The sequence below is a fragment of the Petromyzon marinus genome, unplaced genomic scaffold (genome assembly GCF_048934315.1).
Source record: "Petromyzon marinus isolate PM22_M1 ecotype Great Lakes invasive population unplaced genomic scaffold, UKy_Petmar_22M1.pri1.0 PM_G_Scaffold_35, whole genome shotgun sequence".
In the NCBI taxonomy this organism is placed as follows: Eukaryota; Metazoa; Chordata; class Hyperoartia; order Petromyzontiformes; family Petromyzontidae; genus Petromyzon; species Petromyzon marinus.
Window position 1 is genome coordinate 358,255 of NW_027422928.1, and position 70,862 is coordinate 429,116.

At 48.7% G+C, this 70,862-nt stretch overlaps 2 protein-coding genes and 1 long non-coding RNA gene across 7 annotated transcripts in view; all 3 read right to left on the reverse strand.

Moving 5' to 3' along the window:
• Positions 1-14,727: 14,727 nt before the first annotated feature.
• On the reverse strand, positions 14,728-36,693 carry LOC142915788 (uncharacterized). Its single transcript, XM_076061464.1, has 11 exons — positions 36,387-36,693; positions 35,311-35,509; positions 34,224-34,402; positions 26,153-27,006; positions 25,782-25,947; positions 24,578-24,937; positions 22,139-22,387; positions 17,510-17,666; positions 17,317-17,377; positions 15,888-15,989; positions 14,728-15,705 (listed from the first exon to the last, which is right to left on the reverse strand). Exons 1-11 carry the CDS (start codon positions 36,478-36,480, stop codon positions 15,658-15,660), a joined length of 2,469 nt encoding a protein of 822 aa, XP_075917579.1. The 5' UTR covers positions 36,481-36,693; the 3' UTR covers positions 14,728-15,657.
• A 6,472-nt stretch (positions 36,694-43,165) lies between these two features.
• Positions 43,166-54,775, reverse strand: LOC142915767 (uncharacterized). The gene is made up of 3 exons (XR_012936092.1): positions 54,695-54,775; positions 48,130-48,316; positions 43,166-43,910 (listed from the first exon to the last, which is right to left on the reverse strand). It is a non-coding gene; the product is annotated as an uncharacterized LOC142915767 (long non-coding RNA).
• A 10,361-nt stretch (positions 54,776-65,136) lies between these two features.
• LOC142915789 (uncharacterized) overlaps positions 65,137-70,862 on the reverse strand; it is a 19,446-nt gene continuing 13,720 nt past the window's right edge. For 2 of the 5 annotated variants that reach the window (XR_012936097.1, XR_012936098.1), the window contains 3 exons: positions 67,465-67,536; positions 65,791-65,855; positions 65,137-65,461 (listed from right to left, as the gene is read on the reverse strand). Coding sequence is in view for 2 of the 5 variants with exons in the window: in XM_076061465.1 (XP_075917580.1) it covers positions 67,489-67,536 (48 nt within the window). In the remaining 3 variants the exon portion in view is untranslated. Of the gene's footprint in view, positions 65,462-65,790; positions 65,856-67,460; positions 67,537-70,862 lie in introns of all 5 variants that reach the window. The other 3 variants (XR_012936099.1, XM_076061465.1, XM_076061466.1) reach the window with 3 other exon arrangements.

Below are 70,862 nucleotides of genomic sequence, written 5' to 3' on the forward strand. Positions count from 1 at the left end.
ACACCAATGGAGACTAGGCTCTAAGAAAAGCCGTCTCGGGTGTGGACCAATCAAATTCAAGGACAGTGCATATTATTATCAGAGTTGTCTTTTTTGTTTGCATTTTTACTGCTTGTGTTGTGGTTATTGCAAACATGATGCCTTGAATAAAGGTGTCAGTTTTTGTGCCAGTTAAAAGGGTAAAATCTATTCCTATATCTTGTTACTGGCAAAGGAGGTCTCATAATGTAAATGCTCACCCCGAGCCCTCAATACTCTAATAGTACACTGTTTTTGAGTTGTACGCCTTTTTGCGTCTTCTGGTCCAACACCAATGGAGACTAGGCTCTAAGAAAAGCTGTCTCGGGTGTGGCCCAATCAAATTCAAGGACAGTGCATATTATTAATCAGATTTGTCTTTTTTGTTTGCATTTTGACTGCTTGTGTTGTAGTTATTGCAAACATGATGCCTTGAATAAAGGTGTCAGTTTTTGTGCCAGTTAAAAGGGTAAAACCTATTCCCATATCTTGTTACTGGCAAAGGAGGTCTCATAATGTAAATGCTCACCCCGAGCCCTCAATACTCTAATAGTGCACTGTTTTTGAGTTGTACGCCTTTTTGTGTCTTCTGGTCCAACACCAATGGAGACTAGGCTCTAAGAAAAGCCGTCTCGGGTGTGGACCAATCAAATTCAAGGACAGTGCATATTATTATCAGAGTTGTCTTTTTTGTTTGCATTTTTACTGCTTGTGTTGTGGTTATTGCAAACATCATGCCTTGAATAAAGGTGTCAGTTTTTGTGCCAGTTAAAATGATAAAACCTATTCCTATATATTTTTACTGGCAAAGGAGGTCTCATAATGTGAATGCTCACCCTGAGCCCTCAATACTCTGATAGTGCACTGTTTTTGAGTTGTACGCCTTTTTGCGTCTTCTGGTCCAACACCAATGGAGACTAGGCTCTAAGAAAAGCCGTCTCGGGTGTGGACCAATCAAATTCAAGGACAGTGCATATTATTATCAGAGTTGTCTTTTTTGTTTGCATTTTTACTGCTTGTGTTGTGGTTATTGCAAACATGATGCCTTGAATAAAGGTGTCAGTTTTTGTGCCAGTTAAAAGGGTAAAATCTATTCCTATATCTTGTTACTGGCAAAGGAGGTCTCATAATGTAAATGCTCACCCCGAGCCCTCAATACTCTAATAGTACACTGTTTTTGAGTTGTACGCCTTTTTGCGTCTTCTGGTCCAACACCAATGGAGACTAGGCTCTAAGAAAAGCTGTCTCGGGTGTGGCCCAATCAAATTCAAGGACAGTGCATATTATTAATCAGATTTGTCTTTTTTGTTTGCATTTTGACTGCTTGTGTTGTAGTTATTGCAAACATGATGCCTTGAATAAAGGTGTCAGTTTTTGTGCCAGTTAAAAGGGTAAAACCTATTCCCATATCTTGTTACTGGCAAAGGAGGTCTCATAATGTAAATGCTCACCCCGAGCCCTCAATACTCTAATAGTACACTGTTTTTGAGTTGTACGCCTTTTTGCGTCTTCTGGTCCAACACCAATGGAGACTAGGCTCTAAGAAAAGCTGTCTCGGGTGTGGCCCAATCAAATTCAAGGACAGTGCATATTATTAATCAGATTTGTCTTTTTTGTTTGCATTTTGACTGCTTGTGTTGTAGTTATTGCAAACATGATGCCTTGAATAAAGGTGTCAGTTTTTGTGCCAGTTAAAAGGGTAAAACCTATTCCTATATCTTGTTACTGGCAAAGGAGGTCTCATAATGTAAATGCTCACCCCGAGCCCTCAATACTCTAATAGTGCACTGTTTTTGAGTTGTACGCCTTTTTGCGTCTTCTGGTCCAACACCAATGGAGACTAGGCTCTAAGAAAAGCTGTCTCGGGTGTGGACCAATCAAATTCAAGGATAGTGCATATTATTATCGGAGTTGTCTTTTTTGTTTGCATTTTGACTTCTTGTGTTGTGGTTATTGCAACCATGATGCCTTGAATAAAGGTGTCAGTTTTTGTGCCAGTTAAAAGGGTAAAACCTATTCCTATATCTTGTTACTGGCAAAGGAGGTCTCATAATGTAAATGCTCACCCCGAGCCCTCAATACTCTGATAGTGCACTGTTTTTGAGTTGTACGCCTTTTTGCGTCTTCTGGTCCAACACCAATGGAGACTAGGCTCTAAGAAAAGCTGTCTCGGGTGTGGACCAATCAAATTCAAGGATAGTGCATATTATTATCGGAGTTGTCTTTTTTGTTTGCATTTTGACTTCTTGTGTTGTGGTTATTGCAAACATGATGCCTTGAATAAAGGTGTCAGTTTTTGTGCCAGTTAAAAGGGTAAAACCTATTCCTATATCTTGTTACTGGCAAAGGAGGTCTCATAATGTAAATGCTCACCCCGAGCCCTCAATACTCTGATAGTGCACTGTTTTTGAGTTGTACGCCTTTTTGCGTCTTCTGGTCCAACACCAATGGAGACTAGGCTCTAAGAAAAGCTGTCTCGGGTGTGGACCAATCAAATTCAAGGACAGTGCATATTATTATCGGAGTTGTCTTTTTTGTTTGCATTTTGACTTCTTGTGTTGTGGTTATTTGTGCCAGTTAAAAGGGTAAAACCTATTCCTATATCTTGTTACTGGCAAAGGAGGTCTCATAATGTAAATGCTCACCCCGAGCCCTCAATACTCTGATAATGCACTGTTTTTGAGTTGTACGCCTTTTTGCGTCTTCTGGTCCAACACCAATGGAGACTAGGCTCTAAGAAAAGCCGTCTCGGGTGTGGACCAATCAAATTCAAGGACAGTGCATATTATCAGAGTTGTCTTTTTTGTTTGTATTTTGACTGCTTGTGTTGTGGTTATTGCAAAGATTATGCCTTGAATAAAGGTGTCAGTTTTTGTGCCAGTTAAAAGGGTAACACCTATTTCTATATCTTGTTACTGGCAAAGGAGGTCTCATAATGCCACTGGTTGTTCACGTTCTGCAGATGTAGATGTCACTGGTTCTTCACGTTCTGCAGATGTAGATGCCACTGGTTCTTCACGTTCTGCAGATGTAGATGCCACTGGTTCTTAACGTTCTGCAGATGTAGATGCCACTGGTTATTCGTGTTCTGCAGATGTAGATGTCAATGATTCTTCATATTCTACATATGTAGATGCAAATGGTTCTTCATATTCTATAGATGTAGATGCCACTGGTTCTTCACGTTCTGCAGATGTAGATGCCACTGGTTCTTCACGTTCTGCAGATGTAGATGCCACTGGTTCTTCACGTTCTGCAGATGTAGATGTCACTGGTTCTTTACGTTCTGCAGATGTAGATGCCACTGGTTCTTCACATTCTGCAGGTGTAGATGCCACTGGTCTTCACATTCTACAGATGTAGATGCCACTGGTTCTTCACGTTCTGCAGATGTAGATGCCACTGGTTCTTCATGTTCAGTAGATATAGATGCCACTGGTTCTTCACGTTCTGCAGGTGTAGATGCCACTGGTCTTCACATTCTACAGATGTAGATGCCACTGGTTCTTCACGTTCTACAGATGTAGATAACACTGGTTCTTCACATTCTGCAGATGTACATGCCACTGGTTCTTCACGTTCTGCAGATGTAGATGCCACTGGTTCTACATGTTCTACAGATGTAGATGCCACTGGTTCTTCATGTTCTGCAGATGTAGATGCCACTGGTTCTTCACGTTCGGCAGATGTAGATGCCACTGGTTCTTCACGTTCTACATATGTAGATGCCACTGGTTCTTCACGTTCTGCAGATGTAGATGCCACTGGTTATTCACGTTCTTCAGATGTAGATGCTACTGGTTCTTCATGTTCTGCAGATGTAGATGCCACTGGTTCTTCATGTTCTACAGATGTAGATGCCACTGGTTCTTCATGTTCTACAGATGTAGATGCCACTGGTTTTACATGTTCTACAGATGTAGATGTCACTGGTTATTCACGTTCTACAGATGTACAGTGAGGGAAAAAAAGTATTTGATCCCCTGCTGATTTTGTACCTTTGCCCACTGACAAAGAAATGATCAGTCTATAATTTTAATGGTAGGTTTATTTGAACAGTGAGAGACAGAATAACAAAAAAATCCCGAAAAACACATGTCAAAAATGTTATAAATTGATTTGCATTTTTACGAGGGAAATAAGTATTTTACCCCTCTGCAAAACATGACTTAGTAGTTGGTGGCAAAACCCTTGTTGGCAATCACAGAGGTCAGACGTTTCTTGTAGTTGGCCACCAGGTTTGCACACATCTCAGGAGGGATTTTGTCCCACTCCTCTTTGCAGATCTTCTCCAAGTCATTAAGGTTTCGAGGCTGACATTTGGAAACTCGAACCTTCAGCTCCCTCCACAGATTTCCTATGGGATTAAGGTCTGGAGACTGGCTAGGGCACTCCAGGACCTTAATGTGCTTCTTCTTGAGCCACTCCTTTGTTGCCTTGGCCGTGTGTTTTGGGTCATTGTCATGCTGAAATACCCATCAACGACCCATTTTCAATGCCCTGGCTGAGGGAACGAGGTTCTCACCCAAGATTTGACGGTACATGGCCCCGTCCATCGTCCCTTTGATGCGGTGAAGTTGTCCTGTCCCCTTAGCAGAAAAACACCCCCAAAGCATGTTTCCACCTCCATGTTTGATGGTGGGGATGGTGTTCTTGGGGTCATAGGCAGCATTCCTCCTCCAAACACGGCGAGTTGAGTTGATGCCAAAGAGCTCCATTTTGGTCTCATCTGACCACAACACTTTCACCCAGTTGTCCTCTGAATCATTCAGATGTTCATTGGCAAACTTCAGACGGGCATGTATATGTGCTTTCTTGAGCAGGGGGACCTTGCGGGTGCTGCAGGATTTCAGTCCTTTACGACGTAGTGTTACCAATTGTTTTCTTAGTGACTATGGTCCCAGCTGCCTTGAGATCATTGACAATATCCTCCTGTGTAGTTCTGGGATGATTCCTCACCGTTCTCATGATCATTGCAACTCCACGAGGTGAGATCTTGCATGGAGCCCCAGGCTGAGGGAGATTGATAGTTCTTTTGTGTTTCTTCCATTTGCGAATAATCACACCAACTGTTGTCACCTTCTCACCAAGCTGCTTGGCAATGGTCTTGTAGCCCATTCCAGCCTTGTGTAGGTCTACAATCGTGTCCCTGACATCCTTGGAGAGCTCTCTGGTCTTGGCCATGGTGGAGAGTTTGGAATCTGATTGATTGCGTCTGTGGACAGGTGTGCTCCTAATCTCAGCTCGTTACCTGCATAAAAGACACCTGGGAGCCAGAAATCTTTCTGATTGAGAGGGGGTCAAATACTTATTTCCCTCATTAAAATGCAAATCAATTTATAACATTTTTGACATGCGTTTTTCTGGATTTTGTTGTTGTTATTCTGTCTCTCACTGTTCAAATAAACCTACCATTAAAATTATAGACTGATCATTTCTTTGTCAGTGGGCAAACGTACAAAATCAGCAAGGGATCAAATACTTTTTTTTTCCCTCACTGTAGATGCCACCACCATCTGTTGCGCGCCGGTTGAACTTACGACTCTCGGTACGAGCAGCTGCAAGTAGACATACGGACCAGGTTTGTTCGCATCTCTGAAAGTTCGTAAGTCGAATGTTCATAAGTAAGGAAGTCCCTGTAGTAATGTTCGTACATAGAGTACATGCTGTGATGTTCGTAGCTAGGGGAATCCACGTCGTAGCGCTCTCAAGTATGGGAATCTCTGAAGTAATGTTCGTAAGTAGGGGCGTCTCTATATTAATGCTTGTAAACAGGGGCGTCTTGCGGTAATGTAAGGGAATCCCTGCAGCAGTGATAGTAAATAGAAGAATCCCTCTGGCGATGCTCATAAGGGAGTATCTGCGGTAATGATTGTAAGTAGGGGAGTCCTCGCAGTAACGTTCATAAGTAGGGGATTATCTGAAGTGATGTTTGTAAGCAGAGGAGTTCCCTGCCTTGGTGATTGGCTTCACTTCTCCTCCATCTTGCACCCCGAGTCAAACGGAAACCGCCAAAACAACCGACGCCGTCACTGCGACCGCTACCGTCACCGTGTACACATACGCCGAGTGAAGACGCTCCTGGCTCGCTGTTTTCTCTCCTTGGGCGGCTCCGCGGCCTCGGCTGCAACCTCCCCAGAGCCTCGGCGGGGACTGTCATCCGCAGGCCGCCCCCCAGCGTGCGTCCCTGGCTGGCTCGGGGGCGCGGGGGGGAGACCGGCCGGCACCGGCGGCGGCGGGCCCCGCGTCGCCCGGCACAACTCCTCCCAAAGCCGCCGGCGCTGCCGGCCGGCGTCGGGCGAGCGCCACGAGGAGGCGGCGGCGGCGGCCTCCGCGTCGTCGAATCGTGAGAGACCGCACCCCGCCGGGCCGACGGGAAGAAACGCGCCCCACGGGTTCCGCACGATTTGACGGACGCCGCCGACGATGGGCCGCGCCGGCTCCGAGCTCGCGCCAGGGTGGACCGGCGGAGCTCCGCCTCGGCTCGCGAGCTCCGCGGCGGAGGCCCGGCCGGCGTCCAGTCGCGGCCCACCAAGGTTCCGCCGAGGGGGAGGTCGGCCCGCCGCTCGCGTCCTCGCGCCCGAGGCGGCGGCCGCGAGACGACAAGCGCCGCCGACCCCGGCCTCCTCCTCGGCGTGGGCGTCCTCCCCGCGGAAAGAGGTGCCCCGCCGAGCGTCCTCAAACGGCTCGCCCGGAGCGCCGGGGCCGCAGAGAGACGCGGCCGCGACCTCCCCGGGGCTATCGTCGTCGTCCCCGCCGCCGCCACGCCGGGCGTTTTCTATCAGCTTGAAAATAACGAGATCCGACTCTGTCCAGGAGGAGCCCCCTCGGGTCGCGTCGTCGATGGCCTCCGAGGGGAGACCTCCGAGAGTCGACGACGTCGAAGTGGAGGCGGTGGAGGAGGTCACGGCGGAGGCGACGTCAAAGATCCGTTCCCAGGGGTCCCCTCCGTCGGAACACGGCAAAGCCTCGTCTCCAATCGACTCCATGGGAGAGCACTTGTAGCCTACGTCCTCCACCTCGTCTAACTCATCACACGGGACACGCTCCCCCACCTCGTCTAACTTATCACACGGGACACGCTCCCCCACCTCGTCTAACTCATCACACGGGACACGCTCTTCCACCTTGTCAAACTCATCCCACAGGACACGCTCCCCCACCTTGTCAAACTCATCCCACAGGATACGCTGCACTTCATCTTCCACCTCTTCTAACTCATCCCACGGGACACGCTCCCCCACCTCGTCTAACTCATCACACGGGACACACTCCTCCACCTTGTCAAACTCATCCCACAGGACACGCTCCCCTACCTTGTCAAACTCATCCCACAGGATACGCTGCACTTCATCTTCCACCTCGTCTAACTCATCCCACGGGACACGCTCCCCCACCTCGTCTAATTCATCACATGGGACACGCTCCCCTACCTTGTCAAACGCATCCCACAGGACACGCTCCCCCACCTTGTCAAACTCATCCCACAGGATACGCTGCACTTCATCTTCCACCTCGTCTAACTCATCCCACGGGACACGCTCCCCCACCTCGTCTAACTCATCACACGGGACACACTCCTCCACCTTGTCAAACTCATCCCACAGGACACGCTCCCCTACTTTGTCAAACTCATCCCACAGGATACGCTGCACTTCATCTTCCACCTCGTCTAACTCATCCCACAGGACACGCTCCCCCACCTCGTCTAATTCATCACATGGGACACGCTCCCCCACCTTGTCAAACGCATCCCACAGGACACGCTCCCCCACCTCGTTTAACTCATCACACAGGATACGCTGCACCTCATCGTCCAGCTTGTCGAACTCATCCCACGAGGCACACTCCAGCTTGTCTAACTCATCCCACGGGTCACGTTCCATCTGCTGTCCCTCCTCCTTTTCCTCTGCCTCGTCCTCCACCTCCTCCTCTTTCTCCTCCACCACCACACAAAGCCCTTCCAAGGTAATGCTCCGCTGGGCTAAGTGGAGCTGGGTGTGAGCACCGCCGCCGACGTGGTGAGTCTCCACGTCGTTTGGGAGATCCATTGCTTCAACATTCACGGCATTCTCTTTCCTGGGGGGCGGGGGGTTTGTTTAAAATAAAATATAAGAGTTATTATCATACTCTTTGGTTCTATTCGGTAAAGTCACGTAGGTAAAAAATAAAACAAAAATCACGACGTTTCGGCCACAACACAAGTGGCCTTCATCAGGTGAAGGGACCAGACTTTCTCGAGGACAGCGCTGGAGTGGAACACAGCCACGTATCCGTATCATTGTCATTATCGTTATAATATCTTTATCACAATTATCCATATTATCAGTATCATTGTCATTATCTGTATCGTTATATCTTTATCACGATTGTCCGTATTATCAGTATCCGTATCATTGTCATTATCTGTATCGTTATATCTTTATCACGATTGTCCATATTATCAGTATCCGTATCATTGTCATTATCTGTATCGTTATAATATCTTTATCACGATTATCCGTATCCGTATTATTGTCATTATCTGTATCGTTATAATATCTTTATCACGATCATCCGTATTATCAGTATCCGTATCATTGCTATCATCATTACGATTATCATAAATTGTTAAAATTATCCTTGTTATCCTTATTGTTCATTATTGTTAATGTTATCATTGTTACCATTATTGTTCTTAATCTGTCATGATAATTATTATTAAACGAGGTCATTGCATATTCTTGGGTCTTTCGGTAAAGTCACATAGATAGGTTCAAAGAAAATAACAAAAAAATGTTTTGTGTTAAAAAAATATTTTTGTTATTTTCGTTGAACCTATCTACGTGACTTTACCGAAAAACCAGAAGAATATTAATTCCTTCAGTCAGGAAAGCTTTAAGTCGAGGTTATTGCACTTAAAGATGACTGATAATCTGCCATCGAAGACATCTCGGTATCAGTGAAGTTATATTCTTGGTTCTTTCGGTAAAGTCACGTAGAAGGGAAACAACAAAATTATACTCAATATAAAACAATATTATTTGATTGTTTCCCTTCTACGTAGTGACTTTACCGAAAGAACCAAGAATATGAATCCCTGCAGTCACGAAAGCTTTAAATCAAAATCAGTGAAGTTGTTAACAACACCTTAGGTGGGTAAACAAATTAAAAATTAAAGATGAATCTTGGAAAACATAAAGCAAATAATGATTATTAGAGTTAAGCCAAGGGTCACCCAGAGGAGATGGAGCGAGATGGGTTGATCACGGGACCGAGAGAAAAGGATTCCATAGAGGAAGCCTATCGGCCGCCTTGTCTCCTAGCCACATGCGGTAGCAATAAAACGACAAAGGGAGAGAACACGACTCCCACCGAGATAGACAAAGGCGACACCCGACCGCGAAGGAAGGAGCCAGGCCTTGATGAGACATCTCATCACCACAATAAAATAGAACAAACACACTTACATCAGACGAAATAGGACAAAACTCAGCAACAAGAATAAGTCGCGGCATCTCTTCAGAAAGGTGAGAGACTCGATTAGTTGAGCCTTCTTATCCCGGAGTCTGTTGAATGATCTTAAGGTTATGTGGAATCCCTCCCCATAGAGGCGGTTAAATTTAGATTTAAAGCCGCGACTCTAAGGTAATACCAAATGCTAATTCCTTTGTCAAGGCGCTCTGTTTCTTCTCACACAGCTTAAAGGTCGCGGTCTGAGCTTGGCTGTGTTCGCTCCAGTGCTGTCCCCCAGACAGTCTCGTCCCTTCACATGATGAAGGCCGCTTGTGTTGTGGCCGAAACGTCGTGAGAATTTTATTGTTATTTTATTTTATCAATTTATTATTTTATTCTCATTCTACGTGGTGACTTTACCGAAAGAACCAAAGAAGATGAATCCTTGCAGTCACGAAAGCTTTAAATCGAAACAAGAATAAGTTAACATAGGAATCTACACACTCGCTACGATAAAAAAACAGACTACAATCTACAGTGGGTATTACTTCTCGTACATAATATTGATACTAACGTTATTCACCTTAAATTACACTACATGTTGCCATTTACGTGACTTTACACACGTAACAAGAGGATTACAGCTGTAAAACATTAAGATAGCATGGCTAGCGATAAAGCATCTCCCCAGCAATATAACAAATTACGAGTTTGGTTGTTTAAACATTGCTTTTTAAGTTTATTAGGCTAATGGGGATTTAATCTTACCTTTTTGGGGAGCAAATCAGACCGTTGTCGTATATTTGTACATCACTTTATTAATTCACCACTGGATGAGGGCTTTCCACCATGTGAGTTGTGAGGATTATGGTGAGAGCAGGAGCATTAAGATGATAGAGCTGCCCACCATGAAGCATAACAGCAGCCTGCACGAGGCCCCCCCGTGCCTCGAGGCCCCCCTGTGCCTCGAGGCCCCCCCGTGCCTCGAGGCCCCCCCATGCCTCGAGGCCCCCCCCCGTGCCGCGAGGCGGAGCGCAGTACCGCTCCGGTCGCGTCGGCGAGCGGCAACGGAAGCGGCACTCGTCCACGACGCCGCCCGCCCCGGCGCCCCCGGCGCCCCGGCCCTCGCCCCGCCGCGCCGCGTAGAAGCCGTCGGTGCCGCACGCGAACCGCGGCGCCTCCATCAGCTCGGAGCCGCGGAGTGTCCTGGCCCAGCGGGGATCGCACCGCAGCGTGGCGCGCGGCGCCAGTCACGCCGGGGCCTGGACGAGGCGGTGCGGGCGCGGCCGGCGGCTTGAGTGGAGGAGGCTCATGGCGATGGGGGAGCGGTGCCGCCCCTGCTTGCCGCTGCTTGCTGCCACCGTGATCGCGGTGAGGGTAAGAACAACGAAGCATAGTTCATAGTTAGTTCATAGTTTCATTTATTTTGGTATAGCCCTGTGAGCCATTCGGCTCTTGAATCGGGTGCAATCGCAACAAACAAAACAAACATGAACAAGAAAACATCTTGAAGTGACTTTGTGTGACTGTGCAAACAGAAAATCCAGGGAAAAACAGCAAAATATTCCTGAAATAGCACCGTACACCAACGCTGTGTGCAAAAATCCCAGTGGAATGCAAGTCAAATAACAACAACAACCACAAGACAACTAAGATTAAGGCCATCAGTCTAACTCCGTACTACAATAAACAAAAACATGGCCAAAACCAAAAAAAACGTTTTCGAAATCACCAAAATAAAAGCCATGAATGCAATGTGGCTCCCTCCACTTGCCGGATTTCAGCCCCTTCACGCCTCTCTCTCGCCACACCTCCTCTCTCTCGCCTAAACTCCGCACCTCAAATCACTCCCTTCTCGTCACACCACATCACCAAACTCCCCACCCCCACACAAGTAGGCAAGTGACTGCCCCTCCTCCCCATCACGAGACCCGCCCACCCATAAGCACGTGACTGCCCCTCCCCCCATCACGAGACCCGCCCACCCCCACCCGTAGGCACGTGACTGCCCCTCCCCCCATCACGAGACCCGCCCACCCGTAGGCACGTGACTGCCCTTCCCCTCATCACGAGACCCGCCCACCCCCACCCATAGGCACGTGACTGCCCCTCCCCCCATCACGAGACCCGCCCACCGCCTCCCCTCCGGTGGGGGGGGGGGCGCGGGGGATCGTTGTCTCTAATTTATCAACCAAGCGCCATCTCCACGCGTGAGCAGCCACTAGAGGGCGCCATTGTCAAGACACGCGCCAGCTTCAGCGCTTTTGCATTTAAAGACGTCACACGAGACGGGGGTGTGGGCCAGCAACCACGCCCGGCCGCCTTTGTCTCCCCCCCCCCCCCCAGTTTGACCGGTTACGTCTTTGATGGTGTTGGGTAGGGCGCATCCGTGAGCGGGAATCAAATTCGGGTGTCTGTCGGGCGCCTCTCTTCGGATGTGTTTGGCCGTGAATTGTTTTGTAGTTTGTTTTGGCTGCGTGCGAGTCTATGGGTCTCTGTGTGAGTCTATGGGTCTCTATGGGTCTCTGTGTGAGTCTATGGCTCTGTGAATCTGTGGCTGTCTGTGTGAGTCAATGGCTCTCCGTGTGAGTCTATGGCTCTCCGTGTGAGTCTATGGCTCTGTGTGAGTCTGTAGCTCTCTGTGTGAGTCTATGGCTCTGTGATTCTGTGTGTGTCGATGGCTCTCCGTGTGAGTCTGACTCTGTCGTTATGTGGCTCTGTCATTATGTGGCTCTCCGTGTGAGTTTGTCTCTGTGATTGTGGCTCTCTGTGTGAGTCTGTATCTCTCTGTGTGAGTCTATGGCTCTGTCATTGTGTGACTCTGTGTGAGTCCATGGCTTTGTCATTGTGTGGCTCTGTGTGAGTCTGTGGCTCTCCGTGTGAGTCTATGGCTCTCTGTGTGAGTCTATGTCTCTGTGATTCTGTGGCTCTCTGTGTGAGTCTGTAGTTCTCTGTGTGAGTCTATGGCTCTGTGATTCTGTGGCTCTCTGTGTGAGTCTGTGGCTCTCTGTATGAGTCTATGGCTCTGTGATTATGTGGCTCTCTGTGTGAGTCTGTGGCTCTCTGTATGAGTCTATGGCTCTGTGATTCTGTGGCTCTCTGTGTGAGTCTGTAGCTGTGTGAGTCTGTAGCTCTCTGCGTGAGTCTGTAGCTCTGTGTGAGTCTGTAGCTCTCTGCGTGAGTCTATGGCTCTGTGATTCTGTGGCTCTCTGTGTGATTCTGTGGCTCTCTGTGTGAGTCTATGGCTCTGTGATTCTGTGGCTCTCTGTGTGAGTCTGTAGCTGTGTGAGTCTGTAGCTCTCTGCGTGAGTCTATGGCTCTGTGATTCTGTGGCTCTCTGTGTGAGTCTATGGCTCTCCGTGTGAGTCTATGTCTCTGTGATTCTGTGGCTCTCCGTGTGAGTCGATGGCTCTCTGTGTTGCGATCTAAACATCGTGGTATTTTTTATTCACTTTATTTGTTCTATCTACGTGATTTTACTGAAAGAACCAGAGAATATGAATAAACGGTAAGACTCTGGGTGAACAGGCAGAAGAACATCACAAAACAATGTGAACAATTATTGACGGATCCTACTAATGTAGTGTGTCATAGTGTATAATGTAGTATATAGTGTAGTGTATAGTGTAGTGTATAGTAGTATAGTGTAGTGTATAGTGTAGTATATAGTGCAGTGTAGTATATATAGTGTGTAGTGTATAGTGTGTAGTGTAGTATATATAGTGTGTAGTGTATAGAGTAGTGTAGTGTATAGTGTAGTGTAGTGTATAGTGTAGTGTATAGTATAGTGTAGTATATATAGGGTAGTGTATAGTGTAGTGTATGCTGTAGTGTATAGTGTAGTGTAGTACACTAGTACAGCACACTGGTGGGTTAGCGAGCCAAGCAACAACAGAGCGTAGTATATATAGTGTGTAGTGTAGTGTATAGTGTAGTGTGTAGTGTATAATGTAGTGTATAGTGTATAGTGTAGTGTATAGTATAGTGTATAGTGTAGTGTATAGTAGTGTAGTGTATAGTGTAGTGTATAGTAGTGTAGTGTAAAGTGTAGTGTATAGTAGTGTATAGTGTAGTGTATAGTGTAGTGTATAGTGTAGTATATAGTGTAGTGTATAGTGTAGTGCATAGTGTAGTGTATAGTGTAGTGTATAGTGTAGTATATAGTCTAGTGTAGTGTATAGTGTAGTGTATAGTGTAGTGTATAGTGTAGTGTAGTACACTAGTACAGCACACTGGTGGGTTAGCGAGCCAAGCAACAAAATAGTGTAGTATATATAGTGTGTAGTGTATATAGTATATATAGTGTGTAGTGGAGTGTAGTGTGTAGTGTATAGTGTAGTGTATAGTATAGTGTATAGTGAAGTGTATAGTATAGTGTATAGTGTAGTGTATAGTGTAGTTTATAGTATAGTGTAGTGTATAGTGTAGTGTATAGTGTAATGTATAGTGTAGTGTATAGTATAGTGTATAGTGTAGTATATATAGGGTAGTGTGTAGTGTAGCGTATAGTGTAGTGTATAGCGTAGTGTATAGTGTAGTGTATAGTGTAGTGTATAGTGTAATGTATAGTGTAGTATATAGTGTAGTGTATAGTGTAGTGTATAGTGTAGTATATAGTGCAGTGTATAGTGTAGTGTATAGTGTAGTGTATAGTGTAATGTATAGTGTAGTGTATAGTGTAGTATATAGTGTAGTATATGGTGTAGTGTATAGTGTAGTGTATAGTGTAGTGTATAGTGTAGTATATAGTGTATAGTGTAGTGTATAGTGTAGTGTATAGTTTAGTGTATAGTGTAGTATATAGTGTAGTGTATAGTGTAGTGTATAGTGTAGTATATAGTGTAATGTATAGTGTAGTATATAGTGTAGTATACAGTGTAGTGTACAGTGTAGTGTATAGTGTAGTGTATAGTGTAGTGTATAGTATAGTGTAGTGTATAGTGTAGTGTATAGTGTAGTGTATAGTAGTGTATAGTGTAGTGTATAGTGTAGTGTATAGTGTAGCGTATAGTGTAGTGCATAGTGTATAGTATAGTGTAGTGTATAGTATAGTGTAGTGTATAGTGTAGTGTATAGTGTAGTGTATAGTAGTGTATAGTGTAGTGTATAGTGTAGTATATAGTGTAGTGTATAGTGTAGCGTATAGTGTAATGTATAGTGTAGTGTATAGTGTAATGTATAGTAGTGTATAGTGTAGTGTATAGTGTAGCGTATAGTGTAGTGTATAGTGTAATGTATAGTGTAGTGTATAGAGTAGTGTATAGTGTAGTGTATAGTGTAGTGTAGTACACTAGCACATCACACTGGTGGGTTAGCGAGCCAAGCAACAACATTTGCACTCTGGATACCGTGACATTTCCCCAGCAATCACAACAACCAGCTTCGTCAGGCGACAGCGATCTAACCCGGACGATATCGGCTCGCCGAAAACCAACAGCATCAAACTACGAAAGTGCCGCGGCATCGCGGGAGTGGCCGATGAAACTGGCCGGGCTCGGGGAGAAATAAAAAACTGAGACGCTGACGTGGCGCACGAAGGCTCACGGCGTTGTACGCGCCATCGTGACGCCGCCTGTCGCCCCGACAAAACAATATAATATAAACACGCGGAACTCCCTCGGTGCCGGACGTCGTGACGGACCGTGCCAATGTCGCCGCTCGTTGACCCCCGGCCACGCGAGGGAGAATTTAAATTCTCCCCCCACCCCCCACCCCCCTCTCCCTGGCTCCCTGGCACGACGCCCAGTCGCCTCCCGTCCAGCGGCACACCAACGCCGGGGGAAAGCGCTGGGAGGTGAGAGACCGTCGCGAAGACTAAAATAAAATAACAAAAACACTGCGTCCGGTTTACGGAGAGCTCTTTCGTAAAACAAATTCCCACCCCCACCCCACCCAAAAAAAAAAAGTTAAAAGCCAAACTCGGGGCACCGATTGTAACCGGCACGAGGCAAATATCCCCCAATGCTGAAAAACATCGCTCAGTTGGGATCAAACAACAACAACAACAATTCTTCTTGGTTCTTTCGGGGGGGGGGGGGGGTTCACCCGCTCGCGAAGCGACAATCCCCGGCGTTGCCGCCGGCAACCATGGCAAGGTGGGGCACGGCAAGGTGGAGCACGGCAAGGTGCAGCACGGCAAGGTGGAGCACGGCAAGGTGGAGCACTCTCGCTCCCCCACCCCCCCGCCCCACCCCGAGCCGCTTCTCAAAAATCTTCCTTCCACTCCTCGTCGTCATCTTCGTCTGTGAAAACCTGCGCGGGTCGGAATAAATTAGAGAGACGGTGACCGACCCCACCCCCCACCCACCCACTGGGGTGGCCAGAAGCAGATCGCTCACTCAGCCTAAGCAGGAGCATCGGTGATGTGGGCGGACACTCACTCGCCGCTCGCTCACCGCTCGCTCACCGCTCGCTCGCCACCCACCCCTCCTCACCGTGTAGTCGTAGCTGCCAGCTCCGCTGTCTTGGTGCTGAGGCTGCGGTGGCAACTCGTGCAGCTCCATATCCGCCGTGTTGCCACTCTCTAGCGTTAGCAACTACACACGGAGCATCCCCACAACACGCACAGTGTGTGGTGAGTCTGTGGGTCTCTGTGTGGTGAGTCTGTGGGTCTCTGTGTGGTGAGTCTATGGGTCTCTGTGTGGTGAGTCTGTGGGTCTCTGTGTGGCGAGTCTGTGGGTCTCTGTGTGGTGAGTCTGTGGGTCTCTGTGTTGTGAGTCTGTGGGTCTCTGTGTGGTGAGTCTGTGGGTCTCTGTGTGGTGAGTCTATGGGTCTCTGTGTGGTGAGTCTGTGGGTCTCTGTGTGGTGAGTCTGTGGGTGTCTGTGTGGTGAGTCTGTGGGTGTCTGTGTGGTGAGTCTGTGGGTCTGTGTGGTGAGTCTGTGGGTCTCTGTGTGGTGAGTCTGTGGGTGTCTGTGTGGTGAGTCTGTGGGTGTCTGTGTGGTGAGTCTGTGGGTCTGTGTGGTGAGTCTGTGGGTGTCTGTGTGGTGAGTCTATGGGTCTCTGTGTTGTGAGTCTATGCGTCTCTGTGTGGTGAGTCTATGGGTCTCTGTGTGGTGAGTCTATGGGTCTCTGTGTGGTGAGTCTATGGGTCTCTGTGTGGTGAGTCTATGGGTCTCTGTGTGGTGAGTCTGTGGGTCTGTGTGGTGAGTCTGTGGGTCTCTGTGTGGTGAGTCTGTGGGTGTCTGTGTGGTGAGTCTGTGGGTGTCTGTGTGGTGAGTCTGTGGGTCTATGTGGTGAGTCTGTGGGTGTCTGTGTGGTGAGTCTATGGGTCTCTGTGTTGTGAGTCTATGCGTCTCTGTGTGGTGAGTCTATGGGTCTCTGTGTGGTGAGTCTATGGGTCTCTGTGTGGTGAGTCTATGGGTCTCTGTGTGGTGAGTCTATGGGTCTCTGTGTGGTGAGTCTGTGGGTCTCTGTGTGGTGAGTCTGTGGGTATTATTTTGGCAATCGTCATCAGGAGGAGAAACGAGGGGTAAGAAAGCTGCTGAGCAGGCAGCAGGCTGTTTTAAAGTTTTAAAGTTGGGTGTAGCCCAAGGGTCATAAACGAAGTGGGCACAACTTTACCGAAAGACCCAAAGAAAATGAATTCCTGCAGTCACAAAAGCTTTAGGTCGAGTCTAAGTGTGTCTCTATATATACACTACACTATACACTACACTAGTATAGACTACACTATACACTACACTATACACTACACACTAAACTATACACTACACTACACACTACACTATACACTACTATACACTACACTATACACTACACTATACACTACACTACACACTACACTATACACTACACACTACACTACACACTACACTATACACTACACTATACACCCCTCTGTGTCCTGGCGGTGTGCCACTCACATAGCCACGGTCGCCCTCCGCGTTTCTCCGCGGTGCCTTGGGGAGAGTGTGGGAATCCTCCCTGCACGCATGTGGGTAGTGAGGGGGTAGTGGGGGGGGTGGTGGGGGGGGGCACAGCGGCAGGTCGTCACAAAGATGACCCCGCGGGCACCGCCGACGTCCGCCCCACGTCCGAGAGAAGCGAGCGACTCACGTGGGGCCCCAGGGCTCCTGCCAATGCTGCTGCTGCCGGCGGCGTCGGCGGCGGTAGAGCAGCAGCAGCAGCAGCAGCGTGGCCACCAGGGCGAGGGACACGGCGAGGATCGCGGCCGGAGCGGCCCAGCTGGCCCGGCCCGCCGCCGCCGCCTTCTCTGCGTGGCACAACAACAATCCCCCGCGTGGCGTCAGCGTGCCGCCGTAGCACGACGACGACAACCGCCGCGATGACCACACGCGCCAGGCTAGGTGCGCTTTGAGGCTCGTGCCGCTCGCACCCGGGCGTTGCGGGTCGAGGGAGCGAGACAAAGGGACGGACGGAGACAAAATTCCCCCGTGAAGGCCCCGGCGGACTGTCGGGGCGGGTGCCGTTAGCGAGTATCAGCAGCTGTGAAGGCCGTGATTGTGACAAACGAGGGGATGGGTGGCCAGAACAGGGACACACACACGGACACGTACCAACAACAACCGCCATTCGCCACTAAGTGGCGGTGACATCACCACGACGCTTGTGCCAGGCTATGTGCACCCTGAGGCCACGTGAAGTGTCGAACGCCCGCTGGCAGGAGGTCACGGGGCAGACCCAGGTGCCACGGGTCGACTGACTGAGATGACTGGCTGATGCACCACCTGTGCCCCCTACTGTGGCAACCTTCTGTGCTTTAGCCACCCGGCGCTCCGCTCGTTGTTGTGAGCGTCGCTCCTCCGCCCTCCGTTGTTGTTGGAGGGCGACTGCCTCCAACTGCTTAGTAGCGTCCTTCACGAGCCTCCTCCACAGAGGCCGATCTTGACACCGCTGGTACCAGTCATCGGCAAGTCCACTCAGCTCCACGTCCTCCTGTACCACATCACTCCATCTCTTCTCTAGCCCGTGCCGCGCCCGTTTAGCCCCCTCGATCCGGCCAAACAAAAGCTGATTCGGCATGCAGTGGCTGGGCATGCGGGCTACATGGCCCAGCCAACACAGCCTTGCCTGCCGGAGGAGCTCACCGATGGGACTTTGTCCAGATCTTTCAAGGATTTGTGAGCTCCTCACACAATCCAGCCTGGTTAAACCCAGGATGGATTGTAGGCAGGCCAGCCTAAATGTTTCTAACCGGCGAAGATGTTCCATTAGGGGGGTCCACGTTTCGCAAGTGTAGGGAAGGGAGGGAATGACCGTGGCCGAGAAGACCTGAAGCTTAGTGCGGAGCGACAGACCAGGTAGCTTCCACACAGCGTTACGCAACCGATGAAAAGATATTGCCGCTCGACTGATTCGGAGACCTCTGCTGTTAAACTGGAGCCAGTCATAAGCACACTGCCCAGGTATGGGAAACTCTCCACTCTCTCCACAACTGCCCCATCACTGCCCCATCACCGATTTGGAGTTGTGGGGGTGGAGTGTCCGATGGTACAAAATACCCAGGCAGGTGCTTAGTTTTGGTGGGGCTGATGGTAAGGCCCCACCTCTTAGTGGCACGCTCCAGTCTCAGCAGCAGCGTCTCCAACTCCTCTTCTGAATGAGCAGCTATTACCAAATCATCAGCATACATAACGTGGTTGAGCAATAGGGAGCCATCCCTTGACCGCACCCGGGCATCGACCAGCCTCCCATCATATCTGTACCATATGGAGATTCCCCCGGTACAGCTATTGAAGGCTTCACGAACTACGTGGTTAAAATAGATGTTAAATAATGTGGGAGCCAGAGGACATCCCTGTCGCACCCGAAGGTGTACAGGGAATGACTCTGACTCCCGGCCACGTAGTTTTACCCGGGCCCGCTCACCATCATGAAGGTCCTTAATGATCATGAGCAGAGATTCAGGTACTCCAAAAGCACAAAAAACAACCCAGAGCCCAGGCCTACTGATGGTATCATAGGCCTTGACCAGGTCAATAAAGCAGAGATGTAGGTCTTGTTGGAATTCCCTACACCTCTGCTGTAGCAGACGGACAGAAAATATGGCATCTGTGCAGGACCGCCCTTTCTTGAAACCGCATTGGGGCTCCGCAAGCCTCTCCTCAGCGTGCCTGGCAAGGCGATGTTGAATAATCCTTGCCAGGACCTTTCCCGGCACACTGAGGAGTGAGATGCCCCTGTAGTTGTTACAGTCTGTTGTTGTTACAGTCTTAAAAAGGGGGACCACCAGGGCATCCTTCCAATCCTGCGGAACCCGTCCAGTGGTCCAGACAGTTGTTATGATGTCATATAGGGCAGTCTGTGCACAAACGCCGCCCTCCCTCAGCATTTCGCTTAGGAGATCATCTCTGCCCGCTGCCTTTCCTAGTCTCAGACTCCGGATCGCCTTCAGTACTTCCTCAACAGATGGCACCTCAGGCAGCCACTCACAGGGGGTGACTTCTTCCAATATTTGAGGCACCGCAGCCTCAGCAGGGTCATCCTCGCTTTGTGCCACGATGTTTTCCTGGCTGAGGGATTTTCCCTCCCCCAGGACCTCACAGAAATGCTCAGCAAATCTGCAAACCTGTTCCTGGGGGTCGGAGATTGGGTCACCGTTTTTTCCCCTAATGATGGTAATAGGTGTGGCGCTGCAGATTACTTTTTTGATGGAGTTAAATAGAGATTTGTGATCATGGGCCACTGAGGCAGACTCATCTCCTCAGCAACCCGCGACCACCACCCATCCTTGCAGCGCCTCACGGCTCTCCGAACCTCCGAGCGAAGGCTGCGGTAAGCCTCCTCATTCTCTGACGTGGGATTCTGTAGCCGATGACAGTGGACCTGTCGCTTTTTCTCGACCATCCTGAAAACCTCCTCTGTCAGCCAGGGTCTCTGGGGAGGTCTGGACCGCGTACCCAAAGCAGCCATTGCAGCTGCATGAGTCACAGTCCTAAACCTCGCCCATTTACCCTCGACATCAGGAGGAGTCGGGGACGATGCCAATCCCAGCCGCCAGCGATGATGAAATTCTCGCTTGCAACTTTCATCAGATAAGTGAGACCAGGCCACTTTAGGTTGGAATGGAGTCCTGGGTGTACACCCACCACCAGAGTGGAAGAATGGCAGGCGCATCTTACATATGACTAGTCGATGGGCAGAGGGCAGGTCAGCTTCACGGTCGGTCCTGGTGTCAAGGACATGGGATCGCATCCGCTGGTCCGTCACTATGTAGTCCAGCAGATGTTCTTGCTTGGACCCGGCATGCATCCATGATGTTGTGTGGATGCGCCGATGCCGGAACAACGTGTTGGTAATTACAAGCCCATGGGCTGCACAAAAATCTAGCAGCCTCCTACCGTTGTTATTGAGCTGATCTGGCCCATGCCCTCCAATCACTCCAGACCAGGTGAAGTATCATGACCAACTCAGGCATTGAAGTCACCCAACATGATGACTCTATCCCGAGGGGCCACTTTAGCCAGCACCTGTGACAGGTCATAGATGGCATCTGACTCATCGGCTTTGCCTGCATCCCTCCACGGATGTTCATCTTCGGTGGGGGCATAAGTAACCACGACCACCATTCCTTGTCTCCGGTTGATGGGAAGGCGAGCCCAAAGTAGCCTGGGGCTTACAGCTTCCCACACCTCACCGCCACGCTCCCACGCCCCCTTCATTCTTTTGTTCAAAAGAAGAGCCACACCCTGTTGTTTGGCAGTCTGCTGCCCCGAGTAGAGGACTGTCCACCCCTCATGGTGGCAGGAGCCAGAGCCGGTCCACCGGACCTCCTGAATGCCACATAGATCCAGGCGGTACCGGTCCAGCTCCCGACAGAGGAGTGGCAGCCTCTCCTCCGCAGTGAGCGTTCGAACATTCCACGTGGCTACCCGTAGTGGTTTTTCGTTGTTTCTGGAGGAGCCCCGAGGGTAGATATTCAATCTCCTGGCTCCGCCAATTGGGGTTTGGGCAGGAGACGTCATAGACGCCTGGCCCCCCGGGGCCTCCGGCACAAGCTTATTAGTTATATACTTAATTTGCGGTTTAGTGGTAATTAATAGAAGGTGGAGGGGTTACCAGCCCCTCGCACCTGTCCAGAGCCCCCGTTTAGCCCCTGTGGTGGACACATATGCCATGAGGGGAGGAGCCAATCACAATTGGACCTCCCCCCACAGCACTGTCCACGACAGAGTTGCCCGTCCGGCACCGCGAGGAGGTAGGGGGTTGTTTTGCCGGACACGCACGCACACACACACGCACATGGACACACACACGCACACACACATGCACACACACACGCACACACAAAGATCCCCCGTATAGCCTTAACAGACTGTAGGGGCAAGTGCTGTTAGCGAGCACCTATGAAGGCCGGAACGGTACACGAGGGGGTGGGTGGCCAGCACCATGCCCGACCGCCTTTGTCTCCCTAGTGGCAATGTTTACACACCACACCAAGTACTCATTTGAGGCTGAGTCGACCTAGGGGAGGCCCGGGACCGGTTCAGATAATCGTCACTGGTGTTGGCCGTGAGCGAGAATCGAACCCGAGTCGCCAGGTTCATAGCGCAGCGCGCTAACCGCTACACTACCGCTCCCCACGCACACACACACGCACACACACACGCACACGGACAGACATGCATGCACACGCACTCGGACAGACACGCACTAACACACATGCATGCACGCACACACGTACATGGACACACACGCATGCAACATTCAGAGATGCAAACAAACCTGTTCGTGTGTCCAGTTGCCTGTTCGGACCGAAAGTTGTGAGTTCAACCGGCGTGCAACAGACGGCGGTGGTGGCGTCTACATCGGTAGAACGTGAAGATCCAGTGTCATTTACATCTGTAGAACGTGAAGAACCAGTGGCATCTACATCTGTAGAACGTGAAGAACCAGTGGCATCTACATCTCCAGAAGGTGAAGAACCAGTGGCATCTACATCTCCAGAAGGTGAAGAACCAGTGGCATCTACATCTGCAAAACGAGAAGAACCAGTGACATTAACATCAACAGAATACGAAAAACCAGTGACATGTACATCTGCAGAACATAAAGAACCAGTGGCATCTACATCTGCAGAACGTGAAGAACCAGTGGGATCTACATCTGTAGAACGTGAAGAACCAGTGGCATCTACATCTGTAGAACGTGAAGAACCAGTGGCATCTACATCTGTAGAGCGTGAAGAACCAGTGGCATATACATTTGCAGAACGTGAAGAACCAGTGGCATCTACATCAATAGAATGTGAAGCACCAGTGGCATCTACATCTGCAGAACGTGAAGAACCAGTGGCATCTACATCTGTAGAACTTGAAGAACCAGTGCCATCTACATCTGTAGAACGTGAAGAACCAGTGGCATCTACATCTGTAGAACGTGAAGAACCAGTGGCATCTACATCTGCAGAACGTGAAGAACCAGTGGCATCTACATCTGCAGAACGTGAAGATCCAGTGTCATTTACATCTGCAGAACGTGAAGAACCAGTGGCATCTACATTGCAGAACGTGAAGAACCAGTGGCATCTACATCTGCAGAGCGTGAAGAACCAGCGGCATCTACATCTGCAGAACGTGAAGAATCAGTGGCATGTACATCTGCAGAGCGTGAAGAACCAGCAGCATCTACATCTGCTGAACGTGAAGAACCAGTGGCATCTACATCTGCAGAGCGTGAAGAACCAGCGGCATCTACATCTGTAGAACGTGAAGAACCAGTGGCATCTACATCTGCAGAACGTGAAGAACCAGTGGCATCTACATCTGCAGAACGTGAAGAACCAGTGGCATCTACATCTGCAGAAGATAATGAGCTTTGGGTCTCTGTGTGAGTCTATGGGTCTCTGTCTGAGAAGTCTATGGGTGTCTGTGTGAGTAGTCTATGGGTGTCTGTGTGATGAGTCTATGGGTTTCTGTGTGAGTAGTCTATGGGTCCCTGTGTGAGTCTATGGGTCTCTGTGTGAGTAGTCTATGGGTCTATTGGGTAAAGTCACGTAGGTAAAAAATAAAATAACAAAAATCACGACGTTTCGGCCACAACACAAGCGGCCTTCATCAGGTGAAGGGACGAGACTATCTGGAGGACAGCGCTGGAGTGAAAAAAAGCCACGCTCAGATCACGACCTTTAAGCTGTGTGAGAAGAAAAAGGCCAAGTGCCTTGACAAAGGAATTAGCATAGAATTTAGCATTGAAATGGCTTATTGAAATAGCGAAGTTAAAGTATACACATCTGCAGAGGCACCCCTTGACAAAGGAATTAGCATAGAATTTAGCAATGAAATAGCTGAGTGATTAGCTTGTAACTGGTCACAGAAATAGCTATGTTAAAGTCAGAGCATATACATTCACCGAGGCACCTAGTACAAATCAAACAGGAGAATTTAGCGAAACACAACCACGCTCAGACCGCGGACCTTTAAACTGTGTGCGAGCAAACAAGGTGTCCTGACAAAGAAATTAGCATAAAAATTAGTATTTGATTGGCCGATTTTAGAAAAGAGGTGGTGTACGTGCCGGTGGACTTGCCGTTTGGCGCGGGGGGGGGGAGGGGGAATTTACCTATTGATGGTGTGAAAAGGGAATTTATAAGAGCTGCGAAAGTTTGGGGTACCACTACTTGAAAAAATATACTGTACCATTGAAATTAGTTTAATGTTTAGTTCGATTTAGAACATCTTTCCAATGGTTGTTTTTTGTTTGTTATTTAATTTTTTACCTACGTGACTTTACCCAATAGAACCAAAGAGTATGGATCCTAGCAGTCACGAAAGCTTTAAATCTAGAATAGTCTATGAGTGTCTGTGTGATGAGTCTATGGGTCTCTGTGTGAGTCTATGGGTGTATGTGTGAGTAGTCTATGGGTCTCTGTGTGAGTAGTCTATGGGTGTCTGTGTGAGTAGTCTATGGGTGTCTGTGTGAGTAGTCTATGGGTGTCTGTGTGAGTAGTCTATGGGTGTCTGTGTGATGAGTCTATGGGTGTCTGTGTGAGTAGTCTATGGGTCTCTGCGTGAGTAGTCTATGGGTCTCTGTGTGAATCTATGGGTCTCTGTGTGATGAGTCTATGGGTCTGTGTGAGTAGTCTATGGGTCTCTGTGTGATGAGTCTATGGGTCTCTGCGTGATGAGTCTATGGGTCTCTGCGTGGGGCAGTGCCAATCCTCACCGATGACAGAGAGGCTGACCCTCCCCTCGTAGTTGCCGTGGGGGAAGGTGGCCACGTGGCAGAGGAAGAGGCCCCCGTCGCCAGCCTGCACGTCCAGCAGCTCCAGCGAGACGTCGCCGGGAGGCACCCCAACGCGGAACCGCAGTCGGCCCGCGAGGGACGAGTTGGTGTACGCCGTGCCGTGCAGCGGGCTGAGCGCGGCCAAATTGGCCCCCGCCCAGACGTCGTCACGGGAGGCCTTCAGCCAGTTGGCCTGCACCACCACCACGGCCGCTCCCCACAGGACGCAGCGCAGCAGCGCCACCTTCTGGCCGACCACCGCCGTGACCTGGCCGTCCGTGTCGACACCCACACGAGGGGCTGGGTGGGAAGACCACGCAGAGACCCATAGACTACTCATAGAGACCCATAGACTACGCATAGAGACCCATAGACTACTCATAGAGACCCATAAACTACTCACACAGACACCCATAGACTACTCACAAAGACCCATAGACTACTCACACAAAGACCCATAGACTACTCGCACAGAGACCCATAGACTACTCGCATAGAGACCCATAGACTACTCACACAGAGACCCATAGACTACTCACACAGAGACCCATAGACTTCTCACGCAGAGACCCAAAGACTACTCACACAGAGACCCATAGACTACTCACACAGAGACCCATAGACTTCTCACGCAGAGACCCAAAGACTACTCATAGAGACCCATAGACCACTCACACAGAGACCCATAGACTAGTCACACAGAGACCCATAGACTACTCATGCAGAGACCCATAGACTACTCACGCAGAGACCCATAAACTACTCATAGAGACCCACAGACTACTCACACAGAGACCCATAGACTACTCACACAGAGACCCATAGACTACTCACGCAGAGACCCATAGACTACTCACGCAGAGACCCATAGATTACTCACGCAGAGACCCATAGACTACTCATAGAGACCCATAGACTACTCACACAGAGACCCATAGACTACTCATAGAGACCCATAGACTACTCACACAGAGACCCATAGACTACTCACGCAGAGACCCATAGACTACTCACGCAGAGACCCATAGATTACTCACGCAGAGACCCATAGACCACTCATAGGGATCCACAAGACTACTCACACAGAGACCCACTTCACACGCACAAAAATACCTCTCACTCATTCACTCAGCCACCCACTCACCCACGGTGCTGTGTGGTGGAGGGACGGAGACACACGACAGTGGAGACCACTCCCCTGCCTTCCACCGTGGCAAGTCGGCTACCATTCTCACGCGGACGCAGTACTCATCCTCCCGTCCCGGCAGAAGCATCATTTGGTGTTGGTACCGGCATCCGATGAAGCGCTCCTGGCAGTAAGCATCATCATCATCAGTAGTAGCAGCAGTAGTAGTAGCAGCAACAGCATCATCATCAGTAGTAGTAGCATCATCAGTAGTAGTGTCATTGGTAGTATCATCATCATCAGTAGCAGCATCACCACCCACCCACCCAACCACACACATCTCCCGCCACAACCTCCCGACCCCTGTCACAACTCCGGCAACCTCTCACCGTGCGTCGAACACCGCCTCTTGTCGAGATGTCAACCTGATGGTGGAACTCCACGTCGTGGGACACCAGCGTCCTCAACCCACGCCCAACGGAGACCAACAACGACAGCTTCCACACCTCCGGCTCTCCGTCAACCGCCGCCTCCAACTCCCCAGCCTCCCCAGGACCACCGTCGTCGAGGTTGTCGCCATCGACCTCGACGTCGTCGTCACGGCGGTCATCATCACCGCCGTCATGGCCATCGTCATCACCGCCGTCACGGTCATCGTCATCACCGCCGTCACGGCCATCATCGTCGTCGTCACGGCCATCGTCATCACCGCCGTCACGGCCATCGTCATCACCGTCGTCACGGCCATCGTCATCACCGCCGTCACGGCCATCGTCATCACCGCCGTCACGGTCATCATCGTCGTCGTCATGGCCATTGTCATCACCGCCGTCACGGCCATCGTCATCACCGCCGTCACGGTCATCATCGTCGTCGTCATGGCCATCGTCATCACCGCCGTCACGGCCAGTGTCATCACCGCCGTCACGGCCATCATCGTCGCCGTCACGGCCATCGTCATCACCGCCGTCACGGCCATTGTCATCACCGCCGTCACGGCGGTCGTCATCGTCGTCGTCACGGACATCGTCATCGTCGTCGAAGTCGTCGCCATCGACCTCAACGTTATAGTCACGGCGGTCATCATCACCGCCGTCACGGACATCGTCATCGTCGTTGTCTTCATCGTCACCCACAACACCGCACTCCTCATCCTCCTCCTCCTCCTCACCATCGCCCTCCTCCTCCTTCCCCAGCGTCAGTTTGTCGAGCCTCAGGGTGAACGACGGAGCGCTGAGCACAGCTGAGACACGGGAGAGGGGGGGTCATGGCGAGGGATGTTTGTGTGATCTCCCCCTGTCCTACAGAGTGTGTGGAGTTTGTGTGATCTCCCCCTGTCCTACAGAGTGAGTGAGTGGAGTTTGTGTGATCTCCCCCTGTTCTACAGAGTGAGTGGAGTTTGTGTGATCTCCCCCTGTCCTACAGAGTGAGTGTGAGTGGAGTTTGTGTGATCTCCCCCTGTCCTACAGAGTGTGTGGAGTTTGTGTGATCCCCCCCTGTTCTACAGAGTGTGTGGAGTTTGTGTGATCTCCCCCTGTCCTACAGAGTGAGTGGAGTTTGTGTGATCTCCCCCTGTTCTACAGAGTGTGTGAGGGGAGTTTGTGTGATCTCCCCCTGTTCTACAGAGTGAGTGGAGTTTGTGTGATCTCCCCCTGTCCTACAGAGTGAGTGGAGTTTGTGTGATCTCCCCCTGTCCTACAGAGTGTGTGAGTGGAGTTTGTGTGATCTCCCCCTGTCCTACAGTGAGTGAGTGGAGTTTGTGTGATCTCCCCCTGTTCTACAGAGTGAGTGTGTGGAGTTTGTGTGATCTCCCCCTGTTTTACAGAGTGAGTGGAGTTTGTGTGATCTCCCCCTGTCCTACAGAGTGAGTGAGTGGAGTTTGTGTGATCTCCCCCTGTCCTACAGAGTGTGTGGAGTTTGTGTGATATCCCCCTGTACTACAGAGTGAGTTGAGTTTGTGTGATCTCCCCCTGTCCTACAGAGTGAGTGAGTGGAGTTTGTGTGATCTCCCCCTGTTCTACAGAGTGAGTGGAGTTTGTGTGATCTCCCCCTGTCCTACAGAGTGAGTGTGAGTGGAGTTTATGTGATCTCCCCCTGTCCTACAGAGTGTGTGGAGTTTGTGTGATCTCCCCCTGTTCTACAGAATGTGGGGAGTTTGTGTGATCTCCCCCTGTCCTACAGAGTGAGTGGAGTTTGTGTGATCTCCCCCTGTCCTACAGAGTGTGTGAGTGGAGTTTGTGTGATCTCCCCCTGTTCTACAGAGTGAGTGGAGTTTGTGTGATCTCCCCCTGTCCTACAGAGTGAGTGGAGTTTGTGTGATCTCCCCCTGTCCTACAGAGTGTGTGAGTGGAGTTTGTGTGATCTCCCCCTGTTCTACAGAGTGAGTGGAGTTTGTGTGATCTCCCCCTGTCCTACAGAGTGAGTGGAGTTTGTGTGATCTCCCCCTGTTCTACAGAGTGAGTGTGTGGAGTTTGTGTGATCTCCCCCTGTTTTACAGAGTGAGTGGAGTTTGTGTGATCTCCCCCTGTCCTACAGAGTGAGTGAGTGGAGTTTGTGTGATCTCCCCCTGTCCTACAGAGTGAGTGAGTGGAGTTTGTGTGATCTCCCCCTGTCCTACAGAGTGAGTGGAGTTTGTGTGATCTCCCCCTGTCCTACAGAGTGAGTGGAGTTTGTGTGATCTCCTCCTGTTCTACAGTGAGTGAGTGGAGTTTGTATGATCTGCCCCTGTTCTACAGAGTGTGTGAGTGGAGTTTGTATGATCTCCCCCTGTCCTACAGAGTGAGTGGAGTTTGTATGATCTCCCCCTGTTCTACAGAGTGAGTGGAGTTTGTGTGATCTCCCCCTGTCCTACAGAGTGAGTGGAGTTTGTGTGATCTCCTCCTGTCCTACAGAGTGTGTGAGTGGAGTTTGTGTGATCTCCCCCTGTTCTACAGAGTGAGTGGAGTTTGTGTGATCTCCCCCTGTTCTACAGAGTGCGTGGAGTTTGTGTGATCTCCCCCTGTCCTACAGAGTGAGTGGAGTTTGTGTGATCTCCCCCTGTCCTACAGAGTGAGTGGAGTTTGTGTGATCTCCCCCTGTTCTACAGAGTGAGTGTGTGGAGTTTGTGTGATCTCCCCCTGTTTTACAGAGTGAGTGGAGTTTGTGTGATCTCCCCCTGTCCTACAGAGTGAGTGAGTGGAGTTTGTGTGATCTCCCCCTGTCCTACAGAGTGAGTGAGTGGAGTTTGTGTGATCTCCCCCTGTCCTACAGAGTGAGTGGAGTTTGTGTGATCTCCCCCTGTCCTACAGAGTGAGTGGAGTTTGTGTGATCTCCTCCTGTTCTACAGAGTGAGTGGAGTTTGTGTGATCTCCCCCTGTCCTACAGAGTGAGTGGAGTTTGTGTGATCTCCCCCTGTCCTACAGAGTGAGTGGAGTTTGTGTGATCTCCCCCTGTTCTACAGTGAGTGAGAGGAGTTTGTATGATCTCCCCCTGTCCTACAGAGTGAGTGGAGTTTGTATGATCTCCCCCTGTTCTACAGAGTGAGTGGAGTTTGTGTGATCTCCCCCTGTCCTACAGAGTGAGTGGAGTTTGTGTGATCTCCTCCTGTCCTACAGAGTGTGTGAGTGGAGTTTGTGTGATCTCCCCCTGTTCTACAGAGTGAGTGGAGTTTGTGTGATCTCCCCCTGTCCTACAGAGTGCGTGGAGTTTGTGTGATCTCCCCCTGTCCTACAGAGTGAGTGGAGTTTGTGTGATCTCCCCCTGTCCTACAGAGTGAGTGGAGTTTGTGTGATCTCCCCCTGTTCTACAGAGTGAGTGTGTGGAGTTTGTGTGATCTCCCCCTGTTTTACAGAGTGAGTGGAGTTTGTGTGATCTCCCCCTGTCCTACAGAGTGAGTGAGTGGAGTTTGTGTGATCTCCCCCTGTCCTACAGAGTGAGTGAGTGGAGTTTGTGTGATCTCCCCCTGTCCTACAGAGTGAGTGGAGTTTGTGTGATCTCCCCCTGTCCTACAGAGTGAGTGGAGTTTGTGTGATCTCCTCCTGTTCTACAGAGTGAGTGGAGTTTGTGTGATCTCCCCCTGTCCTACAGAGTGAGTGGAGTTTGTGTGATCTCCCCCTGTCCTACAGAGTGAGTGGAGTTTGTGTGATCTCCCCCTGTTCTACAGTGAGTGAGAGGAGTTTGTATGATCTCCCCCTGTTCTACAGAGTGAGTGGAGTTTGTGTGATCTCCCCCTGTTCTACAGAGTGAGTGGAGTTTGTGTGATCTCCCCCTGTTCTACAGAGTGAGTGGAGTTTGTGTGATCTCCCCTTGTTCCACAGAGTGAGTTTGAGTGGAGTTTGTGTGATCTCCCTCTGTCCTACAGAGTGTGTGAGTGGAGTTTGTGTGATCTCCCCCTGTTCTACAGAGTGACTGGAGTTTGTGTGATCTCCCCCTGTACTACAGAGTGAGTGGAGTTTGTATGATCTCCCCCTGTTCTACAGATTGAGTGAGTGGAGTTTGTGTGATCTCCCCCTGTTCTACAGAGTGAGTGGAGTTTGTGTGATCTCCCCCTGTCCTACAGAGTGAGTGAGTGGAGTTTGTGTGATCTCCCCCTGTCCTACAGAGTGAGTGAGTGGAGTTTGTGTGATCTCCCCCTGTCCTACAGAGTGAGTGGAGTTTGTGTGATCTCCCCCTGTCCTACAGAGTGAGTGGAGTTTGTGTGATCTCCTCCTGTTCTACAGTGAGTGAGTGGAGTTTGTATGATCTGCCCCTGTTCTACAGAGTGTGTGAGTGGAGTTTGTATGATCTCCCCCTGTCCTACAGAGTGAGTGGAGTTTGTATGATCTCCCCCTGTTCTACAGAGTGAGTGGAGTTTGTGTGATCTCCCCCTGTCCTACAGAGTGAGTGGAGTTTGTGTGATCTCCTCCTGTCCTACAGAGTGTGTGAGTGGAGTTTGTGTGATCTCCCCCTGTTCTACAGAGTGAGTGGAGTTTGTGTGATCTCCCCCTGTCCTACAGAGTGCGTGGAGTTTGTGTGATCTCCCCCTGTCCTACAGAGTGAGTGGAGTTTGTGTGATCTCCCCCTGTCCTACAGAGTGAGTGGAGTTTGTGTGATCTCCCCCTGTTCTACAGAGTGAGTGTGTGGAGTTTGTGTGATCTCCCCCTGTTTTACAGAGTGAGTGGAGTTTGTGTGATCTCCCCCTGTCCTACAGAGTGAGTGAGTGGAGTTTGTGTGATCTCCCCCTGTCCTACAGAGTGAGTGAGTGGAGTTTGTGTGATCTCCCCCTGTCCTACAGAGTGAGTGGAGTTTGTGTGATCTCCCCCTGTCCTACAGAGTGAGTGGAGTTTGTGTGATCTCCTCCTGTTCTACAGAGTGAGTGGAGTTTGTGTGATCTCCCCCTGTCCTACAGAGTGAGTGGAGTTTGTGTGATCTCCCCCTGTCCTACAGAGTGAGTGGAGTTTGTGTGATCTCCCCCTGTTCTACAGTGAGTGAGAGGAGTTTGTATGATCTCCCCCTGTCCTACAGAGTGAGTGGAGTTTGTATGATCTCCCCCTGTTCTACAGAGTGAGTGGAGTTTGTGTGATCTCCCCCTGTCCTACAGAGTGAGTGGAGTTTGTGTGATCTCCTCCTGTCCTACAGAGTGTGTGAGTGGAGTTTGTGTGATCTCCCCCTGTTCTACAGAGTGAGTGGAGTTTGTGTGATCTCCCCCTGTCCTACAGAGTGCGTGGAGTTTGTGTGATCTCCCCCTGTCCTACAGAGTGAGTGGAGTTTGTGTGATCTCCCCCTGTCCTACAGAGTGAGTGGAGTTTGTGTGATCTCCCCCTGTTCTACAGAGTGAGTGTGTGGAGTTTGTGTGATCTCCCCCTGTTTTACAGAGTGAGTGGAGTTTGTGTGATCTCCCCCTGTCCTACAGAGTGAGTGAGTGGAGTTTGTGTGATCTCCCCCTGTCCTACAGAGTGAGTGAGTGGAGTTTGTGTGATCTCCCCCTGTCCTACAGAGTGAGTGGAGTTTGTGTGATCTCCCCCTGTCCTACAGAGTGAGTGGAGTTTGTGTGATCTCCTCCTGTTCTACAGAGTGAGTGGAGTTTGTGTGATCTCCCCCTGTCCTACAGAGTGAGTGGAGTTTGTGTGATCTCCCCCTGTCCTACAGAGTGAGTGGAGTTTGTGTGATCTCCCCCTGTTCTACAGTGAGTGAGAGGAGTTTGTATGATCTCCCCCTGTCCTACAGAGTGAGTAGAGTTTGTGTGATCTCCCCCTGTTCTACAGAAGGAGTGTGTGGAGTTTGTGTGATCTCCCCCTGTTTTACAGAGTGAGTGGAGTTTGTATGATCTCCCCCTGTCCTACAGAGTGAATGAGTGGAGTTTGTGTGATCTCCCCCTGTACTACAGAGTGAGTGAGTGGAGTTTGTGTGATCTCTCCCTGTCCTACAGAGTGAGTGGAGTTTGTGTGATCTCTCCCTGTCCGACAGAGTGTGTGAGTGGAGTTTGTTTGATCTCCCCCTGTCCTACAGAGTGAATGAGTGGAGCTTGTGTGATCTCCCCTTGTCCTACAGAGTGAGTGGAGTTTGTGTAATCTTCCCCTGTCCTACAGAGTGTGTGAGTGGAGTTTGTGTGATCTCCCCCTGTCCTACAGAGTGAGTGGAGTTTGTGTGATCTCCCCCTGTCCTACAGAGTGAGTGAGTGAGTGGAGTTTGTGTGATCTCCCCCTGTCCTACAGAGTGAGTGGAGTTTGTGTGATCTCCCCCTGTCCTACAGAGTGAGTGGAGTTTGTGTGATCTCCCCCTGTTCTACAGAGTGAGTGGAGTTTGTGTGATCTCCCCCTGTTCTACAGAGTGAGTGGAGTTTGTGTGATCTCCCCCTGTTCTACAGAGTGAGTGGAGTTTGTGTGATCTCCCCTTGTTCCACAGAGTGAGTTTGAGTGGAGTTTGTGTGATCTCCCTCTGTCCTACAGAGTGTGTGAGTGGAGTTTGTGTGATCTCCCCCTGTTCTACAGAGTGACTGGAGTTTGTGTGATCTCCCCCTGTACTACAGAGTGAGTGGAGTTTGTATGATCTCCCCCTGTTCTACAGATTGAGTGAGTGGAGTTTGTGTGATCTCCCCCTGTTCTACAGAGTGAGTGGAGTTTGTGTGATCTCCCCCTGTTCTACAGAGTGAGTGGAGTTTGTGTGATCTCCCCCTGTCCTACAGAGTGAGTGGAGTTTGTGTGATCTCTCCCTGTTCTACAGTGAGTGAGTGGAGTTTGTATGATCTGCCCCTGTTCTACAGAGTGTGTGAGTGGAGTTTGTATGATCTCCCCCTGTCCTACAGAGTGAGTGGAGTTTGTATGATCTCCCCCTGTCCTACAGAGTGAGTGGAGTTTGTGTGATCTCCCCCTGTTCTACAGAGTGAGTGTGTGGAGTTTGTGTGATCTCCCCCTGTTTTACAGAGTGGAGTTTGTATGATCTCCCCCTGTCCTACAGAGTGAGTGAGTGGAGTTTGTGTGATCTCCCCCTGTTCTACAGAGTGAGTGAGTGGAGTTTGTGTGATCTCTCCCTGTTCTACAGAGTGAGTGGAGTTTGTGTGATCTCCCCCTGTCCTACAGAGTGAGTGAGTGAGTGGAGTTTGTGTGATCTCCCCCTGTTCTACAGAGTGAGTGAGTGGAGTTTGTGTGATCTCCCCCTGTTCTACAGAGTGAGTGAGTGGAGTTTGTGTGATCTCCCCTGTTCTACAGTGTGAGTGGAGTTTGTGTGATCTCCCCCTGTCCTACACAGCAAGTGAGTTGAGTTTGTGTGATCTCCCCCTGTCCTACAGAGTGAGTGGAGTTTGTGTGATCTCCCCCTGTTCTACAGAGTGAGTGGAGTTTGTGTGATCTCCCCCTGTCCTACAGAGTGAATGGAGTTTGTGATCTCCCCTTGTTCTACAGAGTGAGTGGAGTTTGTGTGATCTCCCCCTGTCCTACACAGCGAGTGAGTGGAGTTTGTGTGATCTCCCCCTGTCCTACAGAGTGAGTGAGTGGAGTTTGTGTGATCTCCCCCTGTTCTACAGTGTGAGTGGAGTTTGTGTGATCTCCCCCTGTCCTACACAGCGAGTGAGTGGAGTTTGTGTGATCTCCCCCTGTCCTACAGAGCGAGTGGAGTTTGTGTGATCTCCCCCTGTCCTACAGTGTGAGTGGAATTTGTGTGATCTTCCCCTGTCCTACACAGCGAGTGAGTGGAGTTTGTGTGATCTCCCCCTGTGAGCCGAAGACACACACACAGGCAGAAAAAGTCACAGACATACACAGAGACACAAACACACAGAGAGACACACACAGACAAAGATGACAAAGATCCTCCGTGTAGCCTGAAAAACACCGTTGGGGCAAGTGCTGTTAGTGAGCACCAGACAGGCACGGACAAAGAGAGACACAGAGAGAGAGACACAGAGAGAGACACACACACACAGACACAGAGAGAGACACACACACAGACACAGAGAGAGAGACACACACAAAGACACAGGCATATGTACAATCTCGTGCCACTCACTTTCCCTCAAGGGCACGACCACAAGCGCTACCCAGGGTGAGGATCGCGATGGCGAGGATGAGAAGGATAATCTCACACGGAGGAGGTAGCGGCCACCGGGATCGTCCAGCGCCAAGGAGACGTCGCACCGTGTCTCCGTTGTGGCAGCGCAGACGGTCTGCCAGCGGGCTCGTCTGAAGCTGCGCAGACAGAGACACAGGGAGGAGTGGTGAGGGTGGTGAGGAGCCAGTGGGTGAGAGAGACGTGTGTGTGTGAGTGGGTTGGTGGGTGAGTGGGTTGGTGAGTGAGTGGGTGAATGGGTGTGTGTGTGAGTGAGTGGGTTGGTGGGTGAGTGGGTTGGTGAGTGAGTGGGTTGGTGAGTGGGTGAATGGGTTGGTGAGTGAGTGGGTGATTGAGTGGGTGAGTGAGTGGGTGATTGAGTGGGTTGGTGAGTGAGTGGGTGAGGGGGTTGGTAAGTGGGTTGGTGAGTGAGTGGGTGAGTGAGTGGGTTGGTCAGTGAGTGGGTTGGTGAGTGGGTTGGTGAGTGAGTGGGTGAGTGGGTGGGTGAGTGGGTTGGTGAGTGAGTGGGTAAGTTGGTTGGTGAGTGGATGAGTGAGTGGGTTGGTGAGTGAGTGGGTGAGTGAGTGGGTTGGTGAGTGAGTGGGTTGGTGAGTGGGTTGGTGAGTGAGTGGGTGGGTCAGTGGGTTGGTGAGTGAGTGGGTAAGTTGGTTGGTGAGTGGGTGAGTGAGTGGGTTGGTGAGTGAGTGGGTGAGTGAGTGGGTTGGTGAGTGAGTGGGTTGGTGAGTGGGTTGGTGAGTGAGTGGGTGAGTGGGTGGGTGAGTGGGTTGGTGAGTGAGTGGGTAATTGGTTGGTGAGTGGGTGAGTGAGTGGGTTGGTGAGTGAGTGGGTGAGTGAGTAGGTTGGTGAGTGAGTGAGTGGGTGAGTGAGTGGGTGAGTGAGTGGGTGAGTGGGTTGGTGAGTGGGTTAGTGAGTGAGTGGGTGAGTGAGTGGGTTGGTGAGTGAGTGGCTGAGTAAGTGGGTGAGTGAATGGGTTGGTGAGTGAGTGGGTTGGTGAGTGAGTGGCTGAGTGAGTGAGTGAGCATCTCACAGTTTGCTCTGAACTGTGTATGTAACATTCAGGAACGTTGAGTTGGTCGTGGTGGTGGTGGTCGAGTTGATGGTTAAAGGATCAACAAGTGGGGGTCTATCCCCTCCATCCCCACTGGGAGCCGCTTCAACGGGGTCCCAGCAAAGGGTCGCCAGGAGGTCTCGAGACTCCAAACGAACATTCAGTGGGAACAGCGGAGCTGGGCAGATGGGGAAAAAACACTCAAGAGTGCGCTAACCACTGCACCACCACTCCTCACTCACACACACAGTGCGTTAACCACTGCACCACCACTCCCCACACACTTACACACACAGTGTGCTAACCACTGCACCACCACTCCACACACACACAGTGCGTTAACCACTGCACCACCACTCCCCACTCACACCCACACAGTGTGCTAACCACTGCACCACCACTCCCCACTCACACACACACAGTGCGCTAACCACTGCACCACCACTCCACACACACACACACAGTGCGTTAACCACTGCACCACCACTCCCCACACACACACACACACAGTGCGCTAACCACTGCACCACCACTCCCCACACACTTACAGTGCGCTAACCACTGCACCACCACTCCCCACTCACACACACAGTGCGCTAACCACTGCACCACCACTCCCCACTCACACACAGTGCGCTAACCACTGCACCACCACTCCCCACACACTCACACAGTGCGCTAACCACTGCACCACCACTCCTCACTCACACACACAGTGCGCTAACCACTGCACCACCACTCCTCACACACACACTCACAGTGCGTTAACCACTGCACCACCACTCCACACACAGTGCGCTAACCACTGCACCACCACTCCCCACTCACACACACAGTGCGCTAACCATTGCACCACCACTCCCCACTCACACTGCGCTAATCACTGCACCACCACTCCCCACTCACAGTGCGCTAACCACTGCACCACCACTCCCCACACAGTGCGCTAACCACTGCACCACCACTCCCCACACAGTGCGCTAACCACTGCACGACCACTCCCCCACAATCACAACCTGGCACCCGATTTATCGACCACCTCGGGCTCTGCTCACCGTGGCTGCTGCACGTGACGAGGTGGTGGAGGAGGAGGAGAGGCAGGATGAAGGGGAAGAGTAGGCCAAGTTTGTAGAGTTTCGACATCGCCATTAACCCCACACGCAGCCACGTGGCCGCCTCACCCAAGTCACGTGCTGAGGAAATCGATTCAAGGTTTAATTAAAAACTCGGATCGATTCCTATGGGGATAACAAATGCGAATCGATAGTGGTCAAAAATGTAGCCGATGGCATCGATCCCTATTGGGACTGCATTGGAATTGACGTTGGTCGTGAGTGTACAATGGAATCGAATACATTTTCGATAACATGGAAATTGATTATGGCGATTTGTTCTAATAACATAGGAATCGATCTAGCTAGTGATTTAAAGCGCATAGAATCGAATCCCATTGGGATACCTACCATGAGAATCGATTGTGTAGAAAAGGAGAGCGTTTAGAATCGATTCCTAATGAGATAACATTGTAGTCTATGAATCAGAATCAGAAAGGGTTTTATTCACCATGAAAGTTCACACCAACACGGAATTTACTTTGGCAGGATGGTGCATACATTCAACATATAGGAATCTAAAATCTTAAATAAGTTTTAAACAAATCTTACTATAATAATAAGGGTTAAAAGTCTAACTACCACCAAGGGGCTGAAGTATATAAAATTGAATAAATATCGAATATAAAATAGCTTTAAGTAATTTAAAAATAAAAAATACAAATAGGTTAACATAGTTAATATCGGCAAGGTTTCATTATGTAGATAAAATGTTAAAATCAGTGTAAGCCCTTGGCCTTGTTTAACAGGCCAGCAGCAGATGGGAAGAAGCTGTCTTTATGGCGTGAGGTTTTGGTCCTGATGGACCGAAGCCTTCTGCCGGAGGGGAGTAGCTGAAACAGAGAGTGTCCAGGGTGGGAGGAATCCGCCACAATCTTCCTCGCTCGCCTCATGGACCTTGTCGTGTGCAGGTCCTCGAGGGTTGGTAGATTGCAGGCAATCACCTTCTCAGCAGTGTGGATGATACGCTGCAGTCTGCTCTCGTCCTTGGCAGTGGCAGCAGCGTACCAGATGGTTATGGAGGAGGTGAGGATGGATTCAATGATCGATGTATAGAATTGCACCATCATTGTCTTTGGTAGGTTGAATTTCTTCAGCTGCCGTAGAAAGTACATCCTCTGTTGAGCTCTCTTGGTGAGGGAGCTGATGTTCAGTTCCCACTTGAGGTCCCGGGAGAGAATAGTGCCCAGGAAGCGGAAGGACTCTACAATTTTGACTGGGGAGTCTAACAGGGTGATGGGGGTGAGGGGGGCTGTATTCTTCCTGAAGTCCACAACCATCTCAACTGTCTTTAGAGCATTTAGCTCTAAGTTGTTCTGGCTACACCAGGTCACCAGGTTGTCAGCTTCCCACCTATAGTCAGACTCATCCCCACCAGAGATCAGCCCAATGAGGGTGGTGTCGTCCGCAAACTTCAAGAGTTTGACGGACAGATGATTGGAGGTGCAGCTGTTGGTATACGGGGAGAAGAGCAGAGGGGAAAGGACGCAGCCCTGAGGAGTTCCGGTGCTGAAGGACTTGGAGTCGGAGATTTGTGTTCCCAGCTTAACGCACTGCTTCCTGTCAGACAGGAAGTGTGATCCATTTACAGGTGGTGTAGGGCACGTTCAGCTGGAAGAGCTTGTCCTGAAGCAGGGCAGGGATGATGGTGTTAAAGGCAGAGCTGAAGTCCACAAACAGGATCCTGGCGTAGGATGCTGGGGCATCCAGATGCTGTAGGGTGAAGTGGAGGGCCATGTTAACTGCGTCGTCCACAGACCTGTTGGCTCTGTAGGCAAACTGAAGGGGGTCCAGGAGAGGGTCTGTGATGGCTTTGAGGTGTGCCAGGACCAGGCGCTCAAAAGACTTCATTACCACAGATGTAAGGGCGACCGGTCTGTAATCATTTAGTCCTGTTGGCCTTAGCTTTTTGGGCACAGGGATGATGGTGGAGGACTTGAGACAGGCTGGTACATGGCATGTCTCCAGGGAGGTGTTAAAGATGTTGGTGAACACCGGAGACAGCTGGTCAGCGCAGTGCCTGAGGGTGGCTGGAGAGACAGAGACCGGCCCGGCTGCTTTGCGTGGATTCTGCCTCTTGAAAAGTCTATTAACTTCTCCCTCCTGAAAGGAGATAGTCGTCTCTGTAGTATTGGTGGGGGATGGGGCCTCTTGGGTTGGAAGGGGTGGTTCAGGACAGTCCAATTGTCTTTCAAATCTACAGTAGAACTCGTTCAGGTCGTTGGCTAGGCGGGAGTCGTTAGTGGTGTGGGGGGCTCTGGGTTTGTAGTTGGTGATCTGCCTGAGCCCTCTCCAGACAGAAGCAGCGTCGTTTGTAGAGAACTGGTGTTTTAGTCTCTCTGAGTACAGTCGTTTAGCCTCTCTCACCGCTTTGCTAAACCTGTTCTTCGACTCCTTGAATCTGTCTCTATCTCCACTCCTAAACGCTTCCTCCTTCTCCAACCTCAACCTTCTGAGCTTTGCTGAGAACCAGGGCTTATTGTTGTTAAAGTTCACCCTGGTACGTGTTGGGATACAGCAGTCCTCACAGAAGCTGATGTAGGACGTCACAGCCTCTGTGAGTTCATCCAGACTATTGGTAGCAGTCGTGAACATATCCCAGTCAGTACAGTCTAAGCACGCCCGCAAATCTTCCACAGCCTCACTGGTCCACTGTTTAGATGTCCTCACAGCAGGTTTACAGAGTTTTAGTTTCTGCCTGTATGCAGGAATCAGGTGGACTATGGCATGGTCAGAGTGTCCTAGTGCTGCTCGGGGGACGGCGTGGTAGGCTCTACTGACTGTAGTGTAGCAGTGATCCAGAGTGTTCCCTTCTTTGGTTGGGCATTTAATGAATTGTATGTATTTGGGGAGTTCGTGGCTGAGATTACCTTTGTTAAAGTCGCCAAGTACGATAACCAACGAATCTGGATTTGCTCGCTCCACACTCAGAATCTGATCGGCGAGCATGCGTTAATGTAAAAACAAATACCACCGCCTTTCGTCTTGCCGGAGAGTGCTATGTCACGATCCGATCTTACAAGATGGAATCCTGCTAGTTGTAGCGAAGTGTCCGGAATCAAATCACACAGCCATGTTTCCGTGAAGCACAAAGCAGAAGCTGAAAGAAAGTCTTTGTTTTTTACCATCAGTAGCTGAAGTTCATCCATTTTGTTGTACAGTGAACGTACGTTGGAGAGGAAAAAGCTCAGAAGCACTGTTCGGATCCCGCGTCTGCGTAGCCGTACTAGAGCCCCCGACCGTTTACCCCTTGGGCGGCGTTTCGCTGCTTGAGCAAAGCCTAGCGCGGCATTGACTAGAATGCCTACTAATTCTGCCGCTGGAAGCAGAAAAGTAGGAATTAAATCCACAGGAGTTGTTTCCCTGATATTTAAAAGTTCGTCTCTTGTTAAAGAACTCCGAAAATCTTGGCAAAACACTGAATTGACAGACAAAACAAGACAAAACAGGGCGCACCGACCGGCTGAGGCTACTATCATCGGCGCCATCTTCGCACCAGCACGGGTGTGCTGAACAGCAGGACTCTCTCACCAGCACTGGTGTGTTGAACAGTAGGCCCCTCTCACCAGCATGGGAGTGGTGAACAGCAGGCCCCTCTCACCAACACGGGTGTGATGAACAGTAGGCCTCTCTCACCAGCATGGGAGTGAACAGCAGGCCCCTCTCACCAACACGGGTGTGATGAACAGCACGCCCCTCTCACCAGCACGGATGTGATGAATAGTAGGCCTCTCTCACCAGCACGGGTGTGTTGAACAGCAGGCCCCTCTCACCAGCACGGGTGTGCTGAACAGTAGGCCCCTCTCACCAGCACGGGTGTGCTGAACAGCAGGCCCCTCTCACCAGCACGGGTGTGTTAAAACAGCAGGCCCCACTCACCAGCACGGGTGTGTTAAACAGCAGGCCCCTCTCACCAGCACGGGTGTGTTGAACAGCAGGCCCGTCTCACCAGCACGGGTGTGCTGAACAGCAGGCCCCTCAACACGGGTGTGCTGAACAGCAGGCCTCTCTCACCAGCACGGGTGTGCTGAACAGCAGGCCCCTCTCACCAACACGGATGTGATGAACAGCAGGCCCCTCTCACCAGCACGGGTGTGCTGAACAGCAGGCCCCTCAACAGCAGGCCTCTCTCACCAGCGCAGGTGTGCTGAACAGCAGGCCTCTCAACAGCAGGCCTCTCTCACCAGCAAGGGTGTGCTGAACAGCAGGCCCCTCAACACGGGTGTACTGAACAGCAGGCCTCTCTCACCAGCACGGGTGTGATGAACAGCAGGCCTCTCAACAGCAGGCCTCTCTCACCAGCACGGGTGTGATGAACAGCAGGCCTCTCTCACCAGCACGAGTGTGTTGAACAGCAAGCCCCTCTCAAGACAAAACTGGACAAAACAGGGCGCACCAACCGGCCGAGGCTGCCATCATCGGGGCCATGAACTCTGTCCTAGTGGTCTTCCCCCCATGTGTACTGTCGCCTGCTGACGTATGTACTGCCGTACACTGTATTTATAACTTTCAGTCGGCAGACGGCGCTATTACGCTACATTTGGAATGTGCTAACCCAGCGGCCCCCACCCTTTTTGGCACCAGGGACCGGTTTCGTGGAAGACAATTTTTTTCACGGACCGGGGGAGGGGGGGGGTTCATCATTGGGTCTTTCCCCCTTTTCAAAGAAGCTCTCCAGCGACGTTTGTTTATTACACATTGTGGCTACTAGGGGGTTAGAGCTTGTGGGCTTTATACCAACACTGTGACTGAGACAAGTGCGCAGTGCGGGAAGGAGGCGCGGACGGAAGTGGTAAATAATAAAATAATGGGGCGGGCCACACGCGGACTCACCGCTCACCTCCTGCTGCTGTGCGGCCCGGTTCCTAACAGGGGGTTGGGGACCCCTGTGCTAACCCACCAAGCAGGGTAGGTAAGCATTCTCATTCGTGATATTCGATATTTCAGAGTCCGTATTTATGGCGTCCATTGCATTAAGACGGGCAAAGTGCGTGTAATTTGGAGACGGACAAAGGCATCTCGGGGATCACAGATAGCTTGGTGGTGATGGCTATGCTGTACGTAGCCTCTAATCCAGCACCGCAGAGGCAGTGAGGGTGGCTGGACCGCACACGTTTTGCGAAAATCCCTTCCCATGGACGTCGAGGAGGTGCCACTCCCCGGCACGCCGGAAGAAGGCAGTACAGCAAAGTGCAGACTAAATATTGTAGATCCCTTCTGTATGCGTGTATGTTGAACTTCTTTTGCACGGTACGGAGCCAATTGTGCGAATTGGAGGGATCAACACTCATTAACTTAATTTGCAGAGGACTGCAGAGCTTGGCTAATTGTTGGTGTTGGCTCACAGCCTGTATGCCTGAGGTTCCTCAGCGATGGTGAGATGCAATTTGCAATGAATGATGACGCGATATGAAACTAAACATGAGTATTAGCAATAGGTGATGTTTTAGTGCGTTAAACGGTGGCTGTATCACACGCACTCAGAGGTTCTGATTTGTAATAATCTTGAAAAGCGTGTTACTAAATTTCTGCCAGTAGATGAAGGCGCTATTTTAGTTAGTATTGGCGATGTAATGCGGGTTAAAGCTTGCGCACAAATTGGAGGCTTTGGAAGATAAGCCTATAGAGGTGTTTCACGATAACATGCCATGTCACTTTCATGCAGTAGAGAAGCAGCAGCTCGCCTGCGTTTAAGTGACTCGGTACAATGGTGAGCACAATGCTTGATAAGTAGGGACGTGCTCACCCAGCCATGGATAGAACTAAATAATGAAGCAATTCTGCTGGAGCTTTTCTTTTGTTGGCGGCAGGCTACCTATCTGTAATACCCAATTCTGACGTGGCATTGTGCTTGCCACTCACCCCTTCATGTGCCATGCCGGCCTGTTAAGGCTATATGGGGGATCTTTGTGTTTGTGGAGAGAGTGAAGAGTTTTCCATACCTGGGCAGTGTGCTCATGACCAGCTCCGGTTTGACAACAGAGGTCTCATTCCGAATCAGTCAAGCGGCATTAACTTTCCATCAGTTGCGTAAAGCTACCTGGTCTGTCACTCCCTATGAAGCTTCGGATCTTCTCGGCCAGTCATGCCCTCCCTTCTCTACGCTTGCAAAATGTAAACCCCCCTAAAGGAAAATCTTCCCTGGTTAGAAACATTTAGGCTGGCCTGCCTACGATCCATCCTGGGTTTAACCAGGCTGGATTGTGTGAGGAGCTCACAGATCTTTAAAAGATCTGGACAAAATCCCATCGGTGAGCTCCTCTGGCAGGCAAGGTTGCATTAGTTGGGTCATGTAGCCCACATGCCTAAACAGCTTTTGTTCAGCCAGATAGAGGGGGCTAAACGAGAAGAGATGGAGTGATGTGGTACAAGAGGATGTGGAGCTGAGTGGACTGGTACCAGTGGTGTCTAGATCGGCCTAATTGGAGGAGGCTCGTGAATGCTGCTGCTGGGCAGTTGGGTGGCTGAAGCACAGCAAGTTGGCACAGTACGGGGCACAGGTGGTGCATCGGCCATTCATTTCAGTCAGTGGACCCCTGGCACCTGGGTCTGCCCCATAACCTCCTACCAGTTGGCCTTCGACTCTTCACGTGATCTCAACATGCACATAGCCTGGCACAAGCGATGTGGTGAGGTCACCGCCACTTAGTGGCGAATGGCGGTTGTTGTGTCGACCTGTATGGGTGGTCTGTGTAATGTAAAGGAAGTGTTTTTGGCGGCCGCAAAGTCCTAAACTTTTTAATGAAAAACAAATGGAACAGGTTCCCTCTTGTGAACAGCACTTACTGCAACACAACATTGAGAAACAACGCGCACCACGGTAACTCCCGGGTCGGCCGCAGCAAGATTCTAAACGGCAAACCCCTCTGTGCCGTCACGAGCGCCGCCACCACCGGCCTGTCCCCCCTCCCCCGAACGCCAACGACGACACCTGGTAACCTACCCGCTGGAAAAAATTAACGGTGCTCAAGCGGTTACGTAGCTCAGTGGGACTTTATCCGCTAAAATATAAAACATTTCAGTTTGTTACTTTTTAAAAAATAATTTTTAATCTTAAAAAGTCACCGATCCGTCGCCGATACCTGAAAGATCCAGACGCCGATACCTGAAAGATCCAGAATGAAAGCGCCCGTGAACATATCTCCTGGATGGTGTCCGGCCCTAGGCCCGCCAGCACCATGGACTTGTGCTCCTCGGGGGGGTTCAAGCAGACCCGCACCACGTCCAGGCTGCCGCGCGGCAAGGCGCCGCACGCCGGGCAGGCGACCGCCCCCGTCTTGAACTCGCGTTCACCGTCCTCGTCGCAAAAGAGGTGCGAGCAGGAGGTGACCCAGGCGAAGTCGCCGACAATGCGCTGGCACTTCCTCAAGTTGCACACCAGAATTTCTTCGTGCGCCGACATTTCCTCCCCGCCTGACCACTGGCCCCGGGGGGGCCGCCAGTTCTTCTGTTCCAGTCGCCGCCGTTCTGGTTGAGGGAAACGAATCACGGGTGAAACACGTTTTCGCATGGAGCGCGCAAAATGCGTTCGCGTTTTTTTTTTTGCGAGCTCCTGCCGTTTACTGACCGGCTGAGAGCTCCAGAGAGAGCACCGGGGTGCGGTCTCGTTCGTTAAGGGCGGCGAGAGATCTTGGTCAGGGTAATGACGGAAGCAAGTGAGGTAAAGTACGATGGCGAAGCAAACAGAAATCAGTTGGGAGAGCAACGGTTTTAGAGGATAAATTGCTGAGCAGGGGGAGTGTTCTGACCTGCGGTTTGGTGAGTGGGTGGATGAGTTTGTGGGTGAGTGAGCGAACTTGTAAGTGGCTGATGGGCTGGGTGTATGCACGTTGAACTTATTTCACACCGTACAGAGCGAACCGTGCTAATCGGAGGTACGGGTAGAGGACAAGAAACTAAACACAAAGACCAGTGCAAAAGAAATTAGTTTTCAATCAAGATGATTTTAAAATGCACAGTTTCAGTGGATTCCTAATAGCAGAAGGAAAATGGTTCCAGACGGACGCAGAAGCGCATCTGAAAATGCGCAACGCTTGCCCAAAAACCTCTGCGAGGGTGAGTGTGTTGTGACCTGCAGGGTGGTGGGGTGAGTGGATGGGTTTCTGGGTGAGTGAACTTGTCAGTGGCTGACTGGTTCAGTGAGTGTCTTGTTGTGCCTGCAGTTTGGTGAGTGGGTGGGTGAGTTAGTGGGTGAGTGAGCCTGTGAGTGGCCGACTGGCTTTAGTGTGCTGTCGTGACCTGCAATGTGGTGAGTGGGTAAGTGGATGCGTGCGTGGGTGAGTGAGTGAACTAGTCAGTGGCTGGTTGGCTCAGTGAGTGTCTTGTTGTGCGTGCAGTTTGGTGAGTGGGTGCAAGTGAATTAGTAGGTGAGTGAGCCTGTCAGTGGCTGGCTGGCTTAGCGTGCTGTCGTAACCTTCAATGTGATGAGTGGGTGGTTGGATGAGTGAGTTAGTAGGTGAGGGAGCTTGTCAGTGGCTGACTAGCTGTGTTGAGTCCTCACCACTTGAGATTGGGACGGATTGGGGAGGCCTTCGTTCCAGAAGTCGATTGACAATGGCAGAGGATAATGACTGCATGCCACACTCAATGTGCCGTCTGTATTCATCCGTATTGTTAATGTATGAATACGCCTGTTGCTCAGGAAAGCCCCACTGAGTCTCAACTCTTCTTCAGGAGGGGTCCTGCCAAGTTTGCACAAGAGGGGGCGATGTTGCTGTGATCCCTCCCACTGAGCCATTTCCAGGTAATCTTTTAGCTTTGGGATGTGGTTCTGGCAAGTACCAGTTCCACTGTGTTTGTGGGTTTAGCTATGGGAGGGAAACTCGGAGGAAACCAATGGAGATCACACACATGCCACTCTGTAGTACAGAGAATGATCACACAAACCATTGCCGGACAGCTGGGATCACTCCGTGTAGAGTGCTGTACAGTATCTAAATGTGTAGGGGCCATCCTTTTCGTGCGTACGCAAAAATCTGTCAAAACCTGACCCCGAACGCACGCGGACTTTTTACACACCCCCCCCCCACCTGCCTACGTACGTTCGCCTGACGCATCACCCCCCCACCCCCTAGAATCGGCCGTAGAACGGCCGATATGTAATCCACGCAGAAACGATCAATTATTCATATTAACGTGTTTAAGCAAACAGATAGTCCACCGCCGGCTGCATTATTATCGAGGCTTCAACCCCCCCCCCCCCATTTCCTATGCGTACATTGTGAGTAGACCCCTCCATATGCAAGCGTACGCATTTTGGGTATCCCCCTCCATGACAACGAACTAAATGGATGGCCCCGTATCGGGAAAAATCGGAGGACCCTGAGACAAATCCACGCAATCAACATGGGGAGAGAGACGCAGACTCCAAATATACAGCAGCAGGAGCAAGCGTGGTCAGGGCCTGGGCGCGAACCGACGATCTCCTGTAGGCCAGGCGAGGATGTTAACATCTAGTCACCGTGATGATAACAGGCGAGGTAGTTAACATCTCCTAGTCACCTTGATGACAACAGGCGAGGTAGTTAACATCTCCTAGTCACGGTGATGATGACAGGCGAGGTAGTTAACATCTCCTAGTCACCGTGATGATAACAGGCGAGGTAGTTAACATCTCCTAGTCACCGTGATGATAACAGGCGAGGTAGTTAACATCTCCTAGTCACCGTGATGACGACAGGCGAGGTAGTTAACATCTCATAGTCACCGTGATGATAACAGGCGAGGTAGTTAACATCTCCTAGTCACCGTGATGATAACAGGCGAGGCAGTTGACATCTCCTAGTCACCGTGATGATGACAGGCGAGGTAGTTAACATCTCCTAGTCACCGTGATGATAACAGGCGAGGTAGTTAACATCTCCTAGTCACCGTGATGATAACAGGCGAGGAAGTTAACATCTCCTAGTCACCGTGATGATGACAGGCGAGGTAGTTAACATCTCCTAGTCACCATGATGACAACAGGCGAAGTAGCTAACATCTCCTAGTCACCGTGATGATAACAGGCGAGGTAGTTAACATCTCCTAGTCACCGTGATGACAGGCGAGGTAGTTAACATCTCCTAGTCACCTTTATGACAACAGGTGAGGTAGTTAACATCTCCTAGTTACCGTGATTATGACAGGCGAGGTAGTTAACATCTCCTAGTCACCGTGATGATGACAGGGAAGGTAGTTAACATCTCTTAGTCACCGTGATTATGACAGGCGAGGTAGTTAACATCTCCTAGTCACCGTGATGACAGGCGAGGTAGTTAACATCTCCTAGTCACCTTGATAACAACAGGTGAGGTAGTTAACATCTCCTAGTCACCGTGATGATAACAGGCGAGGTAGTTAACATCTCTTAGTCACCGTGATTATGACAGGCGAGGTAGTTAACATCTCCTAGTCACCGTGATGATAACAGGCGTGGTAGTTAACATATCTTAGTCACCGTGATTATGACAGGCGAGGTAGTTAACATCTCCTAGTCACCGTGATGATAACAGGCGAGGTAGTTAACATCTCCTAGTCACCGTGATGACAACAGGCGAGGTAGTTAACATCTCCTAGTCACCGTGATAATGACAGGCGAGGTAGTTAACATCTCCTAGTCACCGTGATGATGACAGGCGAGGTAGTTAACATCTCCTAGTCACCGTGATGATAACAGGCGAGGTAGTTAACATCTCCTAGTCACCGTGATGATAACAGGCGAAGTAGTTAACATCTCCTAGCACATTCCAAACCCTGCACAGCAATCAAATCGCTGGGGATGGGAGGGGGGGTGTAAAACGTCGTATTTCCAAGCAAAGTAAAATGTTGTGGACCCCATGAGGCTGATGAAAGTTTCGCCCTTACGAAAGCGACGCTGGGTCGTGGCTCACAGGGCGATACCAAATAAAAAATAAAATAAATGAATTAAATCCATCGCCTCACAACTTTTTGAGGGTTTCCCGCGCTTTTTTTATTGTTTGTGTTTAGTGAGACACCACGTCTGAGGGTAACCCTCAGACGTGGTGTCTCATCACTACTATGAGGCGACTTTTACTGGTAGGAAGGAAGATTGTAATCTGAGTGTACCAGCCTGCAATAGATTAATGTGTCCGTCCGTCCGTCCCCTTTCAATACTCTAACGAAGTGAAATCTCGTGTGACTGTCATCCTTTATTTAACCACGTGAGTGACGTCATTGAGAGTCACTCTCTTGTCACTGACATCCTTTATACTGGTAGTAGCGAAGATTGTAAACTGAGTGTACCAGCCTGCAATAGATTAATGTGTCCGTCCGTCCCCTTTCAATACTTTAACGAAGTGAAATCTCGTGCTGTTTGGGTGTAAAATCAGCAATAGACAGCGCAGAGACTTGACAAAATTCCAATGTTCCTACCAGCCCACCCTGCAGGGACCTGTTAACCCCTCCCCCCCCAGCGTGTAATATTGTTTTTGTTATTTATAAACACTCGGATTCCCGCACTTTTTATCGCTTGTTTCGTGACCTTCAAGGGGTGAGAAAAAAAATTAAGAACAAAAAACCCCCCTCAGACGTAGCAACTCCGAAGTCTTAAAAAAAAAGACGTGTAAAATTGTATTTATAATCAAACTACTCGGCAACGTAAAATAACAGCCCTCTGCTTGATATGAACCCCGAAGTGTTTAATGTGAGATATAGAAAAAAATATATAGTTTTGTGTTGTTTTTACCTCACAGCAATCCACACGCTCGGTGACGTCACCCTGCAGCTGCGCTCGTGACGTCACGGTGGGGGAGGGGGTTGAGGCACGCGTGACGTCACGGTGCGGGAGAGTGGTTGCGGGCGACCGTGTGACGTCACGGACCCCCCCCCGCACCCCTCCCCTTCCGCGTGACGTCACCCCTCGCGCTCGTGACCTGAACAAGGCAGTTGTTTCGATTTAAAGCTTTCGTGACTGCAAGGATTGATCTTCTTTGGTTCTTTCGGTAAAGTCACCACCACGTAGAATGAGAATAAAATAATAAATTGATAAAATAACACAATAAAATTCTCACGACGTTTCGGCCACAACACAAGCGGCCTTCATCAGGTGAAGGGACAAGACTGTCTGGAGGACAGCGCTGGAGCGAACACAGCCAAGCTCAGACCGCGACCTTTAAGCTGTGTGAGAAGAAACAGAGCGCCTTGACAAAGGAATTAGCATAGAATTTAGCATTGAAATAGCTGAGTGATTAGCTAAATTCAATGCTAATTCCTTTGTCAAGGGGTGCCTCTGCGGATGTGTATGCTTTAACTTTAACATAGCCATTTCTGTGACCAGTCACAAGCTAATCACTCAGCTATTTCAATGCTAAATTATATGCTAATTCCTTTGTCAAGGCGCTTTGTTTCTTCTCACACAGCTTAAAGGTCGTGATCTGAGCGTGGCTGTGTTCGCTCCAGCGCTGTCCTCCAGACAGTCTCGTCCCTTCACCTGATGAAGGCCGCTTGTGTTGTGGCCGAAACGTCGTGAGAATTTTATTGTGTTATTTTATTTTATCAAGCCTGTGTGTGTGAAAGTTTGTCAGTCTGTGTGAGTGTGAGATTGTCAGACTGTGTGTGTGTGAGATTGTCTGCCTGTGTGTGTGAGATTGTCAGTCTGTGTGAGTGTGAGATTGTCAGCCTGTGTGTGTGAGAGATTGTCAGTCTGTGTGTGTGAGAGATTGTCAGTCTGTGTGTGTGAGAGATTGTCAGTCTGTGTGAGTGTGAGATTGTCAGACTGTGTGTGTGTGAGATTGTCAGCCTGTGTGTGTGTGTGAGATTGTCAGCCTGTGTGTGTGGGTGAGATTGTCTGCCTGTGTGTGTGTTTGAGATTGTCAGTGTGTGTGTGTGTGTGAGATTGTCAGCCTGTGTGTGGGTGAGATTGTCTGCCTGTGTGTGTGTGTGAGATTGTCAGTGTGTGTGTGTGAGATTGTCTGCCTGTGTGTGAGATTGTCAGTCTGTGTGTGTGTGTGAGATTGTCAGCATGTGTGTGTGAGATTGTCAGTCTGTGTGTGTGTGAGATTGTCAGTGTGTGTGTGTGTGAGATTGTCAGTCTGTGTGTGTGTGAGATTGTCTGCCTGTGTGTGTGAGATTATCAGTCTGTGTGTGTGTGAGATTGTATGCCTGTGTGTGTGAGATTGTCAGTCTGTGAGTGTGAGATTATCAGTCTGTGTGTGTGTGAGATTGTCTGCCTGTGTGTGTGTGTGAGATTGTCTGCCTGTGTGTGTGAGATTGTCTGCCTGTGTGTGTGGGTGAGATTGTCTGCCTGTGTGTGTGTGAGATTGTCAGTCTGTGTGTTTGTGTGAGATTGTCTGCCTGTGTGTGTGTGAGGTTGTCAGTGTGTGTGTGTGTGAGATTGTCTGCCTGTGTGTGTGTGAGGTTGTCTGCCTATGTGTGTGTGAGAGATTGTCAGTGTGTGTGAGATTGTCAGCCTGTGTGAGTGTGAGATTGTCAGCCTGTGTGTGTGTGAGAGATTGTCAGTGTGTGTGTGTGTGAGATTGTCAGCCTGTGTGTGTGTGTGTGAGATTGTCAGTCTCTGTGTGTGTGAGATTGTCAGTGTGTGTGTGTGTGAGATTGTCTGCCTGTGTGTGTGTGAGATTGTCAGTGTGTGTGAGTGTGAGGTTGTCAGTGTGTGAGTTTGTCAGTGTGTGTGTGAGGTTGTCAGTATGTGAGTGTGAGGTTGTCAGTGTGTGAGTGTGAGATTGTCAGTGTGTGTGAGTGTGAGGTTGTCAGTGTGTGAGTGTGAGGTTGTCAGTGTGTGAGTGTGAGGTCAGTGTGTGAGTGTGAGATTGTCAGTGTGTGTGAGTGTGAGGTTGTCAGTGTGTGAGGTTGTCAGTGTGTGAGTGTGAGGTTGTCAGTGTGTGTGTGTGAGATTGTCAGCCTGTGTGTGTGTGTGAGGTTGTCAGTGTGTGTGAGTGTGAGGTTGTCAGTGTGTGAGTGTGAGGTTGTCAGTGTGTGTGAGTGTGAGGTTGTCAGTGTGTGTGAGTGTGAGGTTGTCAGTGTGTGTGTGAGTTTGTCAGTGTGTGTGAGGTTGTCAGTGTGTGTGTGTGAGTGAGGTTGTCAGTGTGTAAGTGTGAGGTTGTCAGTGTATGTGTGTGAGTGTGAGGTTGTCAGTGTGTGTGTGTGAGTGTGAGGTTGTCAGTGTGTGTGTGTGAGGTTGTCAGTGTGTGTGTGTGAGTGTGAGGTTGTCAGTGTGTGTGTGTGTGTGAGGTTGTCAGTGTGTGAGTGTGAGGTTGTCAGTGTGTGAGTGTGAGGTTGTCAGTGTGTGTGAGTGTGAGGTTGTCAGTGTGTGTGAGGTTGTCAGTGTTTGTGTGTGAGTGAGGTTGTCAGTGTGTAAGTGTGAGGTTGTCAGTGTGTGTGTGTGTGTGAGGTTGTCAGTGTGTGAGTGTGAGGTTGTCAGTGTGTGAGTGTGAGGTTGTCAGTGTGTGTGAGTGTGAGGTTGTCAGTGTGTGTGTGAGGTTGTCAGTGTGTGTGTGTGAGGTTGTCAGTGTGTGTGTGTGAGTGTGAGGTTGTCAGTGTGTATGTGTGTGTGAGGTTGTCAGTGTGTGTGTGTGAGGGTGAGGTTGTCAGTGTGTGTGAGTGTGAGGTTGTCAGTGTGTGTGTGTGAGGTTGTCAGTGTGTGAGTGTGAGGGTGAGGTTGTCAGTGTGTGTGTGTGTGAGTGTGAGGTTGTCAGTGTGTGTGTGAGTGTGAGGTTGTCAGTGTGTGTGTGTGAGGGTGAGGTTGTCAGTGTGTGTGTGTGTGTGAGGTTGTCAGTGTGTGAGTGTGAGGGTGAGGTTGTCAGTGTGTGTGTGTGAGTGTGAGGTTGTCAGTGTGTGAGTGTGAGGTTGTCAGTGTGTGTGAGTGTGAGGTTGTCAGTGTGTGTGATTGTGAGGTTGTCAGTGTGTGTGAGTGTGAGGTTGTCAGTGTGTGTGTGAGTGTGAGGTTTTCAGTGTGTGAGTGTGAGGTTGTCAGTGTGTGTGTGAGTGTGAGGTTGTCACAGTGTGTGTGAGTATGAGGTTGTCAGTGTGTGAGTGTGAGGTTGTCAGTGTGTGTGTGAGGTTGTCAGTGTGTGTGTGTGAGGTTGTCAGTGTGTGAGTGTGAGGTTGTCAGTGTGTGTGAGTGTGAGGTTGTCACAGTGTGTGAGTGTGAGGTTGTCAGTGTGTGTGTGTGAGTGTGAGGTTGTCAGTGTGTGTGTGAGGTTGTCAGTGTGTGTGTGTGAGGTTGTCAGTGTGTGTGTGTGAGTGTGAGGTTGTCAGTGTGTATGTGTGTGTGAGGTTGTCAGTGTGTGTGTGTGAGGGTGAGGTTGTCAGTGTGTGTGAGTGTGAGGTTGTCAGTGTGTGTGTGTGAGGTTGTCAGTGTGTGAGTGTGAGGGTGAGGTTGTCAGTGTGTGTGTGTGTGAGTGTGAGGTTGTCAGTGTGTGTGTGAGTGTGAGGTTGTCAGTGTGTGTGTGTGAGGGTGAGGTTGTCAGTGTGTGTGTGTGTGTGAGGTTGTCAGTGTGTGAGTGTGAGGGTGAGGTTGTCAGTGTGTGTGTGTGAGTGTGAGGTTGTCAGTGTGTGAGTGTGAGGTTGTCAGTGTGTGTGAGTGTGAGGTTGTCAGTGTGTGTGATTGTGAGGTTGTCAGTGTGTGTGAGTGTGAGGTTGTCAGTGTGTGTGTGAGTGTGAGGTTTTCAGTGTGTGAGTGTGAGGTTGTCAGTGTGTGTGTGAGTGTGAGGTTGTCACAGTGTGTGTGAGTATGAGGTTGTCAGTGTGTGAGTGTGAGGTTGTCAGTGTGTGTGTGAGGTTGTCAGTGTGTGTGTGTGAGGTTGTCAGTGTGTGAGTGTGAGGTTGTCAGTGTGTGTGAGTGTGAGGTTGTCACAGTGTGTGAGTGTGAGGTTGTCAGTGTGTGTGTGTGAGTGTGAGGTTGTCAGTGTGTGTGTGAGTTTGTCAGTGTGTGTGAGGTTGTCAGTGTGTGTGTGTGAGTGAGGTTGTCAGTGTGTAAGTGTGAGGTTGTCAGTGTATGTGTGTGAGTGTGAGGTTGTCAGTATGTGTGTGTGAGTGTGAGGTTGTCAGTGTGTGTGTGTGAGGTTGTCAGTGTGTGTGTGTGAGTGTGAGGTTGTCAGTGTGTGTGTGTGTGTGAGGTTGTCAGTGTGTGAGTGTGAGGTTGTCAGTGTGTGAGTGTGAGGTTGTCAGTGTGTGTGAGTGTGAGGTTGTCAGTGTGTGTGAGTTTGTCAGTGTGTGTGAGGTTGTCAGTGTGTGTGTGTGAGTGAGGTTGTCAGTGTGTAAGTGTGAGGTTGTCAGTGTGTGTGTGTGTGTGAGGTTGTCAGTGTGTGAGTGTGAGGTTGTCAGTGTGTGAGTGTGAGGTTGTCAGTGTGTGTGAGTGTGAGGTTGTCAGTGTGTGTGTGAGGTTGTCAGTGTGTGTGTGTGAGGTTGTCAGTGTGTGTGTGTGAGTGTGAGGTTGTCAGTGTGTGTGTGTGTGTGAGGTTGTCAGTGTGTGTGTGTGAGGGTGAGGTTGTCAGTGTGTGTGAGTGTGAGGTTGTCAGTGTGTGTGTGTGAGGTTGTCAGTGCGTGAGTGTGAGGTTGTCACTGTGTGTGAGTGTGAGGTTGTCAGTGTGTCAGTGTGTGAGTGTGAGGTTGTCAGTGTGTGAGTGTGAGGTTGTCAGTGTGTGAGTGTGAGGTTGTCAGTGTGTGAGTGTGAGGGTGAGGTTGTCAGTGTGTGTGTGTGTGTGAGGTTGTCAGTGTGTGAGTGTGAGGGTGAGGTTGTCAGTGTGTGTGTGTGAGTGTGAGGTTGTCAGTGTGTGAGTGTGAGGTTGTCAGTGTGTGTGAGTGTGAGGTTGTCAGTGTGTGTGTGTGAGTGTGAGGTTGTCAGTGTGTGAGTGTGAGGTTGTCAGTGTGTGTGAGTGTGAGGTTGTCAGTGTGTGTGATTGTGAGGTTGTCAGTGTGTGTGAGTGTGAGGTTGTCAGTGTGTGTGTGAGTGTGAGGTTGTCAGTGTGTGAGTGTGAGGTTGTCAGTGTGTGTGTGAGTGTGAGGTTGTCACAGTGTGTGTGAGTGTGAGGTTGTCAGTGTGTGAGTGTGAGGTTGTCAGTGTGTGTGTGAGGTTGTCAGTGTGTGTGAGGTTGTCAGTGTGTGAGTGTGAGGTTGTCAGTGTGTGTGAGTGTGAGGTTGTCACAGTGTGTGAGTGTGAGGTTGTCAGTGTGTGTGTGTGAGTGTGAGGTTGTCAGTGTGTGTGTGTGTGTGAGGTTGTCAGTGTGTGTGTGTGAGGGTGAGGTTGTCAGTGTGTGTGAGTGTGAGGTTGTCAGTGTGTGTGTGTGAGGTTGTCAGTGCGTGAGTGTGAGGTTGTCACTGTGTGTGAGTGTGAGGTTGTCAGTGTGTCAGTGTGTGAGTGTGAGGTTGTCAGTGTGTGAGTGTGAGGTTGTCAGTGTGTGAGTGTGAGGTTGTCAGTGTGTGAGTGTGAGGTTGTCAGTGTGTGTGTGTGTGAGGTTGTCAGTGTGTGTGTGAGTGTGAGGTTGTCAGTGTGTGTGTGTGAGGGTGAGGTTGTCAGTGTGTGTGTGAGTGTGAGGTTGTCAGTGTGTGAGTGTGAGGGTGAGGTTGTCAGTGTGTGTGTGTGAGTGTGAGGTTGTCAGTGTGTGAGTGTGAGGTTGTCAGTGTGTGTAAGTGTGAGGTTGTCAGTGTGTGTGATTGTGAGGTTGTCAGTGTGTGTGAGTGTGAGGTTGTCAGTGTGTGTGTGAGGTTGTCAGTGTGTGAGTGTGAGGTTGTCAGTGTGTGTGTGAGTGTGAGGTTGTCACAGTGTGTGTGAGTGTGAGGTTGTCAGTGTGTGAGTGTGAGGTTGTCAGTGTGTGTGTGAGGTTGTCAGTGTGTGTGTGTGAGGTTGTCAGTGTGTGAGTGTGAGGTTGTCAGTGTGTGTGAGTGTGAGGTTGTCACAGTGTGTGAGTGTGAGGTTGTCAGTGTGTGTGTGTGTGAGGTTGTCACAGAGTGTGTGTGTGTGTGAGATTGTCAGTGTGTGAGTGTGAGGTTGTCACAGTGTGTGAGTGTGAGGTTGTCACAGTGTGTGTGAGTGTTAGTGTGTCACAGTGTGTGTGAGTGTGAGGTTGTCACAGTGTGTGTGAGGTTGTCAGTGTGTGAGTGTGAGGTTGTCACAGTGTGTGTGTGAGTGTGAGGTTGTCAGTGTGTGTGTGAGTGTGAGGTTGTCAGTGTGTGTGTGTGAGGTTGTCAGTGTGTGTGTGTGAGTGTGAGGTTGTCACAGTGTGTGTGAGTGTGAGGTTGTCAGTGTGTGTGTGAGGTTGTCACAGTGTGTGTGTGAGTGTGAGGTTGTCACTGACCCTGGTGAATCTTCGTCGTTGTCAAGGCCGCAGGCTTCACCTCCCTCACGACTCTCAAAATGGCGGCGAGCGAGGAGGGGGAGGAGCCAAATAAAACTCCGCGTCACGTGGGAGGGGAGAAACTGGAACCTGATTGGCTCCAAGGCGGAGAGATTTTTTTTTCGGGGAAATTGTTTTTCTTTTTAACCGTACGACGGATTTACAAAACTCACCATCAACAATAAACACTCGCGTTGGTATTGGCGCGGTCTGAATAAAAAAACACAAATTTTTATTGGTTATGATCAGAAATCTCATCTTGAGTAACAAAAAAAAATGACCCAAATGATATTCCGTATTCTTAGCTCTTTCGGTAAAGTCACGTTGAAGGGAAACAATAAAATAATAAAATATATATAACAATAAAAATTCTCACGACGTTTGGACCATAACACAAACGGTCGTCATCAGGTGTGTCGGTTTGCATAAATGTATTTATTTTTTAACGGTGTATTTATTTATTTATAAACGTTAGCACCACGCGCAGCGATTTGGCAGTTTATTTAGAAGGACTAGTCCATCTATGTTCTGAAAAGAGGAGGGGGGAGACGAAAAATTTATGTATGCTGTCTGAAAGCCACTGTAAGCGTGAATAATCAATTAAGACCTGAAATGGTTTATCAAATCGTTCCAATGATTGCTAAGCCAGAATCCATCTTCTCGGTTGAAATTGTCTCTGTGCTTGTATATGTGGATAGCCTCATGAACGAATCTCTCATGGTAGCCAGATGGCTTACAAAGAACCTCTGTCTTGGAAAAGTCAATGTCACGTTAGCCTTGCTAGTGACGTCATGTCACCAAGGTATTCACCCCACCCCCGTCCTGCGCGCCCTTGAGAGTGACGTCACCTCTGCTTGGTCACTGCCGATATCTGTTCCGGTACAATCCTTATTTGGGCAAAGCCACGCCCAGTGACTGGTGGCTCATTAACATGATGAGTTCGTGAAAGCCGTCGCGAGTTTATTGGGACGGGTTCAGCACCCACGCCCCCATCCCTCGACATATTGCCCGGGCTCATTAACATAATTTTATTCAGTTAAGGAGCCGCTCGTGGTAGGGGAGTGTCTTTTACCGTGACGTCATGTTACCTGCTGCTGCCGCGTGACGTCACGAGGTAACAGGAAGCGATCGCTTCGCTCTTGCACTGAAATCCGAGGTGAGAAATTATTATCGTGTTGGTGGTCGTGGTGGTGGTTGTTGTTTACCAAGGTAGAGCCTCGCTCTCTTTCGTAGGGATGTCAGTTGAGTAGCAGCGAGCATGGGAATCGATGTCCAGGTTGGAACTTTACAACGCGGGGCCTAGCCACGCGGGGCCTTGCCTCCTGCCCTCGCCTGATTGCGTTCACTTTAATTATCTCGCTTAAGTTTAATTTGTCTTCACCCGGCTCGCCACTTTGTAACTTTGTTTTATTGTCAACATTCACGCAGTTTTTATTTTTTTCACCAGGCCAAGCCCGCTTGAACTGCTATACCGCTCTTGTTATCAGAAGCGACCTGCCCACAACAACACAAGGTGAGGCTTTGTCAACGTGTGTGAATGTTTTGACTTAAAACTTTGGTGACTGCAGGAATTAATATTCTTGGTTCTTTCGGTAAAGTCACGTAGATAGAAAAAAATAACATTGTAAAATAATTAAGAATTGCAAATAAAGCAAAAACCACGTCGTTTCGATCGCAACACAAGTGGTCTTTATCTTATTGAATTTAATCTGTTATTTTTATTTTCAATCTACGTGACTTTACTGAAAGAACCAACAATATGTGCGTCAATGTATCTATCGGTCAAAGACGCTAAGCGCGTGCCGCTGTTGACTCTGAATGTGTGGAGGGGAACACCTTCACCACGGGGAGAGAGAGACAGAGACACGGATAGCCTCGGCTATGTTGATTGATCCTGGATTCATTACTTGGTGGAGTGAGGAAGAATTAATGCTGAGCAGATGAAGGTGGCCAGGCATGGTTCTGGTAACACCACCACCTGTTTACTCATGGCAGTGTGTGACAGTGTCAAGTTTGTGTTTGAAGTAAAGTCTATTAACTCTGTTGAACACGGAGGTTATATCAAAACAATAGTTTATTTTTGTTTTCCTCTGGAACTCTTCATAAGAATGTAAACAGGAGGTGAACACAGCACACACATGCAGCTGAAGTCGGAACTGCGATTGAACATTAATTAATGCATTTCTGCATAACACAAATAGTATTGTTTTCAAAACCCTTTGCTATGTCAGCTGAATTTAGCTTTCATAAATATTCCTTTTGTAGTCAGACAGCCGAAATTGTGTGCTTAGAGTTTTGGGTTAACATTCATCTTGGAAGATATGAAGGCTTCCAGGCATATTAATGACATTTCCCCTCTCATTGTGTGCCATAGCAGCTCGTGGAGAGAAACCCTTCAGGTGCACTCTGTGTGGGAAGGCGTTTGCACGTTCATCAAATCTGATGAATTTGAGAAACTTTTCATTACATCATGAATATATTAATAAGTATAGACGTGTAAGTCACGTGTGCATTCCTCTGTGCCTGACGTGTAGATGGTGTGGATATTATTTTTTATGTCTGCAGCTGACGCTTCCTCTGCAGAATTGGTCTGATGGAGCAAAGGCACTCAGCGCAGCTCGGTACGACAAGTCAACAATGCGACCAGCGTGCATACAGCACGGACCGGACTGGAAATTTTACACGGCACCAGAGAACTCACACAGGAGAGAAACCCTTCAAATGTACTGTATGTAACAAGGCATTTGCATGGCCATCAGTTCTTGAGACCCACCAGAGAACACACACGGGAGAGAAACCCTTCAAGTGCAGTGTGTGCGTGAAGGCATTTGCACAGTCATCTGATCTTGTAAAACACCAGAGAACACACACGGGAGAGAAACCCTTCAGGTGCATGATGTGCGGGATGGCGTTTACAGTGTCATGTAATCTTGTAACACACCAGAGAACACACACGGGAGAGAAACCCTTCAAGTGCAGTGTTTGTGGGAAGACATTTTCACGGTCATCTGCTCTTAAAAAACACCAGAGAACACACACGGGAGAGAAACCTTTCAGGTGCACTCTGTGCGGGAAGGCGTTTTCAGATCCATGTCATCTTGTAACACACCAGAGAACACACACGGGAGAGAAACCCTTCAAGTGCAGTGTGTGCGTGAAGGCATTTGCACAGTCATCTGATCTTGTAAAACACCAGAGAACACACACGGGAGAGAAACCCTTCAGGTGCATGATGTGCGGGATGGCGTTTACAGTGTCATGTAATCTTGTAACACACCAGAGAACACACACGGGAGAGAAACCCTTCAAGTGCAGTGTTTGTGGGAAGACATTTTCACGGTCATCTGCTCTTAAAAAACACCAGAGAACACACACGGGAGAGAAACCTTTCAGGTGCACTCTGTGCGGGAAGGCGTTTTCAGATCCATGTCATCTTGTAACACACCAGAGAACACACACGGGAGAGAAACCCTTCAAGTGCAGTGTGTGCGTGAAGGCATTTGCACAGTCATCTGCGCTTGTAAAACACCAGAGAACACACACGGGAGAGAAACCCTTCAGGTGCACGATGTGCGGGATGGCGTTTACACAGTCATGTAATCTTGTAACACACCAGAGAAGACACACGGGAGAGAAACCCTTCAAGTGCAGTGTTTGTGGGAAGGCATTTTCACGGTCATCTGCTCTTAAAAAACACCAGAGAACACACACGGGAGAGAAACCTTTCAGGTGCACTCTGTGCGGGAAGGCGTTTGCACGTTCATCAAATCTTGAAGTACACCAGAGAACACACACGAGAGAGAAACCCTTCAGGTGCAGTGTGTGTGGGAATACATTTTCAGATTCATCAAATCTTCAAGTACACCAGAGAACACAGAAGCATCAGAAGATCCACAAGGAGTGGAGTCTGAAATCGGCTTGTGAAAGTCAAAGTACCGCAATGAGCCCATCCCTCATGAAACACGAACCGGAAGAAAATCCCAGCTTGGACACTTTTAAAGGTATCGAGGTGAAATATGAAGAGGTGATGGTGAAATGTGAAGAGGTGATGGTGAAATGTGAAGAAGTGATGAGCGAAGAAGTGAAGGTAAAATGTGAAGATGAAGATTCAACGCCAAAATGGGACCTTCACATCGTAAATCAGGAGGAGAATTCTGACTGAGGCAGAGCGAGGCAACTCCCAGCAGTTTGTGGAAGTGGAGGTGTGGGTGGACTTGCTCCTAGACAATACAAAATCAAGTGGAGACCCGGTAGATGTGTAAGCTTGATATGATGTTGCTCCAATAGATGCACCTTTGTCACAGGCCTTTCATGACAGGAATGTGAAGTTGAACACTTTGTGGGCCCGTGGGTTGGGTAGATCTCTAACCAGGAGCAAGAGCTAATAAGCTCCCAAGCATTCACTATGTTATCATAATTGCTTTTACATGGTGCTTGCTTAATCGCCTCAGCAACTCGGAGTTTTGTATCTCATCTCAAACGCTCGAAGAGCATCCCCAAGTAGCAGCTGCCCCTGTGTGGCACAAGGTGGTGGCCCTGCACCGGCCTGCATGTGGACAAGAGCCTGTCAGTAGGGGGCGATGATTGATGTGTCATCTCAGTTGTGTAGTTTGTAAGTAATGTTTAGAATTTGCTACATTTTCACTCATGCCAGCATGCAATGGCCTACTCGTTTTGAATGACACAATAGTATGTTTTACATACACTGTGAAGCAGACTGTGCAACTTTTTTTTAAAAGCTTCTTGTTAATACGATGTAACGTGATGCAGTATATTTCACTGAAGTAATCCAATTTTGTTAATATGCCTGTCAATAATTTAGAATGTATACTTGTCTGGTTTTGTGCATACTTGTAACATTTGATCTGTAAGGGTCAAACATTGAATAAGTGATGTTAGGACAAAGTGTGTGTGTGTGTTTGAAAGTAACCTGTACAGAGAACTCGGGTGAGACCCGTTCTTGTGATACACGTCAAACGGTGTTTTTGTGTTCCACGAAGCATCTGGAGCAACTCATTGTCTTTGAAATAGGTGGCATGCTCGGATCATTCACCAGTTACAAGGCATACCACTTGAAAGTTACACGTATAGGAGGAGGTACATTCTCTACAACACGAATTGTAGTTTTCTCTTACGTGTTGATGTAGATTTTGTCTAACTAGGACTAGAAATGCACCTTGCTGATTGACGTCTGGATGTTCGTTACCTATCGGTTGAAGCAAACCCCACTGCTGTTGTTGAGACGCTGTGCACCAATAATGGTCCAACACATTGACGGCCTTCAGGCCAGGAAAGTCACAACATTTGCACACGAAGGACGCATTCACGCAAGTACCCCATGCTCCGTTTTGAAGTTTTAAAATGAAACATCTTTGAATTGTGTTGTGTTTTGAATTAGATGATTTTATTTCTTCATTAAAAGCTTGTATCAATTTACATCTGGAAGACTTCATTGAAAAGGACATTTCGTGTGAATTTTCTCTCGTCATTAAGTAGATGGCCTTGCCGGGGGTTCGGTTCGATGCGGACACAAACAGTGTACACACACACAGTGTACACACACAGTGTACACACACACAGTGTACACACACAGTGTGTACACAGTGTGTACACACAGTGTATACACAGTGTACACACACAGTGTAGACACTGTACACACAATGTACACACATTGTACACACAGTGTACACACAGTGTATACACAGTGTACACATACAGTGTATACACAGTGTACACACAGGGTACACACAGTGTATACACACACAGTGACACACAGTGTGCACACATAGTGTACACACAGGGTACACACACAGTGACACAACAATCGCCATTCGCCACTAAGTGGCAGTGACGTCACCACGAAGCTTGTGCCAGGCACAGTGACACACACACAGTGACAGTGACACACAGTGTATACACATAGTGTACATACACACACAATGTATACACATAGTGTACACACACAGTACACACACAGTGTACACACACAGTGTACACACACACAGTGTATACACAATAATGTCCACGTTGTTGTTGCAGAGCTCACACACCCAAGGGAGGGAATGGAAAATGAATCTAAATCAACTTAAACGCCAACTCTGTGACGTCACCACTCTGCATTGCCTCATCGGCGTGAGGTGTACCTCGCTAGTGACGTCATGTCACCAAGGTATTCACCCCTCCCCCGTCCACCGCGCTCTTGAGCGTGACGTCACCTCCGCTTGGGTCACTGCCGATATCGTTCCAGTGGCAATCCTTATTTGGGCAAAGCTACACCCAGTGACTGGTGGCTCATTAACATAATGTGTTCGTTAAAGCCGTCGCGAGTTTATTGCGAGAGTCACGTAGAATGAGAATAAAATAATAAATTGATAAAATAAAATAACGCAATAATATTTTCACGACGTTTCGGCCACAACACAAGCGGCCTTCATCAGGTGAAGGGACGAGACTGTCTGGTAGGACAGCGCTGGAGTGAAAGAGCCACGTTCAGATCACGGCCTTTAAGCTGTGTGAGAGGAACAAAGCGCCTTGACAAAGGAATTAGCATATAATTTAGCATTGAAATGGCTGAATGATTAGCTTGTGACTGGTCACAGAAATAGCTATGTTAAAAGTTAAAGCATACACATCCGCAGAGGCACCCCTTGACAATGGAATTAGCATAGAATTTAGCATTGAAATAGCTGAGTGATTAGCTTGTAACTGCTCAGAAATAGCTACGTTAAAGTCAGAGCATACACATTCACCGAGGCACTTAGTACAAATCAAACAGGAGAATTTAGCATTGAAATAGCTAGGCGAATTTAGCATTGAAATAACTGAGTGATTAGCTAGTGACTGGACACAGAAATGACTACACATCTGAGCTATTCACAGTACTATATAGTGAACCAATAAAAAACTAAAATATAAATTACCTTAATGTTATCAATAAACTCTATATTCTCCAATCAGCTAAGCTACCAACAATAAGTCGTTATATATCACAATGCTATGTGGCGAAAAAATGGGTGGATTCTTACCCTCAACTTTAGCACCACGGATAGCTACGGGCCCCGTTCAGACGGACGAGTTCGTCCATGGTCGGAACAGAGGAGGGGGAGAGAGACAGATGCGAGGCGCTATTATACTCCATGTTGTAAAACCATACCATTAACCGTGGTGTGAGAGGTATTAAGAGTCAATGCTGGCGAAAGAGCTGCGGTCTGAAGGTCATCGTAAAAATACAATGAATTAACAGAAATGATTTAAAACATCTTTCCAGTGGTTACTAAGCCAGAATCCATCTTCTCAGTTGAAATTGTCTCTGTGCTTGTATATGTGAATGGCCTCATGAACGAATCTCTCATGGTAGCCGGTTGGTTTGCAAAGAACCTCCGTCTTGGAGATCCAGGTCCGATTCAACACAGTACATAAAATCCGTGATTTAGTTCCATCTGTAAAAGATGCTGTTCCAGACATACAGTACCCGGGCGTTTACAAACGAAAGTGCCTCTGTGGTAGTAGCTACATTGGAGAAACCAAAAGACATATCTCGGACCGCATCCGCGAACATAAAGCAGACTTGAAACACGGTAGGACGAACTTCTCTGCCGTGGCAGATCACTGTTATAATTCAGTGGGCTCACATGACATTGACTTCTCCAAGACGGAGGTTCTTTGCAAACCAACCGGCTACCATGAGAGATTCGTTCATGAGGCCATTCACATATACAAGCACAGAGACAATTTCAACCGAGAAGATGGATTCTGGCTTAGTAACCACTGGAAAGATGTTTTAAATCATTTCTGTTCTTAATTCATTGTATTTTTACGATGACCTTCAGACCGCAGCTCTTTCGCCAGCATTGACTCTTAATACCTCTCACACCACGGTTAATGGTATGGTTTTACAACATGGAGTATAATAGCGCCTCGCATCTGTCTCTCTCCCCCTCCTCTGTTCCGACCATGGACGAACTCGTCCGTCTGAACGGGGCCCGTAGCTATCCGTGGTGCTAAAGTTGAGGGTAAGAATCCACCCATTTTTTCGCCACATAGCATTGTGATATATAACGACTTATTGTTGGTAGCTTAGCTGATTGGAGAATATAGAGTTTATTGATAACATTAAGGTAATTTATATTTTAGTTTTTTATTGGTTCACTATATAGTACTGTGAATAGCTCAGATGTGTAGTCATTTCTGTGACCAGTCACTAGCTAATCACTCAGTTATTTCAATGCTAAATTCGCCTAGTTATTTCAATGCTAAATTCTCCTGTTTGATTTGTACTAAGTGCCTCGGTGAATGTGTATGCTCTGACTTTAACGTAGCTATTTCTGTGAGCAGTTACAAGCTAATCACTCAGCTATTTCAATGCTAAATTCTATGCTAATTCCATTGTCAAGGGGTGCCTCTGCGGATGTGTATGCCTTAACTTAGCTATTTCAATGCTAAATTCTATGCTAATTCCTTTAACAATGGGTGCCTCTGCGGATGTGTATGCTTTAACTTTTAACATTGCTATTTCTGTGACCAGTCACAAGCTAATCATTCAGCCATTTCAATGCTAAATTATATGCTAATCCCTTTGTCAAGGCGCTTTGTTCCTCTCACACAGCTTAAAGGCCGTGATCTGAACGTGGCTCTTTCACTTCAGCGCTGTCCTACCAGACAGTCTCGTCCCTTCACCTGATGAAGGCCACTTGTGTTGTGGCCGAAACGTCGTGAGAATATTATTGTGTTATTTTATTTTATCAATTTATTGTTTTATTCTCATTCTACGTGACTTTACCGAAAGAACCAAAGAGGATGAATCATTGCAGTCACGAAAGCTTTAAATCGAAATTTATTGCGAGAGGTTCAGCTCCCACGCCCCCATCCCTCGACATATGGGCCGGCCTCATTAACATAATTTAATCAGTTACAGAGCCGCCCTAGGGAGAGAAGTGACGTCATACTACTTCCTGCTTTCGCGAGGTAACAGGAAGCTGCCGTGTGCGCGCTTGTACTGAAATCCGAGGTGAGAAATTCTCATCATTGTGGTGGTCGTTGTTGTTGTTTACCAAGGTAGAGCCTCTCTCTCTCTCGTAGGGATGTCAGTTGAGTAGCAGCGAGCATGGGAATCGATGCCCAGGTTGGAACTTTACAACGCGGGGCCTAGCCACGCGGGGCCTTGCCTCCTGCCCTCGCCTGATTGCGTTCACTCTAATTATCTCGCTTAAGTTTAATTTGTCTTCACCTGGCTCGCCACTTTGTAACTTTGTTTTATTGTAAATATTCACGCAGTTTTTATTTTCTTTTGTTAGCAGGCCAAGCCCGCTTGAGCTGCTATACCGCTCTTGTTATCAGAAGCAACCTGCCCACAACAACACAAGGTGAGGCTTTGTCAACGTGTGTGAATGTTTTGACTTAAAACTTTGGTGACTGCAGGAATTAATATTCTTGGTTCTTTCGGTAAAGTCACGTAGATAGAAAAAAATAACATTGTAAAATAATTAAGAATTGCAAATAAAGCAAAAACCACGTCGTTTCGATCGCAACACAAGTGGTCTTTATCTTATTGAATTTAATCTGTTATTTTTATTTTCAATCTACGTGACTTTACTGAAAGAACCAACAATATGTGCGTCAATGTATCTATCGGTCAAAGACGCTAAGCGCGTGCCGCTGTTGACTCTGAATGTGTGGAGGGGAACACCTTCACCACGGGGAGAGAGAGACAGAGACACGGATAGCCTCGGCTATGTTGATTGATCCTGGATTCATTACTTGGTGGAGTGAGGAAGAATTAATGCTGAGCAGATGAAGGTGGCCAGGCATGGTTCTGGTCACACCACCACCTATTTACTCATGGCAGTGTGTGACAGTGTCAAGTTTGTGTTTGAAGTAAAGTCTATTAATTCTGTTGAACACGGAGGTTATATCAAAACAATAGTTTGTTTTTGTTTTCCTCTGGAACTCTTCATAAGAATGGAAACAGGAGGTGAACACAGCACACAAATTCAGCTGAAGTCGGATCTGTTCATCCCCAGCATTCAAGGACACCTGAGCCTGGATTCACACCTCTAAGTTGCAATTGAACATTAATTAATGCATTTCTGCAAAACACAAATAGTATTGTTTTCAACACCCTTTGCTATGTCAGCTGAATTTAGCTTTCATAAATATTCCTTTTGTAGTCAGACAGCCGAAATTGTGCGCTTAGAGTTTTGAGTTAACATTCATCTGGAAGATATGAAGGCTTCCAGGCATATTAATGACATTTTCCCTCTCATTGTGTGCCATAACAGCCCGTGGAGAGAAACCCTTCAGGTGCACTCTGTGCGTGAAGGCGTTTGCAGATTCATCAAATCTGATGAATTTGGGAAACTTTTTCACTACATCATGAATATATTAATAAGTATAGACGTGTAAGTCACGTGTGCATTCCTCTGTGCCTGACGTGTAGATGGTGTGGATATTATTTTTTATGTCTGCAGCTGACGCTTCCTCTACAGAATTGGTCTGATGGAGCAAAGGCACTCAGCGCAGCTCAGTACGACAAGTCAACAATGCGACCAGCGTGCATACAACATAATCTAATTATACGATGTGCATGGGCATCGTTGGGTATTCAAGAAAAGAACGAGGTTTTTGTAACGGATGCACCGGGGCTTCCCAAACTTGTCTCCGTTGTCTTGTGGCACTGGGCGGAGTCGGGATGCCCTCCGGATGTCTGCACTTTGACGCCGTTTGCAAAACCTTAAAGGGAAAAGAACCCCGCCACAAAGAACAAGGAATGAAGATCCGAAGGCCGGCGGTCTCTCCCCACCCACCGGCGGTCCCTCCCCACCACCCATCGGCGGTCCCTCCCCACCCACCGGCGGTCCCTCCCCACCCATCGGCGGTCCCTCCCCACCCACCGGCGGTCCCTCCCCACCCATCGGCGGTCTCTCCCCACCCATCGGCGGTCCCTCCCCACCCACCGGCGGTCCCTCCCCACCCATCGGCGGTCCCTCCCCACCCACCGGCGGTCCCTCCCCACCCATCGGCGGTCTCTCCCCACCCACCGGCGGTCCCTCCCCACCCACCGGCGGTCTCTCCCCACCCTTTCTCATCGTCTTCATCGGCCAAACCTCCACTTCCTCCCCCTCTCCTGCCGGGAAAACAACAACAATATATAATTGTTTTTTTACCCTTTTATCTGGCAACAAAACTGACACATTTTGTACAAGGAGTCGTGTTTACATTGACCACAATACCTGCGGTCGGAACGCAAACACAAAACACTGATAATGTATGTGGCACTGTCCTTGAAATTGATTGGTCCACACCTGAGACAGCTTTCTTTAGAGCCTCGTGCATACATTATCAGAGTTGTTGTTTTGTGTTTGCGTTCCGACCGCAGGTATAGTGGTCAATGTAAACATGACTCCTTGTAAAAAAAGGTGTCAGTTTTGTTGCCAGATAAAATGGTAAAAAAAACAATTATCATATTTTGTTACTGGCAAATGAGGTTTCCAATGGAACAACAACAACAATTACCATCGTCATCGTTGCCTGTAGATGGTTGTTGCCTTCAATGCCGTTGCAAAGTACCTTCGTCTTAGAGAAATCAATGTCGTGTGAGCCCACCACGTTAAAACAATGATCAGCACACGGCCGAGGTATTGGTCCTACCGTGTTTCAGATCTGACTTATTGTCACGAGAACGGTCCGAGACACGTCGCTTAGTTTCCCCAATGTAACGACAGCCTCAGACACAGCTTAGTTTGTAGACGCCGGGGTATTGCATGTCAGGGATCACATCCTTCACAGATGGGATCAGATCACGAATTTTATGTGCTGTGTTAAATCGAACCTGAATTTTGTGTTTGCTCATTGTTTTTTAATTATTTTTGGTGACCTCTTGCTATGTATGGCAAGGTGATGGTTTTGATTGGGTCCTCAGACGGTTCTTTCCCAACGGTTGGGGTGATAGCTTTACGGATTGTGTAGTCTGAATATCCATTCATCTTGAGAGCTTGGTGTACGTGTTCAAGTTCACTGGCTCGGTGATGACGGTTGGAAATACATTGAGCTCCATGGTGTAGAGCTTTGATGAGGGAATTCTTCTGGGAGGGATAGTGGTGGGAGTCAGGTTTTAGATAAGCATCCCGTATGGGTGGCTTTCCTGTAGACAGAGTGTCCCACTGAGCCATCTGGTCTCTTAAAACATCCAAGAACGGTAGCTTGCCATCCTTTTCCACTTCCATTGTGAATTTGATGTCTGGGTGTATGGAGAGTTGATGCGGTTGAGGAATCTGTTTAGTGCTGGTCGGCCATGTGGCTAGATGATGAATTTGTCATCCACGTACCACAAGGATGAACGTAGGGTGGATGCCTGGACGGCATTCCTTACAAAACTGTCCATGATAACACTGGCTAGGATTGGAGATAAGGGAGAACCCATTGGGGTACCTTCAACTTGTTTGCAGAATGTTCCATTCCAGGTAAAGTAAGCGTTGGTGAGGCAGTGTGTCACCAGGGCCGGTACATCAGCATTCAGCCCTTGTTGGACCAAATCTCCAATGCTTGCAATGGTGTCAGGCACAGGAACTTTGATAAACAAAGAGACTACATCAAAACTATCGCCAGCAGCAGCGGCGGCGGTGGTGGTGTTGGGAATGGTGATGGTGGAGCTCCTGGTGGTGGTGGTGGGGGTGGTGGTGTTGGGAATGGTGATGGTGGAGCTGCTGGTGGTGGTGGTGGCGGTGGCTACCTACACTCGGCAGAGACGGCGTCACTCATCAGCAGGCACTCGGGAACCAGGATTGGGGCGCTCCGTCGCTCCCTCGCTGGGGGAACGAGAACATCACGCGCAGGGTGGGGAGAAAAACTCAACAACGCACGGAACTCCGTTGACGCTTCCCGAAATACAACAACAGCAGCATCAAGCAGCAGCAAGCAGCAGCAGCATCGTCAGGTCTGTTGATGTTTCTGCTTGTTGTTGTTGTTGTCGTAGTTACCGGTGAAATGTCACCAGGTACTCGAATTGTAAAACGCTGTAGTGGATTTACTCTCCAACACACAACCAGTTAGTACTGAACTAGTATACTACACAATAGACTACACTATACACTACACTATAGACTACACTATACACTACACTGTACAGTACACTAAGTTTCAAGTTTCATTTATTAGGTATAGCCCTGTGAGCCATGCGGCTCTTAAGTCGGGTGCAACCGCAACAAACAAAACTTGAACACAGAACATCTTAAAGCGACAACGCGTAACAGAAACATCCTGGAATAAACCAGGAAATATTCCACTAAAAAAAACGTATTAAAACGCTGTGTGTTAAAATCAATGTGGTGCAAGCCAACAACAACAACAACCATAAGACAATTTAGATTAACCATATGTTTTCGAATCACCAAAATAAAGCTGTAAAAACAATGTAACAACAGTAATCATATACACTGTATACTACACTATAAACTACACTATAATTGTAAATGTTGTAGTGGATTTACTATCCAACACACAACCAGTTAGTACTGAACCAGTATACTACACTATAGACTACACTATACACTACACTGTACAGTACACTATACACTGTATACTACACTACACTATAAACTACACTATAATTGTAAATGTTGTAGTGGGTTTACTCTCCAACACACAACCAGTTAGTACTGAACTAGTAGACTACACTATACACTACACTGTACAGTACACTATACACTGTATACTACACTACACTATAAACTACACTATAATTGTAAATGTAGTGGATTTACTCTCCAACACACAAACGGTATGTGTTGAACTAGTAGACTACACTATACACTACACTGTACAGTACACTATACACTCCACTATACATGAAACTGTATACTACACTACACTATAAACTACATTATAATTTTTGATTTAAAGCTTTCGTGACTGCAGTAATTCATATTCTTAGTTTTTTCGGTAAAGTCACGTTGAAGAGAAACAAAATAACAAAATATATATAAAACAATAAAAAATTCTCACGACGTTTCGACCATAACTCAAACGGTCATCATCAGGTGTGTCGGTTTGCATAAATTTATTTTGAAAACGGCATATTTATTTATTTATATATAAATAACGTTTGCGTCACGCGCAAAGATTGGCTGTTTGCCAGGACTAGTCCATCTATTTTTTGAAAAGAGGAGGGGGGAGACGAAATTTGTTTTTATGTATGCTGTCTGAAAGCCACTGTAAGCGTGAACAATCAATCAAGAACTGAAATGATTTATCAAATCTTTCCAATGATTGCTAAGATAGAATCCATCTTCTCGGTTGAAATTGTCTCTGTGTTTGTATATGTGGATAGCCTCATGAACGAATCTCTCATGGAAGCCAGATGGCTTACAAAGAACCTCCGTCTTGGAAAAGTCAATGGCATGTGAGCCTACTGAATTAGAACAATGATCTGCTACGGCCGAGGTGTTGGTCCTACCGTGTTTAAGGTCTGCTTTATGTTCACGAATGCGGTCCGAGATATGGCGTTTGGTTTCTCCAATGTAACTACTACCACAGAGGCAACTTAGTTTGTAGACACCAGGGTATTGTATGTCCGGAATCACATCTTTTACAGACGGAACCAGATCACGGATTTTGTTATTTTGTTGTTTCTCTTCAACGTGACTTTACCGAAAAAACTAAGAATATGAATTACTGCAGTCACGAAAGCTTTAAATCAAAATTTAATCGCCTCTACGGGGAGGGTTTTCACATAACTTTAAGATCCTTCAACAAACTCCGGGATAAGAAAGCTCAGCTGATCGAGTCTCTCACCTTCCTGAAGAGATGCCGCGACTCTGGGGTAATACCAATCGCATTTACACTCACCTCTGCTACTGTAACTTCTTCTAATGCGAAACGAATTCTTTTCAAAACTAGCTTAGCTCTTATCTCAGAAAAAATCAGACTTATACGCACAGAACTAGATCAGTTAGACAAGACACTCTACAAATCACACTTATCATTGACGGCAATAATGTCCACATCGGATTGGGAACATGTAGACAATATGACTGCCTCTTCAGCTGCTACTATGTCGACCAAATGTAAGGAAAACCTGATTTCCAAATTTAACCTCCTATTCAACAAAAGACCGGACCCACACACCAAAAAGTTAGACGTTAATAAAGTCGTAATTAATCGCAGTAACAGTTCTATTTCCGATGGTCTGAAATCCGTTTTAGCTAAAGGTCTAAACTTTGCAGTCACACCTAAACACATACCAGTTAATGATATAATTGCCCAAGTAGACGTTGCTCTCAGGGGCCTGGGTCACATCGCTGCAGACGTAGCAAGATCTGAAATCGCTGCAACCCTCAAAAACGCTAAGATGCCAGCTAGCAACCTCAGCAAAAATGAGCGTTTTGAATTATATAAATTAAAAAAGAGGAATGATATTGTAGTTCTCTCAGCTGACAAAGGCAATGCTACTGTTATCATGGATAAAATAGAATACAACAACAAAATTAAAGAATTACTCGACGATGGTAGTTATACAAAAATAAAAAGAGATCCCACCAACAGCCTCGTCACACAAACCAACAAAATAATTTCTGATTCAACCGCATTAATTGATCAATCTAAACAGTTTTCATTGAAACCTTCTGCTGCCAGGCCACCAAGATTATACGGCTTACCAAAAATACATAAAGTTGATACACCTCTTCGTCCCATAGTCTCTACTATCAGCTCCCCCACCTACAAACTAGCTCGTTTTTTGTCTGAAATCCTGCGTCCTTTCACTGGAAAGACCACCTCTGCGGTACAAAATTCTACTCACCTGGTATCAACAATCAAGGGTATTTCCCTGTCCCCAGACGACCTGCTTGTCAGTTTTGATGTAGTTTCCTTATTCACCAAGGTTCCTGTACCTGACACCATTGCAATCATTGAAGACTTGGTTCATCAAGGACTAAACACTGAGGTACCCCCCCTGGTGAGACACTGTTTAACCAATACATACTTCACTTGGAATGGAACTTTCTACAAACAAACTGAGGGCACCCCAATGGGCTCCCCCCTTTCTCCAATTATAGCTAACATTTTCATGGAGAAATTTGAGACTGACGCCATCCAGACTGCCACTCTGCGCCCAACCTTATGGAAGAGGTACGTG

Excerpts from the sequence above, each read along its gene's own strand:
- LOC142915788 (XM_076061464.1), bottom strand. The coding sequence starts at position 36,480 with ATGGCGATGTCGAAACTCTACAAACTTGGCCTACTCTTCCCCTTCATC. Across the intron at positions 27,007-34,223 it reads GGTCGTGCCCTTGAGGGAAA|CTGTGCTCAGCGCTCCGTCG; the intron begins GTGAGTGGCACG and ends CCCGTGTCTCAG. Across the intron at positions 15,706-15,887 it reads CTGGCAGCTACGACTACACG|GTTTTCACAGACGAAGATGA; the intron begins GTGAGGAGGGGT and ends CGACCCGCGCAG.